The sequence below is a fragment of the Carya illinoinensis genome, chromosome 11 (genome assembly GCF_018687715.1).
Source record: "Carya illinoinensis cultivar Pawnee chromosome 11, C.illinoinensisPawnee_v1, whole genome shotgun sequence".
NCBI classification, from domain to species: Eukaryota; Viridiplantae; Streptophyta; class Magnoliopsida; order Fagales; family Juglandaceae; genus Carya; species Carya illinoinensis.
Window position 1 is genome coordinate 36,114,264 of NC_056762.1, and position 58,758 is coordinate 36,173,021.

The 58,758-nt window shown below is 35.7% G+C and overlaps 5 protein-coding genes and 1 long non-coding RNA gene across 8 annotated transcripts; 4 read left to right on the forward strand and 2 right to left on the reverse strand.

Annotated features, from left to right (window-relative positions):
• The first annotated feature begins 11,078 nt into the window (after positions 1-11,078).
• LOC122280913 (endoglucanase-like) lies at positions 11,079-13,822 on the forward strand. Its single transcript, XM_043092034.1, has 8 exons — positions 11,079-11,441; positions 11,682-11,894; positions 11,992-12,192; positions 12,275-12,352; positions 12,453-12,605; positions 12,677-12,785; positions 12,923-13,089; positions 13,354-13,822. The coding sequence occupies exons 1-8, from the start codon at positions 11,214-11,216 to the stop codon at positions 13,738-13,740; spliced, it is 1,536 nt and encodes a 511-aa protein (XP_042947968.1). The 5' UTR covers positions 11,079-11,213; the 3' UTR covers positions 13,741-13,822.
• A 1,392-nt stretch (positions 13,823-15,214) lies between these two features.
• On the reverse strand, positions 15,215-16,731 carry LOC122280849 (probable WRKY transcription factor 29). Of its 2 annotated transcripts, none has more exons than XM_043091916.1 (2): positions 16,280-16,731; positions 15,215-16,134 (listed from the first exon to the last, which is right to left on the reverse strand). In XM_043091916.1, the coding sequence occupies exons 1-2, from the start codon at positions 16,597-16,599 to the stop codon at positions 15,528-15,530; spliced, it is 927 nt and encodes a 308-aa protein (XP_042947850.1). In that variant the 5' UTR covers positions 16,600-16,731; the 3' UTR covers positions 15,215-15,527. The 2 variants fall into 2 exon arrangements, with proteins under 2 accessions (XP_042947850.1, XP_042947849.1); XM_043091915.1 differs by having other exon boundaries at positions 15,215-16,137; positions 16,280-16,729.
• A 5,255-nt stretch (positions 16,732-21,986) lies between these two features.
• LOC122282118 (G-patch domain-containing protein 1) lies at positions 21,987-26,825 on the reverse strand. Of its 2 annotated transcripts, none has more exons than XM_043094076.1 (11): positions 26,617-26,825; positions 26,433-26,517; positions 26,128-26,204; positions 26,008-26,032; positions 25,820-25,913; positions 25,622-25,688; positions 25,423-25,519; positions 23,776-23,957; positions 22,958-23,185; positions 22,768-22,884; positions 21,987-22,421 (listed from the first exon to the last, which is right to left on the reverse strand). In XM_043094076.1, the coding sequence occupies exons 1-11, from the start codon at positions 26,692-26,694 to the stop codon at positions 22,356-22,358; spliced, it is 1,116 nt and encodes a 371-aa protein (XP_042950010.1). In that variant the 5' UTR covers positions 26,695-26,825; the 3' UTR covers positions 21,987-22,355. The 2 variants fall into 2 exon arrangements, with proteins under 2 accessions (XP_042950010.1, XP_042950009.1); XM_043094075.1 differs by having other exon boundaries at positions 25,820-25,916; positions 26,617-26,824.
• A 725-nt stretch (positions 26,826-27,550) lies between these two features.
• On the forward strand, positions 27,551-29,670 carry LOC122281006. The gene is made up of 2 exons (XR_006230117.1): positions 27,551-27,957; positions 29,471-29,670. It is a non-coding gene; the product is annotated as an uncharacterized LOC122281006 (long non-coding RNA).
• A 16,156-nt stretch (positions 29,671-45,826) lies between these two features.
• Positions 45,827-50,955, forward strand: LOC122281419 (2-C-methyl-D-erythritol 2,4-cyclodiphosphate synthase, chloroplastic-like). Its single transcript, XM_043092879.1, has 3 exons — positions 45,827-46,325; positions 46,590-46,720; positions 50,369-50,955. The coding sequence occupies exons 1-3, from the start codon at positions 45,917-45,919 to the stop codon at positions 50,600-50,602; spliced, it is 774 nt and encodes a 257-aa protein (XP_042948813.1). The 5' UTR covers positions 45,827-45,916; the 3' UTR covers positions 50,603-50,955.
• A 3,739-nt stretch (positions 50,956-54,694) lies between these two features.
• On the forward strand, positions 54,695-57,406 carry LOC122280401 (1-aminocyclopropane-1-carboxylate synthase-like). The gene is made up of 4 exons (XM_043091288.1): positions 54,695-55,035; positions 55,144-55,275; positions 55,506-55,666; positions 56,073-57,406. The coding sequence occupies exons 1-4, from the start codon at positions 54,865-54,867 to the stop codon at positions 57,070-57,072; spliced, it is 1,464 nt and encodes a 487-aa protein (XP_042947222.1). The 5' UTR covers positions 54,695-54,864; the 3' UTR covers positions 57,073-57,406.
• Positions 57,407-58,758: the final 1,352 nt, after the last annotated feature.

Consider the following 58,758-nt stretch of genomic DNA (forward strand, 5'->3'; position numbering starts at 1 on the left):
AATTAACAAGATTTTATTATTTTAATTAATGATGAATGAACATTATTTTATGAACTTTAGTTCATAAAATAATATTCTATTTTATTTCCTCTCAGTATTTTAAAGTAAATAAATACTTAGCATTTTTAAATCAGTTTTTAAACTCACCGTTAGATCGTTCTGAAGATTCCAAGACTAATGGCCTGGATTAAATACCCAAGCCCCTAGCACTCTCTCTCTCTCTCTCTCTCTCTCTCTCTCTCTCTCTCTCTCTCTCTCTCTCTCTCTCTCTCTCTCTCTCTCTCTCTCTCTCTCTCTCTCTCTCTCTCTCCAACCAAAATGGGTTTCAAGCCCATTTCTTCCTCCTATCGCCACCGTGTGTGGCCGACAGAGTCACCGAGCACCTTCATTGGCATTACCACCTCATGGGCTTCACTCCCATAGACTTCCTTTACCCCCCATCTCTCTCCCTCTCCGTCGCACCACATCTTCATTGCACTAGGCCTTCACAAGGGTTTACCACCCTTGCGTTGCAGTGCACGGCTCAATGTTTTGAATACCGTACCGAATTCCGTATCGGTCAAGGCACTGGAACGAAATATTTTAGTACCGGTACCATTTCGTGTACTATTTCATTATAGTCGATATATAAATAAATTATATATATAAATTATATTTCAAAATAATAATCTATATATGAATAGATTATACATAAATACGTATATATATAAATTATAAATAGTCTGGTTTGAATTGGGGGTCAAAAAATGAGCTTGTAGTTTGAAGAAATGAAAAAAAAAAAAGTAAATTCTGAAATACCGACCGGTACGGGTCGAAATATCGGCTAGTATGACCGTTATTTGGATCGGTATGAAATAGGTATAATACCTATATCGGACCAATGGCCGGTACGGCATATACCGGTCGGTACAGTACGGTACGGTATTTAAAACACTGGCACGGCTACCCATGCCACCACACCACCACCAACGGCCTTCCCTGACCACCACGACCTTCCCTGGCAATTCACATGCCCAACCAAAGTCTCCATCCCTCTCACTCTCCCTCACTCTCTCACGGTCTCTCCTCCACCTCACGGCAAATCTGCCACCACAAACCACTGTACAGCCATCATCTCACCACCATAGCTGCACCACACCTCCTTTAAGTCCTCCATGGCCAGCCTTAACCCCTAGCATTGAAACCCACGAATTTCCATTCCATGAGACCCACAACCCAAACTCCTCCATGAACCACCTCGGCACCGTCATGAGGCCACCACTCTAGGACTGTGACCAAACATTTTCCCGCTCAGATTCACACCTGTAGCTACCTTTAATAGCCCAAACAGCCACCGCACGTGGTTTAACGGCCACATACGACTCTTTCAATACCTTTGATCGTGATGGACAATGAGCAACGCACGGGTTATTCCGTCTATGGTATAACCCTCTATCTCTCGTTAATTATATTAATTGTTAGTTAGTTGGTTGGATTATAGACTATGTTGTTAGTATTGTGGAGTTTACTATGAAGTGTGGCTGTATAGTGAAGTGTTGGGCGTAATTATGTAGTGTTGTGGACTGTGCTGTGAAGTATGAGTGTGAGGTATATGCCATGGTTGTAATGCGGTGTAGTGTTGTGAATGAAGTACACGTGGAGTGTACTCCATGTAGTCTGGTGATGCACCGTGTGGCATGCACTGTAGTGACTTGTGGCATAGTGTGAAGAGAGTATGTGTGGCGTAGTGTGAAGAGAGTACATGTGGCATGTGCTCCATGTATTGTAGCGACACACCGTGTGGTGTGCATCGTGGTAATACGTGATGTAGCGAAGGGAGTTCCATGTGGTGTAGCGATGCACCATATGGCATGTCGTGAAGAAAATGATGGTTGTGTAGTAGAAGAGCGCATAGCGTAATGTGTAGCGTTAGAAACTGTGTAACGGTGTCATGAAATAGTTGTAATGTGGCTTGTAGTCTGAGGTGACAAGTGTCGCCTTGTAGTTGACTTATGGCTTATAATATGTGTGAAGTGATGGGGTAGTGTAAGAGTAGTGCAGTGGAAGCATGACGGGGTGTCATGAGGTAACTCCGGATTTGTCTCAAACTACGTAACGTGACAGAGATGTAAATGTGAATGGAGTCCTGTTGTGTAAAGTGTTGGGATGAACTAATAAGGGGGCTGGAAATAGGAAGGTCTTACTGACTGGGTTTGAGTAGAAGTTGGTATCTGAGTATGGAGCTTGTTTATACAAGCGGACGTTCATTAGACTATAAGTTGATCTTAGGTGATAAATGGTAAGGTACATATGCATCTGGTGAGACACGTGTACCGAACGAATTTAGTATATCTAATGGGTAATCTGTCCTAAGCATGGTTACACAATGTTTAAACTTTAAAGTTGGTTTAAAGCCATGCAACATGTATGGCTGGGAATGAGGATTGAATATGGGCTAGGAAGCGTGCATGTAGTATTTGGTATGTTGTCTAAGATCAAGATGTGTGACTTAGTTGGTCTGAGTCATGCATTGGAATGAGGTTAATAGAAGAGTAAGATGAAGATTTTAACGTCTCAACCCCAAGGTGAAACATGGAGGTAGTGACGGTAAATGGACTCCAAGATAGTGACGGTAAATGAACTCCGAGGGTTTTAATATAGCAAATAGCACGTAAGAAGTCAGGGATAGATGGAAAGTGTTTTAAGTGAAGCATAGTTATATTTCTAGTATAGTTGCTGTACTAGACAGAGAATGACGCTAAGGTTATGTGTGTGCATGTAGGTTACCATCTGACATGCACATGAATGGACTATATGGAATGAGGATGGCATGGAATCTAGGTAAGTATTATGTCCATACTTTTCTAAAGTTTTCTAAATAAATTTTCAAATGAAAATGAAATGTTTTGCCTTTACGATGCTTTATAAATTGACACGAAACTCGCTTTACGAAAGAAAGCTATATATAAGTTTTCAAATATAATTATGTAACGACCCTCATTGACAGTCCCTTTTTATGCACTCCAAGTACGTAAGTGTATGCATGTGAATGGATGTTATACGTAGTAAGTATTGAATGTATTTTCAAGAAATGAAATACAAGGCTTAGGCCTCATGTTTTAAGCAATGCCTTAAACGATGCAAAGAAAGTGTTTTAAAATGCCCCTATAAAAGATTATGCTTTAAATTATGTCATGAACTGATGTTTTAAATGATGCCATAAAAGATGATGTTTATGCTCATACTTTTAAATAACTTTTTAAGAATGAACGGACTGAAAGAACTGAAATGAATGAAAGGATTGAATGTTTTAATGTATGAAAAGATATAACGGCCATGAATGAACGGATAAGGGTACCGAAGGATTGGACTGGGCAGATTGCAATGTCGAGTAAATAGTACTGGTAGTGCACCCAATGCTGCACCCTAACAGAATGGATTCCTAACCCATGGCCATGGGCAGAATTAGATCCAAAATACCACTAACCCTCACACATGGGGCATAACAATGTGCAACTGCCAATGAAAGCGACAAGAAAAAATGTATGCATGTTAAGAAAAGATGTATGCATGATAAGACTCTTCAAAAAACGAAGCCAACGAGGTATGAGGAACTTTATACGAGAAGAAAACCCTTTTTAAGAAAAAACTCACCTCACAACGTTTTAAAATGAAATGAATATCTATGTATGATATGTATGGAGTGATGAATGCATGACTGAAAAGTTATGTTATTATATTTTAACTGTATAAAGTAATGAGTACGAGTCATCGACTCATTTTAGTTTTTATGTATGCCCTCCTAGGGACAAGATGAGTATGACGCGTCAGGACGGACATGGCCCAAGAGGAAGAGCACGAAAACCTAAGCACGATATTTTATACAAGAGACTTTAATTTAAAAAATTTTAATGTTTTTTTCTGTAAACTTTTGAATTAAGAAACATGTTTTATTTATAAACATGAAGTTTTTTGTATCCTGGCATGGAAGGAAAAGAAAATTGAAAAGGAACTGTAATTCCGAACTATTTTCATAAAATTATTTTCTAAAGGACCCACTACAATGACGGGTATGACACGACGTCTTCTCCTTCTTCTTCTTTTCATATTCAAACTCAAGAAAAACCAAAGCTTTCTCTTCACTTCTTCAAGCCGTGCAACACCAATGAAAGAAAGAAACCGTTTTCTCCTTTCCCAAGCCGTGTTATACCTCTCATTCCATACTCATTTTCAGGTTTGTTCATAGCTTGGAATTCAAAACTTATTTTCATCTTCTAAAAGATGAAATCTTGAAGGTAAGAGGCCCTTGAATTATTCCCTAGTATGATTTACATGTGGGTTTCGAGTTTCATGATTGCTTTGGGTTTCTAGCCAAGGGTTAGTGTTTTCTCTAATCTACTAAGCTCAAATCACCTATTCTCTTCATCATTTTCGTGCTTTGAAAGGGATTCATCAAAGGTAAGAAAACCCTAGCTCAACTCCTTGCTTTTAGCTTTATTTTTGGAGGATAATTAAACTATTTTTAGCCTGCATCTTGCTTGTAGTTAAATCCCTATGTTGCAATTAATTATATATGTTATGTTTTGACCAAACTGAAATTTATTAAGGGAGTTTTGCTATGTATTTCTCATATGTCCGAAAATGCTATGTTGCTAAAATATTGAGGTAGTTTTGATATGTATTTTCCTATGATTCAAAAATAGTATTTTTGTGAATCAACTTAATTAGTCATAAGTGATGTTAGTTGATCTTTTGATATATATATATATATATATGTTGATGCCATGTGTTTTGTGCTGAGTTTTGGCTTGTTGTAATTTTTGTAACTTGCTTTTTAAAGGTATTAAGTGGGTAAAGCATAAGCTTGAGTGTTTAAAGGTTTTAATGTTGCTTAATGGGTTATTCTTGCTTTTTTCTATGTTATGCTTAATTAAATAATATATGTTAACTAGGCTATTTATTATGCTTATGTTACTGGATTTCTAGCCTAAGTTGGTATTAGAAGTGAAATGTTAATTGTGCAAAAGTGCTAGAGTGTGTAAGATGTCCAATAAGTAGAAATTTTTTTTATAAATGCCCTATGTTGATGCCTAAAGCCGTCATTGGTTTTGCTCTTTCTCAACTTATTTCCTACCAACCCAAGAGTCCAAAATATTGATAAGCTAACCATTTTATAACGAGGGACCACGAGTTGATTTAAAAGGGGCATGATTACTAAGCTTATTTAGCCTACTTGAGGTGCCTAAATCTATTTATAGCCATTGTTGAGAAATTTCCAGATTTGAACCTTTACTTCCATTAATTCCAAAGTAAGCCTAAATCAACTAAACCTTGGTAAGCCCATGCGTTTTCAACTACTTTTATGTATAAAATACCAAGTGGCCTTTTTTGGACAGCTAGCATGCTTTAGTATTAATTATGTTACTCTTTTAAGGGTTAGACGTGAGGTTAGTTATTTGAGGTAACACTAAGGATAGAAATGGACGTTAGATTTATAATATTTTGGCTCTCTCATTTAAAGGGAGACCTAAAGGATGTTGGATGAGTATTAATACGCTTATTATTTAATTGGATTGTCTTTGGAGATACTGAAGCATATCGAGGTAAGTAGCTATGGCAATGCTCTTACACAAAGTTCTCTCATGAAAGAATCTCTCTCTCTCTCTCTCTCTCTCTCTCTCTCTCTCTCTCTCTCTCTTACTTATTGCAAATGTTCTCCTAACGAAAGGGTAAATAAATCTATATTACCTACAAGCCTTTCTTGATAGCCCTGTTAAGCACCCTATCGATTATAATTGTATGTATGTGTATATATTAATGCATGCACGTAGGTTCTAATTCATGAGATTTCATACATGCTCTCTCAAATAATTAATGCCTTACTTATATGTAAGCATGACATGAAATGCTCTTTTTCAAAATAAATGCATATGCATCGAACTAAGAAAAGATAATGAAAACGTTTGACTGCAAAGAAAGAATTGAAATGAAATGAAGGTTAATGTATGAAAATACATAATGACCATATGAACGGAATGGGTACCAAAGGACTGGGCAGATTGCAATGTCAAGTAAGTAGTACTGGTTATGCACCCAGTGCTGTCCCTTGACTAAAAGTATTCCTAACCTGTGGCCACGAGCGGAGTCCAGGTCTAAAGGATCGCTAACTCCAACACACGGGGCGTAATAGTGTGTAGGTCAAAGGAAAGTAAAATATGAAAGTAATGTTAGGCATGAAAGTATTATTTAAATGTTATGCATGAAAGTATTGCTTAAAAGTTTATGCATGAAAGCATTGTCAAATTCAGCAAATGTTTATGTATGCATGTTTTCAAAATAAAATATTAGATACTTAATAACTTAACTACATGATATACTGCTTAATGAGTATTAGACTCATTTTGTGTTTATGTTTTAAACTTACAGGTATTGATGAAGAGGTTGAGGAGCCGGGCACTACTGAGAAGGGAGGGGCCGATGTTTAGTAGTCCCTTGTTAGTTTGATTCTTTTGGTGATGGCTTATGGTTTATATGTTTTGAGGATAAGTCCCATGTAGGACGTTTATTTGAGTTAACCTTTAGACAAGTTACTTTCACGATGTAAATTTTTTGATGCAGTGATGGTAATAGTGTAACTTCTATGATGGGGTGATGGTAGCCCTCATATTTAACTTAACTTCCTTTTTGTATGAACTATAGGGACTAAGTCACTTTTTACTTAAAACTGGTTATGTTAGATAAATGAATGATGGACTCTAAGAGTCCTTTATGATTGAATGTTAAATTGAATGTCTATCAGGTGTTCCCCTTTTATTAGCTTAGAAAATTCAGAGTACATGCGTGATGCATTTGAGCTCGTCACATATTATTTTACTTTATTAGAAAAAAATAGGCATAAAATAATATACATGTATAATAGGAAAATGACAGGTATAGAGTCACGGCCTTGCCCATGGTAGGGAGAAGGTTGTGACATGGGGGTTTTAGGGGGCGGCCAAGGAATAGTGCCGTCAAATTTGCAAAGAGGACAATGAACATGGGACTTTGACTGTGTGACCATGTGGTGGTGATTAAGAGGTAGGTGGACAGATGAAGGAGAGGATGAGTGAGAATCAGAGAAATTGCTGGAATTGTGGCAAGTTGGCAGAGATGAGTCTGAGGAAGAAGCAGACAGATATGCGAGTTACTCATTGTTGAAAGAAGAAGAGAAATGAGGCAGCCCCCATCAAGAGAATTAGGGTTAGAAATGAAATGAGATGGAATAGATGATGGGCCTGAGATGGGCTGAGTAAATGGGCCCTAACCAAGGGAATTAGTGGACTGGGAATAGCAGAGGGAATTGGAAAAGAGAAAGATGATGAATGTGTGATAGTGAGAGGAGATGAAGTGGGCTGGGCTACAAAGGGGAAGTCAGTTTCAATAAACTGAACATCTCTAGACACAAAGGTTCGGCCCGTGGGTAAATGCAAGCACAAGTAACCCTTGTAGTTTGGGCTATAGCCCATAAAAACACATTGTTTTGAGCGAAAATCAGTTTTGTGGCTATTATAGGGCCATAAATTGGGCCAACACGCCGAGCCAAATATTCTTTGAAATTTGTAATCAAGTTTTTGATTAAACAATGTTTCAAAGGGTGAAGAATTATGAAGGATAGGAGTGGGCATTCGATTTATAAGAAACACTGTGATTTGAAATGCTTCAACCCAGTATTTGTGAGGAACATATGCATGAGCTAAAAGAGACAAATTAGTCTCAACAATGTGAAGGTGGCGTCTTTTGACATTACTATTTTAAGCATGAGAGTAGGGGCAAGACACACGATGTTGAATACCTAATGAGGCAAAAACGGAGTGGAGGGAATAAAATTCGCCACCCCAATCTGATTGTATCGAAATAACATTGGTGGAGAAAGTGTTATTAATGTATTTGAGAAATGCCATAAAAATGGAAGAAACATTTGATTTCAATTGTAAGGGAAACATCCATATGCATTTAGAAAAAGCGTCTACTATGGTGGATATGGGAGTGCATGAGATTTAGCTTATAAACAAGTTGAACATGGTGACAAAGCCTGAGAGCTAGTATCATGCAAATTTAAATCTTTTAAGTGTAAAAGAGGTGACACTGGTAGAAGGGTGCCCAAGCTGGGCATGCCAAATCTAAGAAGAAGTTCTTTTGGAGACAAGAGCTTAAGGGGAAGTAGGAGAAGTGAAACTGAGGCTTACAAACGTGGTGAAGACACAGGTAGCACATACAAACCATCCTCAACATGACACCGAAGAAGTGCTTCCCGAGTGTGTAAATCTTTCACAAGAAAAAAGGAAGGGTGAAATTCAAAATAGACAAGATTCTCTCACTCCTTTGAATCTCGCCCCATCAATGATATCACGAAGTTCACCGTCAGATTTTTCAAGATTCTATAGCCAAGAAGTTCTGCATCTTCTGAGACTGCATGTGGTACCAAGAAGGTACTTGGAGGGTGAATTCTTAGAGTCTCAAGAATCACTGCTTTCAAATATGTCATCTTCTGTACATCTTCCTCCTTAATCTCTTCGGCTCTTTCTCCCACCGTCGCCTTGATTTTAGCTAAAAGCTTGGCTTGAATATGTGGGTGCTTCACTATATTTGCCATGATCCACTACAACGTCAGTAGGCTTGTGTTGGCCTCGGCATTGATGAACTCTGAGCACAAACTAAGTATATCAGATTCCTGAAGCTTGCTAGCTTCCTGAACATGATCATCATTCATTTGCATATCCAATAAGGTATTTGTGTATGATACCAACTCGGGTTGTTTGCTTTCCTTTTATTTTAACTTCTTTCGAGCTCTAATTAGAGGCAAGATTATTTCAGCCTAACTCTTCAAGATATTCGAGTACCTCTTCGAACGATCTCTAAATAGCAACTTCCCCAACCTTGGCCGGCTGCAGAACACAGTGAATTGCTTGTAGTTGAAAAGAAGTTCTTCTTGAATGCGTTCAACTTCTCTAATTATGCTATTGTTGACATCGTCGAAAGCCATGCGAATGAACAAGGAAAAAACCGCATGGTGGATATGATCTATCACACGAACGGACCAGCAAGAAATACTGGTTGAAGCTGTTAACCAATGTTTCCAAGATCCACTTGCATTCTAGAGAGTAAGATTTCACTCTAGCGGGGTGGAGAACTTCAAAGTAAAGGTTACAATAAAAACACGCCAAGTTTGGCCGTAGGGAGATCCACCAATAACCGTGTGGTTGTTACTAAGAACCTGAGAAGAACGATTGAGAGATGGCAAGCGAAGGCAAAACTGTTCTGGACAAGGGTTTCATGGGTGCAGGGGTAGGAGGTGATGAAAACGACGTGTTCAGAGCCGATATGGAGAGTAGTGACGGGGCCATACTTGAGGGAGAGGCTATGGAGGAAAGCTCTGAGGTTGACTGTGGTTTTGGGAAGCAAATAAAGTCAAGGCTGGTTTTGTCTTTGCAATGAATGAGATGCATGTGAACAGCACATGGAGGAAGTTTCCGTTACATTTGACGCTATTGGTAGAAGGAGGGGAGGATTGATAAGTTTTAAAAGTGAGCAGGTCCACTTTGATGCCATTATTAGTTTCGGGGGCACATTGTGAATTGAGTGAAAGTGTAATTAAACCTAAATTTTTAGTAATATAAGGAACATGAAGAATTTTATTGAGGAGATATATGCCAGATGGAGTGTTGAGCTGATTGGAACCAATATTCTATATGGGATGAGTGGAGCCATTACTAATTCTGACAAGGTCAGTACCGTGGTATGGTGTAGAATCCAGAGTGAGGTTGGAAGAATCTAAAGTGAAGTGATTGGTTGCTACAGTGTCGGGAAACCATTGATTCTAGGAGGAAGAAACAAGGGTTACTGAGGAGAAGTTCGCAATAAGAGAGGCTGGGGCAGGACCTTGATAAATTTGATTGAATCGATGGTAACATGTGAGAGCTGTATTGCCAAGTTTTTGATAGACTTGACACAGAGGATGGGTGTCTGACTGACTGGAAAAGGAATTGAAGGGCTGATTACTACACCCACAACCATGATGTCCCCCTCTTTGAAAGGAATTTTGACCTCTGTTGGAGGAAGGGGGTGCAGAGGGAGAATGAACATTGGTAGCATGAGCAGCAAGGTTAGAGCCCGAGAGTAAGGACTAGGTTTGATGAGATATGCTAGACTCATGATTGAGCAATTAGCTATAGATTTGATGAGAGGAGAAAGGATCTAGACAGGTTGTAATTGCAGTGACAATGGACTCATAGTCTAAGCCCAGGCCAGCAAGTAAGTAAATGGAAAATTGAGGGAGAGAAAGGGGATGGCCAACCGTAGCGAGAAAGGAAGCCAGAGAAGTGGCTTTATGATAATATTCAGAAATGGTCTTAGGGCTTTTTTTCAATGTAGCGAGCGAAAATTGTGTTTGGATAACATGAGTTGAGGAGTGAGTCGAGTAGAGGGTTTGTTAAGTAGTCCAGACTTCATGGGAAATTTTGCATTGAAGAACTTGGGCAAGCACAGTATCAGACAACGAGGAATTTAGAGCAAAAACAATGAGTTGGTCCTAAAGGAGCCAACGAGTTACGAGTATACTCTGGATTAGGGAGATCATCAAGAACGGGTGGAGGCATCTTAACAGAGCCATCGACATATCCATAGACTTGATGACCTTTGAGGAGGGAACAACCTAAGCCTTCCACAAGAGGTAATTGTCTATATTTAGTTTAACAGTAACGAAATGAGAGGCAGAATTAAGAATGGTGGAGGGAAGGGGCGGTGGCGGGTTTGATTGGGCTGTTTTTGGAGGTTTGTCATTGGATTCCATTGTTTAGTAAGAAGGAAGAAATAGCGTGAGCTTTATATGGCTCTAGATAACATGTTGAAGAAAACAAAAGAGACATAGATAAGGTGTTTGAATAAAAACCTCAGTGATGATTTCATATTGAAAAAGGATTTTTACAAGTATCAGTTTTCCTCACTAACATAATGCAGGGACCCTTTGGTCCTATTTATACAGAAAAGTGAATGTGCATTTATCATGAATTTCATTTAGCATTTACAACAGACTGTAGGACCACTCTGAGAATTCAGTTATGCCGAGTATGTCAGGAATCATCCAGCTCCTTCTTCTTATTCTTCTGACCTGGTGATGCAGCGCCTAATGCCTTAACAGGCTCTATAAATACCATGCTCAAATGCACCCCTGCATCCAGGTTTAGAGTCTCTTAACTATGGAGTATGGAATACTAAGAGGGCTGTTCTTGTTGTGCTGTGTCTTGGCTACTCACAGTGGGCTAACTACGGCGGAAGAAGGATTGTGCTCTTCTGCGTTTAACTATAGAGATGCGCTTGGCAAAGCCATTTTATTCTTTGAAGGACAACGTTCAGGAAACTTGCCTGCAAATCAGAGAGTGAAGTGGAGGGGAGACTCCGCACTCTCTGATGGCAAGGCTGAAAATGTATGAAATTCATTTGCTTGAAGATAATTAATGTGGTGCACATGGTTTAAATGACATGTTTTAGAACTTCCGTTAGTGGGTAATTAACTAGTATAATAACCTTGTCCTTGGTAAAGAAAATTGGATGAAAGTAGTGAGCAAGATGTGTCTAATCAATCTCATGCAAACCTAGCTCTGAATGCTCATTTTTTCAAAAACTAATTATGTTTGACACGTTAATTTAGGGCTGGATTTTGATAGGTGAATTTGATCGGAGGATACTATGATGCGGGTGACAACGTCAAGTTTGTATGGCCAATGGCATTTACTGTCAGCTTGTTGAGTTGGACAGCGATTGAGTACGAGAAAGAGATATCTTCTGTGAACCAACTTGGCCATCTCCGCACAGCAATCCGTTGGGGTACTAACTTCTTATTGAAAGCTCACTCTTCACCTACCACGCTGTATACCCAGGTTCTTCTCTTCTTCTATACATGAAAATAATGTGTCCTGCTTAATCACAAGTATGTATATGGTCAATTTCAATCAATTAATGATACTGCTTTCATAGGTGGGAGATGGGAATTCGGATCACAAGTGCTGGGAGCGTCCTGAGGACATGGACACCTCTCGAACTCTGTATAAGATCACTTCTAAGTCTCCAGGCACTGAGGCAGCAGCTGAGGCTTCCGCTGCTCTTTCTGCAGCATCAATTGTCTTCAAAGGGATTGATTCCCATTATTCAAGGCGTCTATTAAGCCGATCAAGAACAGTAAATAGCATAATTCAAGTTCATTCGTGCCCATAAAAGCTTTGATATGAGTTGCATCTAACTAATCAAATATGTTCTGCAGCTGTTTGAATTTGCAGACATGTATAGAGGATCTTACCAGGCTTCTTGCCCTTTCTATTGCTCGTATTCAGGGTACCAGGTAGAAAAACAAGACAGCTAAAGAAAGTTTTAGCCTATCAGAAAAGATGGGCCCTTGCTTGTTATTTACATGTAACTTTATCATTTCCAACTTTTTGAAGGATGAGTTGTTGTGGGCTGCGGCTTGGCTATACAAGGCAAGTGGAGAAAGTAGGTACTTGAGCTATGTTTCAGGCAACCAAGGATGGAGTCAGGCAGTCTCTGAGTTCAGTTGGGATAACAAATTTGTTGGAGCTCAGACACTATTGGCCAAGGTATAACTATTGATTAAAAAACTTGTTTTCCTTCAAGAAAAGGGGAACTAAGTAAAATTGATTATGTTCAGGAATTTTATGGTGGGAAGAAGGATTTGACCAAGTTCAAGAGCGATGCAGAATCATTCATATGTGCAGTAATGCCTGGGAGTAGCTCTGTTCAGATTAGAGCCACACCTGGTACACGTCTAAGTTTCTAACAAACAAAAATTGTTCTTCCAAAAATAAATATATGAACCAGGGTATTCTGCTTATAGTTGCCTGCAATGGTCCTGCGTTTTCTTGATGGATTGAACACTTTTTTTTCCCTTTTGCAGGCGGGCTAATGTTTGTTAGAGATAGTAGTAATTTACAATATGTTACAAGCTCTTCCATGGTGCTATTCATCTACTCCCAAACCTTAAATGAAGCTCATATTAATGGAGTACAGTGTGGTTCCGTGCATTTCTCTGCCTTTCAAATCAGAAACTTCGCAAAATCACAGGTTTGGAACACCATTTTTTTCTTGATAATCAAAGAATAAATCCCACAATGACCCATATTACCAATTTGGGAATCAAATGGTTGAAATAGTTGAGCAGAGATCAATTTTCTTCTCAATTTATGTTGTTTCCTCCAAGGAACTAATGTGTTTAAAAAAAAAAAAAAAAAAAAATTGAAATTTGAATCAAGGGATAATCATGCTATAACGTAAAAGCCGAAACATGCAGCCTGAATGTATATATCATACGTGTAATCTACTTTTCAGGTGGACTATATACTGGGAAACAACCCCATGAAGATGCCATACATGGTGGGCTTTGGCAGCAAATACCCTATGCAACTACACCACAGAGGTTCATCCATCCCCTCAATCAAAGCTCACCCCGCAAAGGTGGGTTGCAACGACGGAATGTCAAATTATTTCTCTTCCAGCAAACCAAATCCAAACACTCATGTGGGTGCAATTGTTGGAGGTCCTGATTCGAATGATCACTTCAACGATGTGAGATCCGACTATTCTCACGCTGAACCTACAACTTACATGAATGCGGCTTTTGTGGGTTCAGTGGCTGCTTTGCTTGCTGAAAGCAAAGAAGAGTGTTTGCAATTGCCACAGATTAATAGAACTGCTGATATGGCTAACTCTGTGTAATATACCGAAAAGAAGAATAACTTAAATTAATAAAGCCACTTGAGAGCTCAAATAATGCAGAATCTGATCTTTGTGACTTGCACTGGTTGGTCTCATAATACAAAGACTAGAAGAAGCATAAATATCATTTACTCACTCAACAACTATAAATATTATTTCCGTTCTAGAAAATATCAACACAGATAAGAGGCAGAAAATTGAGGTACGTACGGGTACCCCTAGCCAGCACCAAGCTCGGTCACCATACTAATGCTGGCCATAGAGTAGAATTTGTGATCACTAGTGCATGCATGTTTGGACTCATCATCAAGTTTTTCTTTAATTTGAATTTTTTTTTTTTTAACTTCAATTCAAAGGTCTTATTAAAATTTCCCTAAATTTTCTGTTTCTAATATAATAAATAAATAAATAAATAAAACACTTTATAATTAATCATTTTCTTAGGTTTCAACAAAAACAAATAACAAAACTTCCAGCTGCCACTAGAATCTAAAAATTAAGCAACTCTTACAAAATTTATAATCATGCAAACAACTTTTCAAATCAATTAAGCTACGTATAACGTACGTACGCATTTTCACAAGTCCAAATATAAAATTAACATATATATATATATATCTCAATAATTTTTTATCCAAACAATTTCATATTTCCTACCCACTTTTACAAAACCTAATATAGATATATATATATATATATATCAGTTTTCTTTTTTTCAATAACTTATAAAAAAATCTCAAAATTTTATAATTTATTCAAACATACATGCATCGCGCAGTACGGCCTGCTTGGGCAAGCTGCCGAAGTTTTCAATTAAAATACCATTTTACAATCTAGGGTTAATTGTTTTTAACTATAGAAGTTCATGTTTTCTACAACTTGGTAACTTAATTTTAGAGACACTATAGAGATAGATCAGAGATCAGTTTTCCCTTTCCTTTTCGGCCTTGTGTTGATAGGGTTAATGGTTGATCTCTAAGATTTTACAGAAAAGTTACGTGATTTTATTTGAAGTTTATAGATTCTGTGCATGCATGCACACACACCATGCACGCAGTATTATTAGATATATCCCATAAAGATCCCTCAACTGTAAAATTATGTGATAGTGGAAAGCCTTCCAAATTAAGTTTAAAACTGCATTAATAATCCCTTTGAAAATGTTCTTTTCCGTACTAGTTGGAAGATCAAATTAGCAGAATTGCCTGCACTTCCAAATAAATAAACGATTCAGCGTGAGTACCTTGATCCAAGACTAACGATTTAAAAAATGATTTGAATGTTTGAATGTGAGGATTCATGAACATTAAGTAAGGGTCCATATATAATATAGCTTATCCTGTTTGAATAAAATAACACAATTTGCTGTTATTTTCCCCTAATGTTAGGGCAGTGCGGGCCAGTGGGTTAATGTCTGGTCTCATATAAAAACTCTCATAAAATCCAACTTGACATACATATATAACTGTACCGATTAAAGAAAATTAATGATTAGAGATGATGTTTTCCTAACCCTTATTTTAATGATTGTGGAAATTAAGTAGATCTACAGTAATGTTTGGTTAAGTCGGATCGTTCAACCCAACTTAATTTCTTGATATACCCTACATTCTTCACAAACGTACGACTTTGTCCCGTGCCTGAAAGGCCATTTTAGCCAAGTTGGACTCTAAATTACAAAACAAGAACGGATGAGAGAAAAAAGAAGGAAAAATAAAATTACAGTTTCAATCTGTGGCGAGAACTGCAACAGCTTGAGTATGTCTGCGTGCAGATGGCCCTTCGTGTCAGTGACCATCACTTACGGCTGTGGATCTCTCGAGGAACCAAGGTACAGGAAAGTTATCTAATAATTGATCCAGAAAGCAACCATCCATGGCCGGTTCCGGGGCCAGTTCGTCAAAATCCTCAAGGCTTGGAAATAGATCGCTATCAAATATCATATCAGGCATATTGAAAGTGCCATTATTTCCATTTTCTTGCACCATTTGCTCAGCCTCTTTCTTCAAGCTCGCACTTTGCACAAACTCATCCTCGATGGATGCCATCAAAGGTGTTGTTGGAGAAAGGACTTTGGAAGAACTTGGAGAATTGTTTTTTCTTTTAGGTGTTGGGAACTTGCTCCGAGTGCTGCCAGCAAGGGAGTTTCGGCGAGTTGGACGGGTGTGGTTGTGTTCTGAAGTGTAGGTTACAATGAAAACTCCCGGCTCCAAAGGGCTCCGTTCCACCTGTTTTCTTGCTGGACACCCTTTTGAACTGCTGCACCTGTAATAGCTCCTCGGATATGGGGATCCTTTGATGGGTTTCTGACCGTATTTCCGCCATGCCCACATATCTGAGCAAAGTCCCTCGGCTGCTGTCACATGTTCGACCACCCTTTTGTGCTGATTCTTCCTGCTGCAGTATACGGGGATTGAAAATTGTATCAGATTTTTGGAAAATCAATAAACTTTCAAATACATATATGAAATCTGGATTAAAGTCGCAAATATATTATATATAGATCACAGCAAAACTATTAGAATACCAAATCACCAACCTTCTTCTTGGTTCTTTTATACTGGGCTTCTTTTCTGGTTGTTTGATATCTTTTGGAACGGATACGGAGCTGGCAAGGATGGTTTGTGAGGAAACGGGTTGCAAGACAGGGTAGATCAAAGGCTTGTAAAGCTTATCCAGTTCGTCTAAAACCGTTGCGGTTTCACTGATTTCAGGAAAACTTAAAAGGTCATCTTCTACAGCACAAGGAGGAGCAAAACAAGATTTTGGGTTCCCAAAGATTGTAGGCTGGGCTTCATTTATGCACCCTCTTACTACAGCTTGCAAATCCCAGTCCTCCATGCGCCCAAAATCACTCATCAAGAACTTGGTGCTGCTGAGAGAGAGAGAGAGAGAGAGAGAGAGAGAAGGAGCAGAAGAGAGAAGAAGGAGCTGACTTTAGATTGTCTAAGAACTGTAAATTAGAACCTTGTGAGGAAACTGAAGACTGGGTTCGGTTATATATTGAGGAAAGAGAGAAGGAGATACGACTTTCTAAAAGCTTCGTTTTGAACTACACGAATACCATTTCCCCGAGTTCCTAATAGATTGACTTTTGAAAAAAGTCAAAGGTTAGGACAAACAGTAACTATATTCGCATCAACGTCTACTCGCTTTACATTTGGCCCAAATCTTCTCGATCGGTCGGTGATTTGAAGCAGCAATTCTAGAGTTGAAGTCAAGGAAACCGGGCGAGTTTAGATTTTTATGTTCTCTGGAATATCGGTTACGTTTAGCAGAGTCATGGATAATTTCTCCGCTCACACAATTTCGTGCGTCGGCCGCGTGGATACATACTGGCATACCGCTAATGGGTTTTGGTCAAAAATTTATTATTTTTCTACGGAACTTGCATGTGATTAATTATTCTGCCTCTTTTAAAAATATTTATAATGCTAAGACACTGATTCATGAAGCATTATCGTATTAATGATACTAACTTTTTAACTTGTTTTTAATTTAATTGTTTTTTGTTTCATATGGCTCTTGCAAGGTATGATTATATATATATATATATATATATATATATATATTATATATATATATTATGATAAGATCTAAATATTATAGTACTGTTCATACATGAGTATATATCTATGATCTCTTTCCGATTTGCATGATCTGGACCATAATTTTAAGAAATTTCAATCAATTAGCCTAGTTTATCCACTATTGAGCAATGCTACAAATAATCATGAAGTGTGTAAGTACCGTGCAGTCATTTTAAAAAAAAAATAGAGTCTATTATTAAAAAATTAATTTTTTTAATATAAATTTCGTATTTATTCATTTTTTTTAAGTGATTGTGTGATATTTATATTCTCACAACTATTACAACTATCATTTCTCTTTAAAATATGAGTAATGCTACAATTTTCATGTAAAGTAATAGTTCGATGAACTTTAAAGTGATTGATAGATAGATATGTACAAAGGTAGTAGTATCGCATTCAGCTCTACGTATATTGTGGGCCGGGTTATGCTAGTGACAGGATCCCACGTATTTTACATATATCTTACCCTTGATAATTTGATTGGGACATGATATTATATATATATATATATATATATAGAAGGCCTAGCTAGGGTATATATCTTGATTGGTCCCTGATCTCCCTTGTGCACTCACTCGATTGCAAAGAGAAGGATATATAGCTTGAACCCCTAAATGGCAAACCCATTTTCTGATCGATTCCCATCAGGCTCATGCATGTCAACCCTAGCTTGCTCGCTCCCACTTTGATGAGAAAAACGAAGACATGCCCATTCTAACTTCATAACTTTGTTCACAAAATCAGGATTTTACGCAAAAGGAAACAACATGCACCGCCGTTCAAAGACAAGAAATTATATCCCAGTCAAACCACCATAAAAGTCAGTTTACTCTGCTTGCAAGTTGCCAGCTAGTATATATATATATATACTCCTTAATAACTGGGACTCATGAGAAGCCCCGAGTTTTATTAATATATATATTGTCTAGGGCTGGGGATGAACCAAAACGAAGAGAAAATAACCAAACGTTTGTAAGGTATGAAATGATGATGATCATCAGACTGTTTTCAGCTGGGCAAAAAAAAAAAACGAATAGAGGACAATATTGAAAGTGAAACTTTTAAATGATCAAGATACAAATTCGTGGAAAAGTTTAAAAGAATAATTAAGCATATATAAATTTTCCTTAAAAAGAAAAATAGAAAAAGAAAAGGAATGGTTCCGTGAAATGGAAGGCAGCGCAGCAAGAATGGACTTTTGGTGACCACCATAGCACTAGTTCTTGGCGTGATTTTAAGAAGAAATACGTTGATATCTTCTCAGCTTGGCTTATATGCATATATAGATAGAGCAGGAAGAGGACCTAGTGAGCATAGGGCATAGGCAACTTGGGGGAGCCTTTGAAATTGGATGAAGGGGACTGTACCACGCGGAGTGGTGATGATTGATGAGAAACCGCGTCTTTCAGTCGGCGTTTAATTCTGTCTGTATTTTTTTTTTTGTCAAAACTTTGACGCCGAAAACCACCTTGCCATATAAAATTAATGTGTGCCGTGTGTGTGTATATATATAATATTATACGATTTGAAGGTAGAATTGAGATCTTACCAATATATGGAAGCCCGTGCGAAACGTCAAAGTGGACAATGCACGCAGGCAGGCTAGAATTAGGAACAAGTCCAAAGGATACACACCTAATTAGTTGATAATGCTGTGTCTTTAACGTCCCGTGATTTGTCTTTGAGAGGAAGGCCCTCTAATAATTCCAAGATATTAGATTTTACTAATTATAATCTACAGAAAATTCATTGATCATTGTGGCTATATATGATTATGCAAATGGTACTGAAGCGTACGTGAGGCGATTGGGATTCGGAATATACGATTAATGCATGTAACCGGACATGACTTCAAGGCTAATGACACATGATTTATAATTATTTTTATAATTTTATTGCAATTAGAGGATAATTATGCAAGATTTAAATAAGTTGTAAAAAAAATATCACTATTCTAGTTGATCATGTTGTGAATAATACCTACGTCAAAGTAATAAAACTTTGCTTACAAAACAGTCTCTTTTTATTTTTTTCCACTCTCCTTAGACGCCTTCCCTAACAGTCTTTAGGATTCTTCATCATAATCCATCACTGTGGCTCCGAACCCCCTCCGCCCCTAGTCGGCCCCATGGCCCTTTTGTCTCTAGGTTTTTATGTTTATCTCGCCGATCTACTGCTCCCGGCATCCTTTGTCGTACACGCACAGCTTCTATGGCCTCTACAGCTGCTAATCTTCATGCCTGAAGAAGAAATCTATGATTTTGCTCAATGCTTTCCTTGCACACGCGGGCTCCACTGTTTGCATTTTCTACGCGCAGCCGCGTCTTGGAGAGGCTTTTGAGGATCGACTTCACTTGACCTTGATCCTTCGGATCAACTCATCAGCTCTCCTCATACTGTGTCGTGGCCCCTCGCCAACGACTCGATTTAGATTTTGACTGCTACTCTATGTTACCGTTTTTCCTAAACCGTGATCTTGACAGAAGAATCGTGGACCTCTCTAAAAATCATTTCAAAACAAGTGACAGTACCCCAGTCATCTCTCCCGTTTCTAGCGAAGGTCCTATTGTCTCTAGCGGTGGTTCCTTTGTTTGGTTTTATGCGATCGTCTTTCCGTCTTTCTATAAGACGGCATCCTCTTGTAAGATATGAGTAAAGATCAAGAAATTTATCTCGAATAAGTCCATTCTTTTTTTTTCATTTTCACCACTATACACTGTTATTTATTACTTGGAACATTTGTTGAGAAACCATACTTCCTCCTTATGTATCATCTCTTTAACGTAATGTAATGAAGCCTGTTTAAAAAATAAATAAATAAATAAAACTTTGCTTACAATTGCTTCACTGACGTAGCACAATTCTCGTACAACTTGCAGGTCAGTCTTAGCATTCAGGCATGTATTTAATTAAAGTACATGACAAACAGACAGTCAAGAAAGTTAAGTCATAATAAATAAATACGTAGCTTTTAAGAACCTATTCTGAGTTAATAAAAGCAATTTTATAGCTAATCCCCATACATTGGATCCGCCATGCATGCAATTAAGTCGGGTCTATCCAGTTACAAGATGGAATAATAGAGAGATATCGCACTTTCATTTAAGGGTTTTGGGGCATGCCGTGCAATATTCATCAACCTCTAACTGCCTTCTTAAAGCATTCACATTAGGTGAGAATCAAATTTCTCATAATTTAAGATTTATTATAAAATTTTAATCAAAATATCCCCACCTCGAAATCTCTATTTTAGAAAAAAAATTTATGAGACTCACTATTTATTCTTTAACTAATTTTTTATCAATATTTTAAATAATTTCTAATATATAAAATAAATATTTTTCCAATCATTTACAATTTCTCTCATACTCATATTTATTATAGTTTTAAATATTAATTTTAAAAATAATTTAATTAATTACGAAAATATTAAAAAAATTAATTTTAAAAATATTATCATATCCACAAATAAATAATTTAAATTTTTATTTAAAATATTCACTATAGTAATAGTTCAAAATATAAGAAAAAATATTGAGTAGTTAAGTTTGTAAATGGAAGTAAGAAAAAAGTAATAAAGAAATAATAGAGAAATATTATTTTAATAGAATAGAGAAAGAATAGGGAATGGAATGTAGAAAATTTTTGAAAGATTCTTAAAATTTAGGAAAAAGTTTTAGGGAATGTATTTTTTAACTAAATTATAGAAACTTTTATGGAGAATGAGATGTAAATACTTTTAATTAGGGATTCATAACTATTGCCTGTCGGCTTTCAAATATCATGTTTTATTGTCTCTCTCTGCCAAAACATTGCCTATAAAACCAATGTTAGGTCGAGATCCTTCCTCTTTCTGAGGTAGCACTGTCATGATCATGTTCTCCACAACCAAAACAAAGGCCAAGCTGTCTTTCATCGATACAATGAAACAAAAAAAACATAGACCGATCGAGTTGAATTCAAAAGTTCACGTTTTGATTTCTTGGTGCATTTTCTCCACAACCAAAACGGAGACTATAGAATTCGAACATCCTGCAACGACGAAACGATTCAAGTAGAAGGTTGAATCATCAGTGTTTCCACTGAAGTAGTGGGGCCTGAAAATTATAGCTTCTATGGGTACAGGATCAGGAAGATCGTTCAAGGAAATGGACACGAGCGTATTGCTCATAAGATTGAAACATGCGAGAGAAAATACAGCCATCATATGCTTGCAATCAACAATGGATCGGAGAGCATTAATTCATATGAAGATGTTAGCTAGGCACGTCCAGATCAAAGCCCTGGGAGCCTAACGACAGAAGAAAGGCTGATGGCTCGTTCAATTTGCAACAACAATAAAACATGGAAGCTATTAATCAAAGATCACTTTCATATGAAATACCATCAGACAATATTGCGAGCATGCATATATATATATATATATAATATCTTTACATCCACTAACATTCGTAGCGGATGGCACCCATCAAATTGATCCGTAGTTCCCACGAGAGAGATTATCAGACCGCTGATTTCCAAAAAATGTCTTGCCACAAGTGGAAGAATACCACCAATAGGCCTACTAAAACGTCTTCTTGTCAACATGCCTCTAGAGAAACAAGTATTAAAGAACCAGGTTTATCTCAAATGAGTGCTTAAAGAAAGATCAGGTTATTGCCGACTTTGTAGGTTCATTGTATTATATATTCAAATCTGCCAATACAAGTGAGATACCAACACCGTAATTTTGTGCAAGCCTCACCCAAATAATGATGCTGACCAATATTACATTCCAGCGAAACAATGAAAGGATAAATTATCCAAAAATATCTCCATCTAATTATCACAACAGATCTAGCAAGGGCGTCATCCTAAATAACCCATAAGCTAGCCTCAGCTGCAATACACGGATCGGTATGGCCAACTCAAATTCCCCGGAAAAGAATATACCAATAACAAAAATAAACTCACTTTCTCCTTCTAAATGTAAACTCTTCCTACTGGTGCTGCAGTAACGCCAAAAATTTGTACCAAAATACTTCAGCCTGTCCTCGATGTAAGACTCACTCTTTTTCCTTCCACATGAAACTTCTGACTACCTTGTATCTGCAGTTACAACCCAATGTTTCATGAATTGCACACAAAAAAATAAAAAGCGAAAGAAACACAAAAATTATACATCTTCATATTTGAATAGAGCATCCTTCCTCAGTATTTACTTTTACTGATGAACCAAAGGACAGACTCTTAATAGTGATATAACTCGAAGGATCTCAGTTTGTTACTGGGCCTAGTAGTTCAAACTCAAAAAAATAAAAATAAATTTGCTCAGTAGCTCAAACTATCTAAGTAATTATAAAAACTGCTAAGAAAAACTTTTTTTTGGGCTACTTTCCATTTTTCTTCCAAGGATAAAAATCATAAAATTGTAACACAACCTAAAAAACAATACCTTTTGTTTCAGGTATGCTAGAGCATCTCTCCTTGAAGAGAAGTTCGAAAAAACAGAAGATGAATGCTCATCAATAAGAAGTTTCAGCTGTTTCAGCTTCAATGACTCTCCAGGTACCTGAAATCAGCCTTCAATCAGTGACAAAGAGAATTTGTATCATTAAAACAATTTTCAGTTTTGGAAGACCAACCTGTCGAAGAAGCTTTTTGCACAGCTTCTTCAACTTCACTTTGGGTTCATTGGTCCTTTCCTCTTCTGATGAGTCGCCACGTTTTCGTTTAGCTGAATAACCATGATCTGTAGAATCTTCATTCTCATTATCACTAAATGATGTCCTTTTCCCCTGAAAGTGGCAACCCGCTACTTTTTTCGGCCGGTCCCTAATACCTAGTCCTTGCTTTCCAGTCGTGGCTTTATCCTGAAATGAAAAGAATGCATCAAAACTCTAACGTCTAAACTTTATGTTTCGCTATGCTTTTCCTTCCTTACACTCAGCAAACTTCTTATTATGATAAACAAATCACCAGACTACAAAATCTGTAGAAAATCTGTCAGCATATTACGTGATTAACCAAATTACTTTACTTTCAGACATTGATGAAATTAAATGATTTTGAATTAGGAATAAAATGGCATAAACTTGCAATTATTTTCTCTCATCACATGAGTGCCTCCTCCCGAGTCCACCCCAACCCAAAAAAAAAACTATCAGCCCCTTCTTTGTCCACAAAAACTCCAGAGGAAAACACATTCAGACCACATGACTATATACGTTTTTACATTTAAATGTAGAAGTAATGGCAGGATTGTGGATGCTAATCTATGACAAGTAGGTGATGGAGGATCTAACCAGTTCCTTTAAAATGTGTTTTAATGAAGAGTACAACATTTATGGTTGGATGAAACATGTTTGCCAAAAAAAAACAAAAGAGTTCCAAACAAAAAAACAGGTGCAACCCAAGTGCATGGGAAGTATTCGTGTAACACCTATCAAGAAGAGGAACATACTTGGACAAGATTATATAGTTTCTCCTGATCATCTTCAAAAAATACAGTTCTCTCGCCACAGGTTTGAGAATTATCAGTTATCAGAGATTTCTTTCTCATAGACTCTGCTCCAAGGAAACCTCCCGAGACAAACCCATAGTTATGACCCCACCATTCTGGAGAAACACCTTCAGCTTTGTCTCCTGTCACAAAGTGATAAGGCTTTTCAAATAGCAATTGGTTTAACCTATCTTATCTAGCCAGCAGGACACAGTAAGAGATATTTATAAGGCTTTACAGTTAACAGAATACTTTTCACATGTTACATCATGCAGAAAAATGTTTGGCAGAGAACTGGAATTCCATTGCCCACTACAGGTTATAAGAAAAGGAGTCTTGATAGAACCAATTTCTTTCTTTATAAGAATAGCCTTGATAGAACATATTGACGGCACAAGAAGGGAAATTTCACATTTCAGAGTTTGACCAAGTTCCAACCCAACCTTTGACAGAATACTACAACTTTTTCTTATATAAGTACAGAAGATAACTACTTGAAAAACATGTCAGCATTTTTCTATCAGGCATATGGCAGATGCTTTTCACATTGAGTAACATATTAGAGTAGTAAACAATCTTCATGTCACCCCAAGTCTGATCTCTTTTTCCCCTACATCAAACATTTATTTTTTCTTATATTATTGCTCATTAACTTCAGCGCTTCAATGGGAGAACCAAGAGTTGACAATAAAATGAGTAGATTTTGAGGTAGAAAATATCAGACATTAATTCCTTCTGTTATTAGAGCACACAAGTTGACACTTATCAGTCAATAACAATGCATCCATCATCTTAAGTGATCTTTTATTTTCAATTGTAAGCATAAATCAATAACCAAAATGATAAAAAAAGCTTACCCTTAGACCAATATCAACACCTTTTGATAATTAAGTCAATATTATTAATTGTGCAAAGGGAGCAACCCAAGTACACAGGGTGTATACAAGCGGAGTGGAGCCATCTAACTAAAGATGAAACAAAAACAAGATGACATAAAATTTATGTAAGTAAAACTACAACCATTAAGTCAATGTTCAAGACATAAGGGTCTTTAGCAGAATAGAACAAAACTCATCCACTGACTTCATACAGCCTTCAAAGATTCTCAAATTTAGTTCCTTCCACACAGACCATATCATGCAAAAAGGAAACATCCTAAAATCATGTATTGGCCTATGCTATCACACAAAAGTCATGTAAAACGGCCAAAATAATATTAAAAAAGAAAATAGAATTATCCTCTCTTCCTAATGAAATTATTAGTGAAAATTCCACCCCCTCAATGCCTAAAATCTCAACTTCTTTAATAAAAAGTATATTTCAAAATGTCTGTTGAATCACACATTTTCAGATGTATCATGACCATTACCTAGCTTCAGAAACAATATCACAAGGATAAACCTCTCAAACAATATGATTGTTAGTAAAATATCATCTGACACACACACACACTCACAGAAGCAGCACAATGAAAACAAAATATAGGAAACTACCGTTTTACTTTAAGAATAGCAAAGAGAGTTTAATTATATCGATCAAAGGAATGTCATTCACGGGAAACTAACACGTACCACATTATTCAAACAAATGGTCAAAGCCAAAAATTACCTTCACTATAGAAAAATTGGATTTCCTCTGGCTTTGCCAATTCAAATTCACCATCTAGACCAGGATTTGATCCTGGAGACTCCTCAGCCTTTTTGACCTAGGGTACACATACACAGGGAATATTAGGAAGAAAATTATAAAACAAAAAATATGAACATAGATACATTAGTTTCGTGAGAAATATGCTTTCATGACCTACAAGAATTCCTTCAAGATCCTTAGAAGAATATGCATGCACAAGCTTTCCTCTCTCTCTCTTTTTATATCTGATTATCAGCAAGAAACCAATCAGTAGTGAACACTCAGGACACCCAACACAGGAATCTTATAAAAGAAAATCACAACTACGTAATCTAATTACTTATCAAAAAGAAAAATAACAGAAAATTACAGTTACCTTCCCTGTGGTCGAGTAGCCTTCACGACTGGAACCTGAAGATCGTCAGATGCATCGTTCTCAGTGCCTACTTCAGCCGAGTTCCTCTCAATACCTACTGTGCAAATACAATAATACTCCTTACGTCACATTGTAATATTAAGGAGGCTACAATATTAAGCCAATGTCATTATCTTATACTCTCATACCTTCATTGTTGGATTGTACAGCTTGCTGCCAATTAAAAAACAAACAAAACAGCTTTGTTAGCGAAATTAAAAGGTATTTTGTGCTGATCCTCGTTTTGGAGGAGGGAACGCCTTACATACCACTTTCAAACTTTTGAGGATATTGTCAAATTGTGTGGTATCAAATGCCCAATTGTTTGGCTTCTCTACACCAATACCTATCCCAGAATCCAACGATAAAGAAAAAGAAAGTCACTTCGAGAGCCTAGCATCAATACATAAGTGAAATTCATTGATCCAACCACGCTTTTCCCTTACTAGGCCGCAAACAGTTGTAGATTTGGAATTAAAAATTTGTACATAATTCCGCTTCTAACTTTTTTTTCTTCTCGGAATCCAAACAAGCAAAAAAATTTAGATAAAAGAAAACAAATGAAAACACTAACCAGTAGTGTCCTGTTTGTTCTTTACTCTAACGTGTCCTTTGATTCCTTGCTTGTCTTTCCCGAGCCCTTCTCCTTCTTCCCATCCCTTTTAAGGAAAATAAAGGTAAAAAAAAATACCCAAGCTGAATTCTAAAAGAAATAAAGTAGAGAGAAAAAAAGAATTCAGGGAGAGGAGTGGGAGCACCATTTGTTTCATGAGGCGGAAAGCAGCAGATTGTCTGGCAACGCCGACATAGCAGAGTGGAGCTTCGGGAGAGGCCATGCCTGGTGCGAAGTCGTTCTTCGCCTTAGGCCGACAATCCAGAGCCGTCTCTCCCTCTCTCTGTGTTTCTCTCCGGAGGTCGAATAGAGAAGCAAAAGAAGAAACGACCGAGCTCAAAACCTAAAGACGAAGCGAGCGGGACTATGGTGCTTCTCTTGTTCAGCCTTTTGGTGGGGTTTATCTTTAGACGGTTTTGATTCGATCGTATACCTCATCTCATTAATGGACGGCCAGTACGAATTGAAGGGTTGGTATATCAATCCGAGGGTCAGCATTTGCAGTCTTTGAGTTTCATAGCCACCTGGCACCGCATTGATTTTGTCCGTCAGGACGACGTCGTTGTCTTTTGAGTTGCTCCCTGTTAAGATAAAAAACATAAGTTTAGACAACTTCTATACGATTTCAAGAGAGAGAAAAGTAAGGACTCTCTTATTAATAATAAAATAGTAATTTATAATATTATTCCACTTTTGATTTAATTCTCGATGCTTTTAAATTTTAAAAAACATATATAATATTTATCATTAGGAGGTAAAATAGTTGTGGACCGATGGTTACTCTACTTGGAAAAGATGAAAATCTTAAGAGAAAAAAGAACGTTGTACTAATTAGTTAGAATTTTGTTTCAAAACACCTTTTAAAAAAAATATATTTCTAAAACAACTAAGAATATCTCTATCTCGGTCTGCATATAATCTTTTTTCCTATAGTTTAGGGAATAATTTAAGATTTTGATAAAAAAAAAACCCTCTCCATCCCAACTCCCAATTTACAGTTTTCATTTCTGGTATGTACAAGAATTTTCCATATTTGTTAAAATAATGTACATCGGCATCGTTCCTTGGCCCAGCATACTCCCCTTCGTCCCGTGTCTTCTTTTCTCTCGCTAGGGTAAACGGTTGGTCCTCCCTCGCACTTTAATACCATCGATTGTAGCTCTCTATCGTCAATTTTTGTAAGTAAAAAAAGTTTTATTTTTTTCATTATATATTTCTCTTACCTCATTTTCTTATATTTTTCTTTTCCTCTCTCTCTCTCCTTTTCTATTTTTCTCTTCCCCTTTTTCTTCTTCCTGACGCCATGATCAAGTCTATGAGAGATCTTTGGCTATAACTCTCTCTCTCTCTGCGTCGTCTCCTCTATCTCTCTCCCTTCTAGGGTTTGTCATCTAGTTTATACATGTAAACTAAATATATAAGCTTGCCATTTTCACCGATAAAACAAAGCTTTGGGTTTAGGATTTTTCAGTGGCTATCTATGACTGTGAGTGCTCCTTATCCATTTCTAGAAGCCATAAAAAACTCTTCTTTTCTTGTATTTTTTAACTTATTTGTCTTTATTTTTGGTTAGTCTATTTTAGCTGTGTTTTGCTTGATTTGAGAGAGCAATTTTTGATGGATTACCCATTGATGAACACCTTTTAAAGAGACTGATTCTAGACGCAATTTATTGTACTAGTCCATTTTGCTAATGGGGTTTCTTTCTATTTTCTATATCCGTATATTTTATGGTTTGTATGAGGTTTTGTTCTACTAATCGGATTGATTGAGAAGTAATTGTTATAGAAAAGATTCTGGGTTCCCTTTTTTTTTTTTTAAGTTGTGTTTACTACGGTTGTTTTCTTTATTTTTTGGCTTGGATATGAAGCTCCATTTGGATGTTTAATCTATGCAAGGTTTGTTTAACAGATTGTGAAGTTGGTTAATCTGTTGTGCAAGATTACTCTTGCATTTGCGTGTGTGCATGCTCGTTTTGTGGAGTTTTAATTTATTGTAAGTCGTTATTTTACTCTGCTTTGTTCAACTTGTTCTTGTAGTTTGTTTGAAGTGATTTTTCCCTTATTTTTTGAAGTCAGTAAGTTTTGTCTAGCCATGGCTCCTGAGTACCATGTGCACTAGAGTTAGAATTGAAAAAAAAAAAAAGAAAAGAGTAGAACTATTTTTTCAGCTGCCACCGCATCACAACCCCTCATCGTTTCATGTTAGCCACAGAGAATTTTTGTTAATTTGTATTTCCTGTAAATCTCAAATGATTATGGAGTTGTTATTGGGTGTCAATTCGTATGATTTCCTCTTTGCAATTTGCAAGAACTCATTATTTTAGCTATTGAGTTGTTTGGTCTTTGGTGAGAGATGACTATATTAATCTATGTTGTTGAGATGTTTGATTGAATTACCGTGGGTTTTTGAGTTTGAATGAATTCTAGATTGCACAATTGGTTGTTGATGAAATCAAAATGTCACTAAAGTTTTCTTGAAAATAAAACTATTGCGTATGTAAGAGGAATAGGAATAATAATACCCCAACATGATATGCTTTTAATATAAGGATGCAAGAATGCTAAAAAAAATTGAGGTTTTTGAAATATAAACACTTGCTTAAAAATGCTAAACCCAAATTGTTGGGGAAGTAGTTTTAGGTTTCTTATTTTCTAAAGTTGAACTGACCAACTATCTATCATCTATTCTTATAATATAGTAAGGTATTTTTGATGCTTTTACCTCTAAATTCAAAAGGTATGGACATCACATGAGGAATCAAGCACGGCCTGAGGCCCTCTCACTAGTCTTCATATATTTGTGCAAAATTACTAGTGTTTAGGGTTCCATGTTGTGCCTGATTTCTTCTTCTTCTTCGTTTTTTCAAATCTTGGACTCCATTCACGTTCTTGTTCTCTCAATAATGGCTTTGACCAGTATTTGATTTACTATTTCTTTCTTGTTTTCAAAATTACTATATTTATTATAGCGGAGCTCATTGCTATATCTTCTCTCAGGTTTACCATGCTGATTAGAATTGGAATTTTGTTATATTTCAAATACAAGGCATTTGTTCCTGTTAAAGTTGGGGTGAAAAAAGTAATTTCTGTTTTGTATAGAAGTTTCACTTGTGTTTGAATTTCTACACTATATGTGTATTCATTTAGAAAACCATACGTATATGTATGATATATAATCTATAGCACAGTGCAGAAAAGAATCCTTCCCTTTATATATATAAGCCTCTTAATTTTAAGGAGCATCCTAATTTCAAAGGTACATGCATTATGCATATGCAATACGTTTGTCATATGACTGGAAGCATTTTGCTAGAATGTTGTTGTAACACCCCGTTCCCGTAGGATAGAGATGTTACTAACAAACATGACAAAATGTCCGGTAAAGAGACTCATTACTCTGAAATACCTCATTTATTGAAAAAAAAAAAACTTAATTGAAAGGATATAAATATTCTTGAAACTTAAAACTGAATAAAGCAAAACATGAGCTAGTCTTAAAGGCTAGTTATTGAAATGACATAAAAGACAACTTAATCCTTGTGTAAATGACATTTATTTATCTCTAAGTCTTTATACTAAAACTACTCCTGGTCATCCAGCTCCGCATCATCATAATCACCATCTATGACAATCAACATAGAATAAAACAAAAAGACAAACAACAAAAATGAGTCGAATACTCAGTAAATAATACATCATACCATAAAATACTATCTATCTTAGCATAAATTTGATTTTTAAAACCTTATCATAACTTTCATATAACATTCTTGGATTAACATGAGCGGAAACATTCATAATCATGACAAACATGAAGCGTGAATGCATGAGTAACTTGTTTATCTTGAATTATACTTATTTAATGGTGAACCACGCTTGAGTCTATGGCACCACATATCTTGTCATGTAGTGAAACACGCTTGAATCCGTGTTTCACTTAACTTGTATAACATGGAGTGAAACACGCTTGAATCCGTGTTTCACTTAACTTGTATAACGTGGAGTGAAACACGCTTGAGTCCGTGTTTCACTTATGTTGCTTGACATTGAGTGAAACACGCTTGGGTCCGTGGTACCGTCTTAGCATAACTGTGGTAAACATGCTTGGGTCCGTGTTACCTTAAAATGTTTGTCTTTCTTAATGCATGATAATTTTCTTGGACTTCATAGACTTTTCTAGCATGGCATATTCTTGTACATGGCATGACATAACATGATATATTCTTGTACATGGTATAGCATAGCATGACATGGCCTAACATGATTTAATCATTTTATGACATTTCATGGCATGCATGATCTCAGAACTACAGGAACATGGCATACATGATTTGGCTATTTATTACATGGTATGTTTGACTTAAGTTATTGCATGAAGAATACATGGCATACATGGTCTAAGTACTACATGAATGAAGCATGCATGATCTGGCTATTTTAATTCATAGAATACCCATCTTAAATTTTTATATGATCATATTATGGCTTCCATGTGATTTTAGTAACATTCAATCTATCAATCAACAATCCATAATAGCATAACATATATATAGACTTACTTTCATGTAAATCATCGTAATTTATAGAAGTTCGTGAAAGCGATCTAACCTTGATTTGGCTTTTTGCGCGACTTATATAACCATCAAAACCATATCATATTATCATACCCAATTAGAAAATTTACATTATGCATACATTTATATAATCATATTATTTACCTTTTAGCGCTGCTTTCGAAATCTCACGTCGTAGCTCGTGACCTATACGAGGCACTAGATATTACTAAACTTTCTAGAAATGTGTCGTAGCAATCTAAGTGCTTAAAATATTAACATAGAGGTAATTTAATAAATATTCAAATAAAATATTACATAAGCTAATATTATTCCAAAATTCATATCATGATACTTAATATTTTGTGCAAACAAATAACTTAATAATTTTATAAAAACTAGTTAAACGTTAATTGGAATATGAACTATGATAATAAGCTGAAACAATATAATAGAATACTTTAAAGGTATGCTTAAAAGCCCTTAAATGTTTTCCATAAAAACAAGTCTGATTAATATATTTATTTAAGCAAAATAGTATGCTAATTTATAAAAAAAATAAAAAATAAAAAATAAAAAAAAAAAACAACCTGCTTTACATAATAAATATTTTATAGAAATAGAACAGTAAAACAAGCCTACCCAAATTAAACAAGCCCAATTAAAAACTAAGTCTAATAGGTTTATTATATAAAAAAAACTAGGCCCGACACTCTTATAAAGGAAACTCTTGGTTAAAAGCCTTAAAGCCCAAAGGCCATATTAATAAAAGAATCTGGTTACGTTCAGGAGGTTATAACTAAGGGTCAAAGGGCTTACAAGTAATTATGAAAACAATGAAGGGGCTTTTTGGAAAGTCTGGAACAAAACAATTAAAATGAAGCACTACACTTACGGAAGTGGCTCCCAGACGCAACACTGGCAGTCTGAAACCCAAAATAAAGACAGAAACAAATGGTTGTGAGATGCTTATCGAGAGGAAGATGAGGCAACGACGGTTCTGGGTGGCTGGGAGTGACCAGCGACGCCACTGGCCTTCTCAGACAGGTGGTGCGACCCAAGAAAAGGAGTGAGAGAGCTGGAGGGAGAATTTGTCAAGCCGACAGAATAAGGGGAGAAGGGAGGATGGTGAACGACAGTGGGCTTGTCGGAAAGGAGTGGGTTTGAAAGGGAAGGGCTGGTCGGCAATTTCTAATGCCGTGGGGAGGTGGTCCAGCGTCCTTTGTGGTCGACGAAAGCGGTTGAGAAAAAATGAAGCCTATGCGTGTGAGTTTTTCTACATATCTTTTGTGTGTGAAGAGTCTGAGTATATTATGGGGTTTTATGGAGAAAGGATTTCCTATTTACGTGGTCTTCAGGAGGAGTTTAGATAGGATGTGATTTGGGTGTTGTTCTGATCTCAGAATCTTTTTGAAAAAGAATTTGAAACACATTCGATAAAACAAGGAAAATAAGATAAAGGAAACCATTTTAAAACTCTAACTAATCTGGTTTATTATCTTATTTAACAAATAAATAATTATAAGCATTTGAAGATAAATAAGTAAATAATAAAATGAATAAATAAAAAAACATATATAAATAATTTCTAACTGAATTAATCTAAGGTTTTTATTCTAAGTTCGTATGTTACAGTTGTCTTATTATTTGTCTTCATGGTGATGTTGTTGCGAAGTTCCTTAGTTTCTTCTCTATTTTTTCAGCTACATTTTTATTTTATTTTTGGCTATCCTTGGAAAATACATAACTCTCTAAATGATGATTCACAAATTGAAACAACAAAGAAAATGATGTTCTTGTGAGAGATATATTTATATGCTTTTATATAGCTGGTCTTATATGTATTCTATCATGCGAATAGTTGGTCTTATGGTTGGTATGGTTGCATTTGTTTTTTTTCCAAATTAAGTTATTAGCCATGTGCACTTTCATTACTCTTTCTAGAAGGTAATTTGTTCTATGTTATTGGGTCATTTGTAGTGTTTCGTATCTCTTGGGGGAGGAGGGCTATTATTAGACTGTGATGATGGTGTTATTGTGTGAGTTAATTCATAAGTGTTAATGGAGCCCCATCGATATGGCGGGATAATCATCACCTGGATGACCATATTGCAGTTTATGGTACTTTTCACAAAAGACAATCTGGGTTCGGGTGGGGTTTTGTAACCATTCGATGTTGGGCTCCTTGCTTACGCATGTTGTCAATATTTACACCATTCTAAATCACATTTATTAATATATTCGATATAAATGCACTGGATGATAATGCTCTTATTTAGTATTATTGTGATTTGTATGTGGTTTTGTTGTTGTTTTGTATTATATTGTGATATAGAAGTAATGTGTAAATTAAACCCCCTTGACTGTGATGATGACAAAGTCTGGTGGGAATACAAGAAATTTATGGTCATTTCTTTAATGGCTAGGTAACTCGGACAACCAACAAATAATGGCAACTGATTGTTATAGCCATGAGAGGGTGGCCCAATTTACAAGATGTCACCATTCAATTCCTAAGCCAGCGATAGATAAACCCCAAACTTCATAGTTACGCGTCTAATATTTCAATATTTTTTTAGAGATGGATTTACAAGACCCTAGACATATGTATTTCACCAACCTCCTAAGTCCAGATCCTCAACTCAACCAAACTTATGGTGGGTAAAGTGGAAACTCTCATGACTGTTGAGGACTCTCCACCCCTACCCCATAATGATCCTATTTGTATTAGGAAATTAGTCAGGGATGCGAACTTCATTTTCGAAGAAAACAAGTTATTTGTCTTTGCATGGCTTAATTGTAGCCTTGATACTGTCCAGAGAACAGATCAAAAATACTCCCAACTATGGAAATTTTTTTAAATACTTTTAGCAATTTAAAGGAACCACAAATGACCGGACCATAAAGTTTTTAATACATTGGTGGTCGGTTATTCAAAATCTAACAAACAAATTTTATACGAAACTAGCTTAGATTGAAGGGTTGAATTAAAATGGCATGACCGAGCAAGACAAGATAGAATATCCATACTCTACCTTCAATTTATGAATAATTAATTTTTTTTGTACATTGGTTTAAAATAAAGTTTTTTTTTTTTTTTTTTTTACATGCAAGTTTGACAAAGCCCAAGTTATGTACCAATCGCTAGAGAAATGCTCTTTCTAATTCGAACATTATTGGCACATATTGAAGGACCAACCTAAATAGATTTGGCGTTCCACAAAAGAGGATCCAAAGTGGAAGGAAGACGATGTCCCCATCCTTGACCCCGACTCGATGTTCGGCCGTTGCGGTAGATTCAATCTTTGATCTCGAGGCAAATGATGTGGTAAATAATGACGTGATCAAATTGGACCAACCAATGGGAATGAAAGCTAAGAAAGGAAAACGAAAGGCCCAAAGCAGGTAAGTAAAGGAAAACTTTGTACTCAGGAAGATGAAGTATACGCTTTTGGAGGAGTCACGCGCTCAAGAGAAATAGTTTTTACCCCTCAAGGCCAAGAAGATGGAATATGACAAGGAAAAAGATGATAAAAAAATTCGTTTCGATGATGAAAGACTGAGATTGGAGGCCGATAAGATGGAAAATGGGAAGGAAAAAGAGTTAAATAAAATCTGTCAGGAGGACGAAAGATTGAGGTTGAAGGCAAAGAAAATAGAGCTCACCAAGAAGGAAGCAGATCAGCGCATTATGATAATGGACGTGAGTGTCATGCTAGAAATGCAGCGGTTATATTTCTAGCACTTGGAGAGAGAATTCATGGCGAGACGCAATATTGCAACATATTTGGATTGAATAATTTTTTTTTTTTTTATAAAAAAGTTTATTTATTTTTTATATGTTTTAGACAATGATGGATAAATACATTATTGATACTAAGACATTTTTTTTTTCTAGTAAACTTGTGTAAATTGATATTTTGAAACAAGGAACTTAGTCATTAAAGAAATAGAGAACCATTACAAATTATCTCAAATATAGTCACTACTAACATGAAAGAAATACCATACTATAATGCAACATGTCTACTGTTGGGAATATAATAGCCATTGATATTCAATTAGATTTGTTTGGAGCTGATGATGTGCTGAGCTGTCTCTAATATGATGATGATGCTGGACGAAGTCTGTAAACTCAGTTTTATGATTGCGCGACAGTTCCGAAACTTCATCATCGAGTTGATCATACTCAATATTCGTACCCTCATTATCATTACACTCATCTTCAATGATCATATTATATAAAATAACATATACTTTCATTATATTTATTAGTTCTTTAACTTTGAACATTTGGGAAGGTCCACGAATGATTACAAGTCGTTGTTAAAGTATCTCAAATGCACGCTCGACATCTTTTCTTGCAGATTCTTATGCTTTCACAAATTTTTTTTCTTATTCCCTTGTGGTAATGGAATCGTCTTCACAAAAGTTTGTTACTTGGGATACATACCATTCGCAAGGTAATACCCCATAGTACATTAATGTCGTTATGTGAACTGAGTATATAAAAAAATACATGCCATATCCGGAGATCATATGAAGTAACTACTTCAAAAATAATAGTTGGTTCACGAATGTGGCTGGAGTACGTACCTTTATAGGCTGCGAGACAATTTTTTTACTTCCAAGACATGTAGTAAATGCTTCTCAGCATTCTTGGGAATCCTCGTTGTTCACCAATCGCAAGTAATCGAGCAATATCATTAGCATTTGGAGACCACAAATATTTATCTAAAAAAATACTTCTGTTGTCTTAGATAATTTTTTGAGGCTCTCTATTATGGTGCTTTCAACCATACGTATGTATTCGTTCATAAAATTTCCAGTAACCCTATACGCCAATATTTTAAGTGTTGTGGTTATCTTTTATATAGAAGATAAATAAAGTCTTTCGGCATATTCTCTTCTCTGGACAAAGTACGGCTCGTAAGACTCTACCTTATTTATAATATGGAGAAATAGGGGACGGCTCATCTGAAATCTCATTCGAAATAGATTTGAGAGATATACTAGATTTTTTACGAAATAATCGCGAAATAAGCGCTCGTGCCCTTGAATTATGGATGACAATTTGTTACACGACCCGTTAACCCAACACGAACACGACACGATAATAGCGGGTTAGAGTTTACTCTTAATGGGTTTGGGTCAAAACGGGTTGACCCGTTAAGACACGATTGCTTAATGGGTTGATAACGGATCAACTCGTTTTGACCCGTTATAACCCGTTATGACACGTTAAGAAAGTTAAAATTACAATTATACCCTTCTACCCAAAAGTAAAATTATTAGAATTTTAATTTCGATATTTTTATTATTTAGATTATAATTTTAGACTTATAGTTAGTTTTATAATTTTTATAAGATATTGTGATTTTAACATTTACAGAAAATTATGTTAAATTTAATTAAGTCAAATAGGTTAATTTCAGGTCTATTCAACTCATTTATATAAACAATTTGAAACGGGTCGTATTGTGTCATGTCAACCTATTTAGTAATATTCATTAATGGGTCAAAACGGATTGACACGACACGACACGTTATGTTAGTGGGTTATGTTAGGATTTGAGATTTTGATACGACAAACTTAACGGGTCGGATTAGGGTTTACCTATATAGTATAATATACATACTTTGACACGACACGAACATAACCCGTTAACATGATTTGACACCCCTACCTTGAATATGATCATGCCGAATAAACTTACGGCATTGGTGATTGCCACGATGACTATCCATCGACCCCGTTATTAAGAACAACATCTAACTCATTTTTCAGAGGATAAGTATGTGAGCAATTTGTAAAAAAATGTACAAGCCATTTTAATGAAAGGAGTGAGAGATCAGGGGAGACTGTTGGTTCTTTAGATCAAATGAAACTTGAGTTTGTGAGAATGTGGATATTAGCAAAATGCGTATTTATAGAGAAAAAAGTTATAGTTATATATAGGACAAAAAATGTTATCGTTTGAGAGAAGATAAAAAAAAGTTACCGTTTGAAAAAAAATAAAGAATGTTACCATTGGAGGTAGGAGTTCAAAATGTTACCATTGGAGGAAATCTTCAAAATCTTACTATTAGAGAAATGATAAAGAATATTATTGTTACAGAAATAATAAAATTTTTTATTATCAATACGTGGCTAGGTATTACCATTAGAGAAATTGATAGAAAGTAGATATTAAAAAAATACTATCACGTTAGACAATGCACATATTAAAAAAGATTATTATTTTTATAATACGGATTTCAGTTTGAAAAATAATACTGTATTTGGTAGTTAAAATCGTATAAATATTTAGTAGAATGTGATATTTGAAAAGAAGATAAAAAGACAAAAGAGTTAGTAGTTAAGATTGTAAATAGAAATGAGAAAAAAAAAGTAATAAAAAAGAATAAAAAAATATTATTTAATAGAATAGAGATAAGGATGGAGAATGAGATGTATGAGATTTTTAAAAAATGAATAAAATTTAGAAAAAAATTTTAAGAAATATGATTTTTAGTTAAATTATAGAAAATTTTATTGGAGACTCGGACGTGGATGCTCTAAGGTCCTATTAGTCACCCAGTTATCGTTGAGCATGACTGTGGGTTCATTCTTTATATTTTTAAAAAAATTTAAATATTTAAAAAATTATACAAATTTACTAATAATAATTTTTATAAACATTTAAAATAAACAAAAAATAAAAGAAAAATGATATATATAATAAAAATTTTATGTGCAGTCATTTTTATATATTTTTATACACTTCACTAATGTGATTGATTGTATTAATTTTTTAATATAAAATAATTATTTTAATCAATTATATTAATAAAATACGTAAAAAAATATATAAAAATAATTATATATAACAAAACTGTAAATGCAAACCACATATGCACAAACTTCGAACACTAAAAATAGTAAACTCGATGAAAAAGAGTAATATGGCCGTTGGTCGTATCGCTCAGTACAAAATGAGGTTTTTAATTTTTTTTTTGTTTTTATATTTTTTAATATATTTAAATATTTTAAAAATATTAAAAAATATATTAATATATTAAAAATTACTTTCTTAATTAATAAAAAAATTGAAAAAAAAAAAAAAAATACATGAGGGTCATTTGGAACGGTACAAATGAAGCGGGTACTATCATTGCTGCTACGAAAAAATATGAAAATTTCACCAGTGAGATATGCGAGGAAAAAGGATTGTCCTGTCAAATTAAAAGGCGCTTAAGTAATTAGACTATCAGTTTACCATACGCAGCACTGAAGAGGCTGGTTCTAGAATCAGGGCATTGTGCATTTGTGCCCTCTTTCTCTCTCATCTTCTGTCTAGATTTGGGAGCAGAAATAAGCGTTTTATGGGGTCTATGCTCGGTGACTGGCCGTCGTTTGACCCTCACAACTTCAGCCAACTGCGGCCGTCCGATCCTTCTAGTCCTTCGGTAAGTATTTTATTTTCTGAGGCCAAGCCGTTCGGATGATGTTTACTTCATTGAATTTAATATTTATGGAAAGCTTTGATTTTGTATGATAAGCGTAGCTTTTTTGGACATACCCTCCTGTGTTTGTTGCGATGCTGAAGCTTATGAGATTCTGTAAACTTTTCATTGGTGAGGATGAAGTGTAGGAACACGTTGATTTGTGTAGGGGCAATTGAAGTTTCTGTAGTTTTTCATTTTGGTTTTTTGAAGATTTTGTTTCAGGGGAACCGATTGTACTTTGAATTTGTTGGGCCCTCTTAGTGTTTACATATTCTATAAGCACGAGACTCTGGGGTGAGGTTGAGTTGCTTGTTTATTTGCAGCATTGTGCCTGTAAAGATGAACTTTTATTGTAACAGGCGCGGGGAGGTGATAAACGAGGGGGTTCTTCCATACTTGTTGGGAGGTGATAAAAGAGGATTTGATGAATGTATTTTAGGAATTATTCTTGTCAGGGAAATTTCAGAAAAGTTTGAACACGACTTTTATTGCATTAATTCCAAAGAAGACCGAGGCTGTAGAAGTGAAGGATTTTAGGCCCGTTAGCCTCATTAACGGGGTCTATAAAATTATTTCAAAGGTTCTAGCAAACAGGTTGGGGGAGGTCATTGGTAAGATAATCTCAAAGCCACAAAATGCCTTTGTTAGGGGTCGTCAGATTCTGGACTCGGTATTAATAGCCAATGAATGTTTGGATAGTAGATTAAAAGCCGGTATGGCAGGGATTATTTGTAAATTAGACATGGAAAAGGCATACGACCATGTGAATTGGGATTTTCTTATATATCTCTTGAGAAGGTGTGGTTTTGGGGAGAAATGGTGTAAATGGATCAGATGGTGCATCTCAACAGCAAGGTTTTCAATTCTGATTAATGGCAGTCCAGAAGGCTTCTTTAACAGCTCGAGAGGTTTAAGACAAGGTGATCCATTGTCTCCTCTTCTCTTTGTTATCATAATGGAGGCCCTGAGTCGGATGATAATGACTCTAGTCAACAATCGTTTGCTGGCTGGTTTTTCTGTGGGTGATCGGAATAGGGGTCTTATCTCGATATCTCATTTACTTTTTGCCGATGACACGCTGATTTTCTGTGAGGCTGAACAAGAACAACTTAGGACTCTGAAAGCGCTACTGTTATGTTTTGAAGCAGCATCAGGCTTGAGAGTAAATTTTGATAAATCAGAATTAGTTCCAATTGGGAATATTAGTAGATCTCGACAGTTGGCTAACACATTGGGGTGTAAGGTCACCGCCCTTCCTATGACTTATCTGGGTTTACCTTTGGGGGCGGCTTCAAGAGCCATAGCTATCTGGGATACAGTTATTGAGAAAATAGAGAGAAGATTGGCTGGATGGAAGAGACTGTACTTGTCAAAGGGAGGCCGAGTGACCCTGATAAAGAGTACTCTTTCTAACTTACCCACTTATTTTCTGTCTCTTTTTACAATTCCAGCTTCTGTGGCAGCACGGATTGAAAAATTGTACCGTGACTTTCTTTGGAGTGGTTTGGGGGATGAATTCAAGTTTCATTTAATCAACTGGGATATGGTTTGCAGACCAATTTCTTCAGGAGGGTTGGGGATAAAGAATCTGAGAATGTTCAATCGGGCTCTCCTAGGGAAATGGTTTTGGAGATATAATATGGAGCCGGAAGCACTATGGAAAGTAGTAGTTCAGAGTAAATATGGCAGCCTTTGGGGGGGATGGTGTACTAGGGAGGGGAATGGACCATATGGAGTGGGGATTTGGAAGCAAATAAGAAGAGGGTGGAGGAGATTTGCCAATAATACTAAACTTTTGGTGGGGGAAGGCACACGTATAAGTTTTTGGAGGGATATTTGGTGTGGGGATGAGGTACTGAAGGACATTTTTCCAGGTGTATATTTAGTGGCCTGCGATCAAGAAGCTTCGGTCGCGGATCTGTTGGTTCGCTCGGGGGATCAAGTTCACTGGAACATCACTTTTTGTAGAGCAGCACATGATTGGGAAGTAAACAGTTTCACCGATTTTTTCAACCAAGTGTACTCTATGAAACCGAACGGATTGCATGAAGATAAACTGTGGTGGAAACATACGGGAAAGGGTATTTTCTCGGTTCGCTCTTACTATAAAGCCCTGACAGCTATACCGAATGTTTCGTTTCCATGGAAAAGATTGTGGAGGAATAAAGCACCGCCCAAAACACTTTTCTTTGTTTGGACAGCAGCTCTGGGCAAGATTCTGACTACCGATAATCTGCGAAAGAGGCGGATCATCATTACTGATTGGTGCTGTATGTGTAAGAAAGATGGTGAGTCGGTGAACCATCTCTTGTTACATTGTGAGATAGCGAGAGCCTTGTGGTGTGAAGTATTCCGTCGAGTAGGGTTAAATTGGGTGATGCCGAAGTCAGTACTTGAACTGCTAGACAGTTGGGCGATGCCGGGGGGAAATTTACATGTCAAAGCTATGTGGAAGTTGGTACCTATCTGCATTATGTGGTGCATCTGGCAAGAACGAAATGAACGAACATTTGAAGATAAGGAGAGGACAACTGAGGAGCTTTGTATTTATTTGTTCAGCACTTTAATTCTATGGTCTCTAGCTATAGACTTTAATGGCCTAAATATACACGAGTTTCTGGTGACTACTATAGCCACCTAGATAGGTTTTACTGCTTGTATACCTTCTTGTGTACTTGGGCTCTGCCTTTTATTATTAATACTATCGTTTACTTATCAAAAAAAAATTCTTATGTATTTGGAAATTTATTTTTATGTATTCGAAAAATTGAGCCATTCTTTACTGATTTTTATTACATCAGAAGGGAACTTTTAGGAACAAATTGCAGAGGTGTATTGAAAATTATATTTTTTTTGTCAGTAAAAAAAAATGATATTACAGCCGTTGAGGCGTTAGGTTCGACTCGGATAAAATTGAAATACATATAGTATTATTTTGGTTTTCTCCCAAGAACACTTTTGTTTTCCATTAAGCATTAACTCAAAGTTTTGATTGGTCAGCAGCTCTTCAATTTTTAGGATATCAAGCCAGAATAACATCTCATCTGAATCCTAATGAGAAAGTTAATGTGCTATTTTAGCTTTTTGCTCTTGCATGCTTATTTATGTCAAGCCAAATTGAGTCTTTATATTCTTGGCATGGGCCTGCACAAATTTGTTGCAATAAAAAAGTAGACCAATAGATTTAGAGATTGTTAGTTCATGCCATGAATGTGTGATACCTCATATGATAAGGATAAGGGTAGGTGGTGAATGAGATCCCACATTACTTGGGAAGGAGAAGTTCTTTCTCTTTATAGGGTTCTAATGGAGCACCAATTGTATATTTGACTAATCTTTTTTGAGTATAGGCCATGTAATTTGGGCTTCCATTAGGGCGTTACAAATGATATCAGAGTCAGTTCCAACCCGAAATGTGATACTTGAGTCATGCCACCTATAACAGACAAGCTCGACGAGGATGTCAGGAATTTAAGTCAGGGAGATTGCAATATCCCATATGATAAGGATAAAGGTAGGTCGTGAATATGATCCCACGTTATTTAGGGAGGAGAAGTTCTTACTCTTTATAAGGTTCTAATGTAACTCTAATTGTATCATTGACTAGTCCTTTTGGAGTATAGGCCATGTGGTTTGGGCTTCCATTGGGGTGTTACAGAATGAGATACTTTTGTTTGATTGACTTCTATTGGTATTAAAAGTTGTTGAGAAGGTGGATATTCTAATTGATTTTAGAGAAGTGTCAAAAGATTATCTTACTTTCCCAAGTTATAATTACGGACACACTTTCTTGAGAGATATCAATGAAAGATAAAAAATTTGAGCTGTTTTTTTTTTTTTACTTTGGCCTTTAGATTGATGTAATTGTTCATGTTTTTTATGGTTAGAGACCATGCTCAGAACCTAACAGCAAAGAGTTGATAAAGAGAATGATCATAGTGAACTTCATTTTATTTGTCTGTTTCTCATCTTATTTTGCTACTTAGTTGTTCACCTTTACATTCTCACTTACAATTTTGTTGTTTCATCTGCAGTTCATTCTGAATTTTTAAAAGGGAATGATTACGGGAGCAGACCTTTTTTAATATTGCTACCAAACACTTTTTTGAATCCTGTTGATTTTTCCTTATAATATTTAAGTCATAGGCATATATTTTAAATTCAGATTAATATATGCATTATATTAATGTGTTTACTACATTGCTCTTCAATGCATTGATAAAGATGGATTTTTTTCTTTTTGGTTGGGTTCTTTTGCACCTTATACTTGACCTCGAATGTCATATTGCATCTTAGTTGCTGCTTATTGATAGTTTTAGAATTGGAGAAGCTTTTGTAATAATTAGGATTTTTGTAATTTTATCCCTGGTTTTCTCTTTTGTTTGGAATAAAATTACTTGGTCATAAAAAAATGTTCATTAATTGCATGTTTTCTCTCAGATAAAGCTAGTAAGATCTGGTTTAAGCTGCTTGAGTTTACTTGTTGGAAGTTTAAAGGTATCCGGATAAAGTGGGATTAACAGTTGGCAATGAAGTTCAAAATTATAATAGTCAACTTTTTAAATGGTTGAGGAGGGTTTGTGTTGTAGCCGTTGAAGTTATGATCAAGATTTTCTTAATTGAATCAATGGTCTCTTAACAATTTCCCCATGGTTATAACAAATATCATCACATGGTTTGCTATCTAGTGGGTGTAGCATTTAATAACCAGACTATTTTTGAGCTAAAGCTCATTGCAATCTATATTCTTATAATATGCTAACTTGTCATTTACAGTTGCAGAGTGCAGGCTGCTAATCACTTTGACCTGGTCTGTCTAACCAAGCTAAATTTAGATAATTAAGTTTGTGGTATAATAATATTTGTATCTTCTGGTAGGTCTCTTTAGCACTTGGGCAAGTATATGTTTTGGAAAATTGTTCCTGTAATGTCCTAATGGAAGGCCCAAATCACATGACTTATACTCTAAAAAGACTAGTCAATGATACAATTGGAGTCCCATTGAAACCTTGTAAAGAGCAATAACTTCTCATTCTCAAGCAATGTGGGATCCCATACACCATCTACCCTTATCCTTATCATATGGGGGTATCACAGTTCCTACTTGTCTGATGTAATTTTGTTTGTCATTGAGAAATTATTTGTACAAGCTCTAAATGGACAAGTTCTGAGCAGGTTTTTGTAAAAAAGTGGATCCCGTTTTGAAAAAGTGTAAAAAAAACTATTATCTTTTAGTGGGAGCCACCTTTTTACCAAGGGCCTACATGGAGCTTGTTTATTATCTTTTAGCATTACTCTTTTGATGGTGAATGGTTCATCACTCTGTTCTTTGTTATGCCATGTTGGGTAATAATAATGCATCTCTCTTTCCATCTATAACAATGTTTCTTTCCGCATGCAGAGAATGACGCCTGCAACTTATCATCCTACTCACAGCCGCACCCTTCCACCACCTGATCAAGGTAATGAGGATAACTTAGTACCTCCTCATCGTTTCATTATTGGAGCTTCTCTAGTTTTTGGTTGATGGGGTTTTTTTGACATTTATCTTCATTTCACTTGCATTGTGAGTTGTGACAGTTATTGCTGGTGTTGATCTGACTGTTGGTATTTGATAATGAGGAACTGACCTTTCTAAAAACCTTTCTGCAGTGATAACTACTGAGGCCAAAAATATCCTCTTGAGACACATCTATCAGCGTACTGAAGAGAAGGATGTAATTAAGTTCTTCATCTCATATTTAAGCACCCTCATGACATGCACAATTTGTATGACCATGTCATGGAGATCCGCGTGTGCTCACGCACACACATCCACCTCACACACACAGGACAGTTTTTGAGCTATTGACAATCTTCTGAGTCGCCTGGCCTTTCTCATTGCAGTTGAGACCGAAGAGAGCTGCGACTGAAAATCTTATACCCGAGCATGGATGCAAGCAACAAAGGGCATCACCCTACTGAGCTTTTCTGTCAGTTTTATGGAAGTCCGAAAAATTAATTTATGTAAACGATCTTGTCATGGCAAAGATGTGTGGTTTTGTTGCTGACTGAAGAGGGTATTTGAATGGTCATTGTTGTAAACTGCTTTGCCAGAAGTGAGAAATGTACATTTTGTGTGTACAAATGATGCATACAGCTGGTGATTCCTGATTTTATTTTACAGGGAATGAAATGATTGGAGATGCTTCTCTCGCCAATTCACGTAAATTCCTGATCTCTAGGTAAGGTTTCTCTTCTAAGGTTTGGATAGTGAGTTAAGATGAAAAGAAAGTTGAAAGTTGGATAAAATATTATTACAATATTATTTTTTAATATTATTATTTTTTTGAGATTCGAAAATGTTGAATTATTTATTATATTTTATGTGAAAAATTGAGAAAATTATAATAATTAGATAAAATGAGTTGTGGTCTTTTTTATCCGAACCAAGCCTAGTCATAGGGGCTCTATGCCATTGGCGCATGTCGCCTTCCTTTTGTAATTCAATATAAATCTTGCAAATCAAAAAGATATATGTTATTAAGAAATAAAGGTAAATATTATTTTAAAAAAAATATAATTACATCAATAGGTCTAAAACGAATGATATAATTTTAAATAATTAAATTTATTATTTTATCCATTTAAGCTTTTGAGTAAATGACGATTTAACCTTTATTTAAAGGTGTTTGATCTAATTATTGAGGATTTAGTTTACGTAAAGGTGAATGTTAAGATATTATTTAAATAGCTTAATTTAATATTTTTTTTTTCATCACTTAAGCTTTAAAACTGCATTAAAAGCCCTGTCCACACTAGCTTCACAAAAGCATGACGAATGTGCAAGATCCAAAAATAACGGTTGAGTTAATATATTAAAAACAATGAAATTTGGTGTGTGCAAAACTCTGCATCATATATCAATATATAATTTGTTATTTTTATTTTTCTATGTAAATATATATACTTACACATCAATATACGAATATTTAAATAAAATAATAAAAATAACAAATCACATGTTAATATTTAACATAGGAATGATAATTAAAATTTTCCATGTAAGGGACAAAAATTTGACTAATTTGAAATACACAAGTTTTCAATGCCTAAAGTCTGATATGGTTGATATGTATTGCATATAATAGGAATAAATAACACTTTCGACCGATAAGGAAGGTGATCGCTTCTATTTACATAAAGAATCTTCAGAATAAATCTTGAAAATTAATTGTAATCATCCATCAGGCTCTTATAAATAATACTTAAATATAACATATTTACTATATTTATTTATTTATTTATTTATATACTTATATATTGAAATCAGCAGCGGTATTTTATTGGGGACGAGTACCGCCTTCTTGTATCGTTACAAGTTATCCGTGCTTTGGTGTGTGTGAAACACGTTCAACGCTTTATGAATCCATCCGGAGACAGAGTGTTTCAAGTCTTCAACAGCTTCAATTCCCTCCCTCAATTCCAAAGCTTTCTTCAAAATTCAATGGCCATGGCAGCACCTATCCTCTGTGCCTCTTCAATCCCTCAAAAACCACTCTCTTTCTACACTAAATCTCACTCGTTCCCTCTTTCACAATTCTCTATCCTGCCCACGCCAAGGAAAACAGTGGTAGCTAGGACTTCTGTGTCGGCCGCCACAACCACCTCCTTGGAAGCCGGGCAAGCTCCACTCTCCTCCATGCCATCCAAAGCCTTGCCATTTCGGGTCGGCCATGGGTTCGATCTCCACCGGTTGGAGCCTGGGTACCCTCTGATCATCGGTGGGATCAACATACCCCACGATAGAGGCTGCGAGGCCCATTCTGATGGTAAGTAATAATTGCGTTCAACTCTAATTGGATACTTTCGTGGTTGATTTTGGATGAGTTGAGACCAAAAATAATGGGTTCCCGTAATTTTATTACATTTTGTTGGAATTGAAGCCTGCTGATAAGGTGTTCATGTCCTTTCTGATTCGTGCCAAACTGTTGTTTTTCTTGTTGCCGTTGCTGTCACTGCTTTTTTTTTTTTTTTTAATGCTTTTGTTTTAGTTACCGTTGTTCTTGTTGTTATTATTCTTGCTGTTGTGGCAGGGGATGTACTGCTGCATTGTGTGGTCGATGCGATCTTGGGTGCTTTGGGGCTTCCTGATATCGGGCAAATATTCCCAGATAACGATCCTAAGTGGAAGGGGGCGCCATCCTCTGTTTTCATCAAAGAAGCTGTGAGTTATTGTTCAATGTAGTTATGGGGCATGCGCAGAAAATCCTTATGGATTTCTATTTTTTTGTTATTTCGGTTTTGAATGTTGAAATTTTTTTGTTTGGTAAATTGCAATTTCGAGCGTTTCTTTATGAAAGACTTAGATAGATTTCATAGTCTTCAATGGTTTGGAAAAAGCAAGCAAGCAAGAATATTTTATGTTGTTGGTATAGGAGCAAATGAACCAGGCTGGCCAACTTGGTGCGATTGGGAGCTAATTATTTAACCAGAGTTTTGTTTTTACTCATCAAAAAAGAAATAATTAACCAGAGTTGTTCGTTCAGTCTTTGTTTATTTTTGGAACCAGACCTTTAGGAATCTAAAGGGTATTGTTCTTTTTTTTGTACGTACTGTTTTCGGTTAAGTTTTCATGAATATTGTTAATGATCAAGAAAAAGAAACGCAGGCATTATCAAGATACACAAAGAGTATGTTTCGAATACACCAAGTGAGGGATGGAAAAGAGACCAAAAAGAATCATACATACTATGGCTAGGAAGAGGTAGGTGGGCTGCCCTCTAGGGGTATAGTGAATTAGAAAATAAATCTCAAGTTCTTCCGTGGTCCTTGTGTTATTTCAAAACTTTGTTCATTTCTTTCCCTCCATGCTCCACATCAAGCAAATTGGGATTATGTTCCATAAAGGTGTCATTGTGAGGACTCTCAAACCACTCTTTCTAATATGCTAACAGATCCACTGTTCGGGCATCACCTATATTAGCCCTAATAGGCTAAGCACCACTTGCCAGAAGGAGCTGGTTACTTCAAAGTGAAGTAAAAGATGATCTCTACCAATTCCCCATCCCGCTTACACATACAACACCATTCAATCACCACAACATGCCTTCTCAAATTATACAGCGTAAGGATCTTCCTAATCCAAAAAAAGAAAGCTGCTCTTAAGGGAGCCTTACTGAAAATTGTCTTCCATGGAAAGAGATGTTATCACAGTTGACTGATACATTATAGAATGGCTTAACTTCAAACACCCTTTGCTTGGACATGCTTCAGCGAAGCTTATTTGCACCATCCTGTCTCTTTTCTAAAGAGGCCTCCCGTTCTTTTTCCCTGCGTTAAAGACTTTAAACTCCACGTCCCATTCAGTAGAGTCATTAGAGAGCTGTAACTTGTCTGCCTCCACTGCTTCCTTGACCTTATTAAGGTTTAATAGATCCAGGAAAGCTTCTACGAGGGCTGATCTCTACATCATACACCATACTGGAAGTTTATCTTGGTACCATCACCCAACTCAAATCTATTGTATTGATAAAATTTCCACCATACCTGTCAAATGTTATTCCATAACCAAACCCCATAGCTCCCAGTCTGATTTTTGTATGTACTTTTAGTTTTACCAAACCACAATTCAACGTAGCTTCTAGCATTTCACTTTTCACAACATTGACTACTTACTTTCTAACCCTGCTTATGCTTGCTCTGATGATCCCATATATTTTGAGTTTTTCTCTCTTGGATGGGTGCTATTCCAATATCTCAAGAAAAAAAAATCTCACTTATTGGTTATGTGGAATTTGGAATGTTACAAAATTTTGGATACTATACCTTTTTTTTTTGGATAAGTAATATGAAATTTTATTGATATAAAGATAAGCGTAAGCCGGGTACACCGACATATACATGTTAAAACACCGCTTTAAGAACTAGAAACTGTTACAAGGAAATCATGGAAGTTGAGACCATTAAAATCTAAAGCAATGGCCCACGTAAATAAAGTCTTCCATAAAAAACTCCTAAACTCTTCTCTAGAGCATTCGTGATTCTCAAAATGTCTATTTCTTTCATACCAAATACACCAAAGAATAGAAATGGGGGCCATCTTCCACATAGTTGCAATCTGTATTGTCCCTGAGATCCCTCTCCAACTTGCAAGTAATTCAACTACCCTTCCCGACATTGTCCATGCTAGCCCCATTCTGCTAAAAAAATAATTCCATATATCCCATACAAACTCACAATGTAGAAGTAAATGGTCCACTATTTTCCCACTATTTTTGCACATACAGCACCAATCTATAATTATAAGACCAAGCCTTCTTAAGTTATCAATGGTTAGGATCTTCCCAAGAGCTGCTGTCCAAACAAAGAACGCAACCTTGGGAGGTGTTTTACTCCTCCATATGCTCTTCCACGGAAAGTTGGGCGAAGTTTGAACCGTAAGTGTCTCATAAAAAGAACCTACTGAGAATTTCCCTTTCTTAGAAGGTTTCCATACTATCTCGTCTTCAGCTGTAACAGCAGGGGAAATATTATAGAGCAAGTTAAAAAATTCCACCAGCACACACACTTCCCAATCACGAGCCTCCCTAGTGAGATTGATGTTCCACTCTTGAGCTGTAGATCCCTGCAAGTCCACCACCATCGCTTCTTTCTCCCATGCAATTCTGAAAATTGTGGGGTAAGTAACCTTAAGAGCCGTGTCTCCCACCCATACATCATGCCAAAAACCGATCCTCTAGCCATTCCCCATACACACCCCGGTATTACCAGAAAAACCCCCCCATCCTTTTCTTATATGCTTCCATAACCCAACACCATAAGTTCCCCCCCCCCCCCCCCCCCAAAAAAAAAAAATTAGAGTACCAACCCCCCTTGCACTCCCATACTTTGCATCAATCACCCCTTTCCATAAGGCTTCCCTGTCATAGTTATAGTGCCACAACCATTTCCCTTATAGCGCCACAACCTCACATACTATACTATCATGCTGCCAACCTTGCTTTAAACTTGACTATAATAGATCCAATTTAAATGTAGTTTGCCTCGACCTAAAGATAGATATCAGCATGTCCTGGAAAAAGAAATAAAGAAAAAAAGGAAATAGATACAAAGAAGGGTTAAGTTCATAAACATCGCTTTTCTAATATCTTCATAAGCATGAAAATTATTGGACATTATTTGCGTTACTGGGAAAATAAATGGCATCAACATGGGTAAGATACTGCTATTATGGAATGATGTGGACACTAACATACCGGGTGACAGTTTTCTAGGGGCCCACTACCCTTTGTAGTCAAGTGGTGCCTCTCCCCTTTGAAAGGGGTAGGCCCTAGGGTTGAACCATGGGAAAGAAGGGAGTTGTGTATGTGGTAGAGAACCCTGTGATGTGTCCTAGTATTGAAGTGTAATAAAGGGGGGACAGGCTCATTTTTCTTGCAGATTAGTGCATATAGAATGTGATCAAAATGAATCACAAGCATTCTGAACTTGGCTTCCAATCTGGCAGCTAGTAGCATAAAGTGACTAAATGAACAAACATATACTGGAGGTGGTGTTATAATGTTGTTTTTGCAGATTTCCTGTTGGAGGATGCTTCATAAATGACAGTGTGGTTTATCAATAAAATTTACTTTTACCTATCAAAAAAAAAAGGACTGGTGTTTATAATCTATCATGAGACTTTTTTTTTCTTTATATTTTTTTCCTAGTAATCATGTTTTAAATGGTGCCCATAAAAAGAAAAAAAAAATGTTTTGTATGGTCAATCTGATGAGTCTTTGTTTGAACAGGTTGGATACAACGAATGTCATTCATATTGGTTGAGTTCAATTTTCTTCTCAAACTTAATTCTTTTTGATATGGTTCATTCCAGGTAAGACTCATGCATGAGGCTGGTTATGAACTTGGAAACTTAGATGCCACTTTAATTCTTCAAAGACCAAAAGTAAGCCCGCACAAGGAAGCAATCAAGGCAAACTTGTCCGCACTTATTGGAGCAGACCCTTCCGTTATAAATCTGAAAGCCAAAACTCATGAGAAGGTTGACAGCCTTGGAGAGAATAGGAGTATTGCAGCTCACACAGTGGTTCTTCTAATGAAAAAATAAAAAGGTGCCAATAAAGAGATTCTCAGATGTAAGAATAGTGCATCGTTAGCATTGTTGATAACAATTACACAGATCCAATTTTTAGCATGTGGGGACAGAAATCTTCTTCTAGGATACATACGAGTTCTATCTAAAATTGCTTAGGATCTTTGATGTTTATCATCTAGTAGACTTGAAAATGTTACCAAAGCATCAACCCCCCCACCTTTGCTCAACAATCCATATGAATGTATGTTGACTTTTCTTAAAATACTTGAGATTACTGCATCTGTATATTGGCCACATTAGACATTTGAAAAACTGAATTCAAACATGTTGCCACTAGTATTAAGAATTTACAATGTTGATGTTTATTAGCCTTTCTATTTTCTGGTTCTGCATTGAGCAGATGCTACCCACCATGGTCCATCATGATTCAGTGTTAGATGTTGAGGATTTTACATCAGGCCCAGTTTTCCTTCCACTATATATACAAATATGTATATGTATATATCTTAAAACAATGAACAATTCTTTCACGACTCATGATAGTTTTGCACTGCACATGCTTGTTGAACGCGTTTTGGTAAAACTTCTACCAGGCGTATGGAGTAGAGTTTTAGACTAGACGTGACTATTTTGTATCACTCTGATTCTTGAAACCTTTTCGGCATTTTTAGCGTTTAAAACTTGTGCCTTAAAGATACAAGGAAAAAAAGTATGGAAAGGGGGACTGCATTTTGTGGTGGAGAAACCTACCACCAAACTCCAATTTCCGCATCTCCTTTCTTCCAGGGAAAAAAGGAAGCAAATTAGTAGGTAGGGTGACGAGAGAATTTGAACTCTCAAAGCATGATTTATTGTAGTCTTAGATTTTCCTCTTATGTGAATGTAATTCATTTTATTTATTAGTTTTTATCGATCCCTAATCGATTATTGAATTTACTGTTTCTCTCCTGTTTTTGGTATTAGGATTTTTAAGACTTTTCGGGATAATTTCATTTATTAAGTACTGTAATTATTAAATTAAAGTAAATAATTAATATTTTATCATTTTAATATCCAACTAAATTACATTAAATGAAGCGAAAATTAAAAGACTTTCTAAGTTTATAAATGGATGGTGTAAGAATTTTTTGTGAGTCTGCGTCTGGTTTTTCAACTCTTTTCAATTCATCTCATTTAATCATTAAAATTTTTCTAACTTTCAACATAAAATATAATAAACAATTTAACTTCTTCAAATTCTAAAATAATAATAATATAAAAAAATAATATTTTATTTAACTTTTAACTTTTAAAACTCAACTCAATTCAACTTAATATCCAAACCGGTGCTATAGATGTTTTAGAACCTCAACTTGGTGCTCTTGACTAAATTGAATTCGTCAATTTATGAAATTATTTTTTATTTTCCATCTCTTTGTAATAATAATATGCAAAGATTTCGTGATAGAAGGGAAGAAAGATAAATATATAAAATGACTTTTTCGTGATATTTATTGAACATTTAATTCCGTTTAAGAAATTTATTAGAACAAAAATAAATATTGTCTAAACTATTTCATGTATTTATTCCTTTAAAATATTTTAAGGGATCTAAATCCTAATATAAACATATTAATGATATGTTTGTAGTTACGGTAAGAACTTTAAAAAATATATAAATAGTCTTAAAATTTCTTTAATAAAAAAAAAAAAGATTATTTTGAATGTTACATATTAAAGTATTTTTTATTTCAAATAAGCTAAAAATGCATTTCGAGTTTTTTTGGATAATACAGAATAAAATTCAAATTTTAAAAATATTGTTAATAGAAAAAAATACCTATATGATTTTTGATAATTACAACTTTTAAACTTTTAAGAATATAGTCATAATTTTTAAAAATTCAAATAATCCTAATTTTTACATCATAAAATATTTTTTTAATTTATTTTAAACAAACGTAATATATTTAAAAGTATTTTAAATATATAGTTATTAAATAATAAATAATATTTTAATGATCAAACTTATTATTTAAATTATAAACTATAAATCTTAAAATTATAAATTGTATTTTCCATCTCAATGTCAAAAATGTACTAAATGGCACAAGGTTAAAACCAAGGGGAAAAAGTTAACCAAGGGAGACGTACGCATGACAAGTTTCAACGGTCAACGATTAAGAAGCAAAGCCGATAATTTTGATAAGAAAAATATTTAAACATTTAAAAAATATGAAATAAATAAATTTATTCTGGACGGCGTAGCATCACTCTTTTGACAAATCTCAGTGTCTTTCGACTGTAAAAATGGAGAAAAACCAGACAGCCTGATTAATTGGAAACACCTCCTCAAGGGTTTGAAAGCTGCTGCTGACCGATAAAGAAAGGAAAAGAAAAAACCAAAAACTTGTGATAATTATATGACTCATCGATCCTAGCCACCCACATGATCAACAAAAAACTGATGACCATAAAAATTGTCAGATCTGGAAGACAAGTTTAAATTGGAATCAAACATGGTCCTTCAATAAGTAATTAAGACCTATGTGAATGCATGATGAATGCCCAACCAGATTTTTTTTTTTTTTTTAATAAAAAGAAGTACTAGACCTACGAAGATATATTATTAAAATTGACGTAACTTGATGTAATACGTTAGATTGTAAAATTATTTTTTTTGTCTGACAAAATTTGACGGGTTAATGTGACACGTTACAGTCCACATAAATGCAATATATAACTATAGCCACAGAATTTGGCTGGTACAATACCTAAACTACAGCAAAACTACTCTTTTAAAAGAGTACTTGAGGAAATTGGGTGGGTTGTAGCAGGTAAAGGCAGGAAGAGGGAAAACCAGTAACCTTCCAGTGTCATTGTTAGCGTTAAGAACGTGTGGCTGGTAGAAGTTTGAACACTTCGACATTCTAATAAATGGAACACAGCCACAAGTGAAATGATGCCTTTGAGTTTTTATGCCTTCACCGACCTTTTTTCTTATGAGCACATTTTTGTGACAGATAATTCCTATTTATTGTCTTTTTATTGTCTCGTATCAGATTATTTGTATATAAATCAGAAATTAAAAAAAGAAATTAATTATTTAAACCCACGTTTGCAGAATATCAATTGAATGTAATTTTGCTAAATTAGAATAAAAATTAGAATAGTATATGTTTGTTTAATAAAAAAAAGGTATTTGTATATGTTTGTGTTTAAGGTATATTTTGGATATTGAGATAAGATGATTTTAAATAAAAATTGAAAGTTGAATAAGATATTATTAAAATATTATTTATTAATGTTATTATTATTTTAAGATTTTAAAAATTAGAATTATTTGTTATATTATTCTGTATAAAAATTTAAATATATTATAATAATAAAATATTTTTACTGTGAAAAGGGAGTCAAAGTTTAGAGTTCAACCGCGGTCTTCCTGTATCGTATACGTGTTGTTTCTGGACAATGACTACGACTCGCCGGTGTTTGTCGACTGTCACTGCTTTCGTCTGCTCTGTTATGGGACCTACGTTGACGAATTGGCTTGCGCGTTGTATGGTGTAAGGAGAAAAATAGTTTCAATTAATAATGCAATTTTGCAACAGGAAAGTTATAAGTCTAAAAGTTTACTTATTACTATTTATTTTATTTTTTAAGAAATATATCCATTTTTTATCCAATTAAAAAAAATATAAAAATTATTAATCTACATAATTAGGCATAGTCTAAATATACAGAAATTAAACGAGAGAAAACATCTAATTACAAACTAGGAACCGGAGGTAAATCTAACGTTTTTCATATAAAGAACTCATGATGTCCTTCACATTCCAATGAAATTTGTAAGGAACAATATGATCAAGATGTTAATTCAAAGTTCAACGTTCTTTCAAGACTTTATTTTTGTATAGAATAGTTACTTTATGGCTAATGAATTCAAAGCCGCAGACCAATTCTCACCGAATTTTCAAACATATTGTAAATGCTTATTACTACTACTTACGACTTTCATGGAACCTGCTATGACGTGGTAGACAAGTTTTCTGCTTTCTACGAACAAGGGTAAAAACGAAGACCCCTCGGACTGCTACGCCCTTATAAATAAAGCATTCCAAGTTGCATTTCCTAACCTCGAATACTTGAGTTTATCTACTGCTGTCTGCTGCACAACTGAGAGAAAACTTACGCCTGTCTACCGACTAGATCACCTACTCCTCTCTCCCAATAAATTACTGTGTTTTGCACATCAGAATCTTGGTAGATTTCTTGCTGCATCCCACGAAGAACGAATGAGTTTTGTAGACAGGAATCAAGAGAACTTGTTATCTAAGATAGCGACAGGCAATGGGCATGGTGAAAATTCTCCATACTTCGATGGTTGGAAGGCGTTTGAGAATGATCCATTTCACGCTAGCGAGAATCCTCGTGGTGTAATCCAAATGGGTCTTGCAGAAAATCAGGTAAGAATGCTTATGAACTTTGTTTTCGTTCATTTTCTGTCACTAATTTAAAGCAAACTCTGAGAGACTCAGTCATGGACTAATGGTGGTTATGTGTTGAATGTGCAGCTTTGTTTTGATTTGATTCAAGACTGGACTAAGAAAAACCCAAAAGCCTCCATCTGCACGCCCGACGGGGTAGATGCCTTCAGAGATATAGCAATCTTCCAGGATTATCATGGCTTACCAGAGTTCAGAAATGTATGGAACATACATACCTCATAGCTCTTCGTGTTCTATTCATTTGATCTCTCAGCTCTCTCTCTCTCTCTCTCTCTCTCTCTCTCTCTCTCTCTCTCTCTCTCTCACACACACACACACACACACACACACACACAGAGTAAAAGAATCTGTCTGTCAATATTATTAGATGAAATGATTAAGATTCTTAATCGTGCATATTAACAAGATAGATAATTGCAATTCTACAGGCTGTTGCCAAGTTTATGACGAAAGTAAGAGGAAACAGAGTCAGATTCGACCCCAACCGCATTGTTATGAGTGGAGGCGCAACAGGGGCTCATGAGACGATCGTCTTTTGTTTGGCTAACCCTGGGGAAGCATTCCTTGTACCTACTCCTTATTATCCAGGGTAAGATAGAAGACTTCCATTTCAATTTTCTACTTCTTTAAAGCTTTGTACTTTTTTATTTTATTTTTCATGAAAGTCAAGAAATAAATAATGCAATAATTCAAGTTAGGAGCCTGATTAGCTGGTGTAGAGCTTTAATTTGACTTGGTTTGGCACATATACTGACCGTCGATCTTTGCTGTCTCCCATACCCACCCACACTAGAGAGACAGAGATTGACCATTACATCAACTTTGATTAATCGTATATAGATTAATTTAAACAGATAAATGGGACCGAGCATCATCCTTGTTTCGCTAGTATTCAAGATATGTGAAAGACCTCTAGCAACATACAGAACATTATTTATCTCGACAATTAATCTTTGTGTGCAGGATATTCTAATAAATTTGGCTTTATAATGCAGTTTTGATCGAGATTTGAGATGGAGAACAGGAGTACAACTTCTCCCAGTTGTCTGTGAAAGCTCTAATAACTTCAAGGTGACAAGAAAAGCTTTGGAGGCTGCCTATGAGAGTGCTCAAGAGGCCAACATCAGAGTAAAGGGCTTGCTTCTTACCAATCCCTCAAATCCACTAGGCACCGTCTTGGACAGAGAGACACTAAGAAGTATAGTGAGTTTCATCAATGAAAAGAACATCCACTTAGTCTCTGACGAAATATATGCGGCCACTGTCTTCAGTGAGCCTGGTTTCGTCAGCATATCTGAGATAATCGAGGAAGAAATCATTTGCAACCGTGATCTCATCCACATTGTTTACAGTCTTTCAAAGGACATGGGGTTCCCTGGCTTTAGAGTTGGCATTATCTATTCGTACAATGATGCAGTAGTACATTGCAGTCGCAAAATGTCCAGTTTCGGACTAGTTTCGTCACAAACCCAACATCTAATTGCATCAATGCTATCGGATGATGAGTTTGTCGACAGGTTTATTGCAGAGAGTGCTAAGAGGTTGGGAAAAAGGCATGAGGTCTTCACTCAGGGACTCGATCAGGTAGGCATTGGTTATTTAAAGAGCAACGCTGGCCTATTTCTTTGGATGGATTTGCATCACCTCCTCAAAGAGCAGACATTCGAAGCAGAGATGGAACTGTGGCGAGTGATAATAAATGAAGTTAAGCTCAATGTTTCTCCTGGTTCTTCTTTCCATTGCTCAGAGCCAGGTTGGTTCAGAGTTTGCTTTGCTAATATGGATGACAGCACCATGGACTTGGCTTTAACAAGAATCGTAACTTTTGCCCTCCAAAGCAAGGAGGTCAGAATTCAAAGGAAAAAGTGTTGGGCAAGCAACCGCCTAAGACTAAGCTTCTCAAAACGAAGAATGGATGATATAATGATGGCACAATCCCTGTTGTCTCCTCACTCCCCTATACCTCAATCACCCCTTGTTCGAGCTAGGACTTAAGATTGTGACTTACCGCCATTTTTATGCTACGTAGAGGCTGACACATTCTTTAAATTCTTTATTCAGGCGAAAATTATTTCTCCCTTGTAAAGGGGTTGTTGATCCATTAGTTTATTCCTAAGATAATGACATAGTGGCTACTCTGCGACTGTCGGGGTTAACTGGGTTCATCCACCCCTTCTTCTTCCTTCTTCAGAGCATTTTTTCTTTCTATTTCACACCCCAAATGGTGGTGAAAAAAGTTATGTAGTTTGCAAGAAATTTCCTTGATAGCACACATTTGATTTCTGTACTTTTCGAATGAGATTAAAGATTCTTGAGTTTTGATTACAAAGGTGTGATGTGGTTGTTTGTCCAGAATTTATCATCATGTTGATTTATACTTTCTATTACCAAATCAAACTTCCCTCATCCCCGCAAGATTCCACAATTCCAGCAATCCCATGATTTGAGCTAATTAGCCGTTACACATATTTTGTACAGCATCTTTTTTCTTTCCATGTATACATTATTTCACTCAAGCATATATACGTGTATGAAATCAATGAATAGACAAGAGAAATATTTCCCACATTATGTTTCTTAACACTTTCTGTGAGACAAGTTGGGTCGTATTGGTGTTCATCAATATTCAGGAAAAAAAGAGAGAAGAAAACAGAGAACAGAAATGAAACCAGGAACTTCATATACTGATTTCTTCCAGTGGTTGCACTGCTAGCTACTCCTGTCAAAAATAAAGTAACTATCATCCATCACTGCAGAAGGAAATAAACCATGAGAGCTGTGAAGCTCCCAAAATAAAGTCGTGCAATGCACTATTCTTCACAACATCAATAAGACAAACAATCATGCGGTACGCCTCTGGATAAGTTCGAGAATCTCTCAAAGATAAAGCCACTGCAAAAATACATGAGAAGTTAGAACTATCTACATTTCCATACCCATAAAAAATATTCATGGACTAGGACTAACTAAAGAAATCGACCTTTATCGGGAATTCCTTTTTTTTTCAAGACTTGATTTTCGAATGAATTTTGTCAACTATACATTAAATTTACTCATGGAGCCACCACTTCACAAATTTTCCTATCTCATTGAAAAACCACCAGCAACATTATTGGCTTGTCTATATCATAGTCTATGCAATCATCAAAGCAAAGAACAAAATCAAATTTCTCACATCTACATGGTGCCGTTTGCATAGATAGTTAAGATTAAATGAAATTAGTTGAGATAAAAGTTGAATAAATTATTATTAGAATATTATTATTATTTTAAAATTTTAAAAATTTAAATTATTTATTATATTTTATGTAAAAATTTTAAAAAATTATAATAATAAAATAAAATAAAATATTTCTTATATCCAAACCCGTCTTCTCCAAGACCACTGCCGGATGATCATTAGTTAGGCTTCTTGCAGCCACCTGAGAGAGCTATAGTTACAACAAGAAGCATTTATTTATTGTGTCGTGCAACGTTTGTACGACGATTCATACCGAGATTCAACAATTTATAGTAAGTTATTATTATTATTATTTTTTTAAATGATAGTAAGTTTGAATAGGATATTTCACTAGTAATAAAAGAAAATATTCAATGCAAGTTGAATATGCAAAACCATGTACAAATGTCTTCTTAGGAAGGAAGCGTCATTCTACGAAGACAGAAAGGTCTACCAAAGAA

Bases quoted from the DNA above. Each gene is read 5' to 3' on its own strand.
- LOC122281419 (XM_043092879.1), top strand. From the start codon at position 45,917: ATGAATCCATCCGGAGACAGAGTGTTTCAAGTCTTCAACAGCTTCAAT. The intron at 46,326-46,589 runs GTAAGTAATAAT...CTGTTGTGGCAG, and splicing joins CTGCGAGGCCCATTCTGATG to GGGATGTACTGCTGCATTGT. The intron at 46,721-50,368 runs GTGAGTTATTGT...GGTTCATTCCAG, and splicing joins CTGTTTTCATCAAAGAAGCT to GTAAGACTCATGCATGAGGC.
- LOC122280401 (XM_043091288.1), top strand. From the start codon at position 54,865: ATGAGTTTTGTAGACAGGAATCAAGAGAACTTGTTATCTAAGATAGCG. The intron at 55,276-55,505 runs GTATGGAACATA...GCAATTCTACAG, and splicing joins GCTTACCAGAGTTCAGAAAT to GCTGTTGCCAAGTTTATGAC. The intron at 55,667-56,072 runs GTAAGATAGAAG...TTTATAATGCAG, and splicing joins CCTACTCCTTATTATCCAGG to TTTTGATCGAGATTTGAGAT.
- LOC122282118 (XM_043094075.1), bottom strand. From the start codon at position 26,694: ATGGCCTCTCCCGAAGCTCCACTCTGCTATGTCGGCGTTGCCAGACAA. The intron at 25,520-25,621 runs GTAGGTCATGAA...TGTGTACCCTAG, and splicing joins AGGATCTTGAAGGAATTCTT to GTCAAAAAGGCTGAGGAGTC. The intron at 23,958-25,422 runs GTAATTTTTGGC...ACTTTGTGACAG, and splicing joins CCAATTTTTCTATAGTGAAG to GAGACAAAGCTGAAGGTGTT.
- LOC122280849 (XM_043091915.1), bottom strand. From the start codon at position 16,599: ATGAGTGATTTTGGGCGCATGGAGGACTGGGATTTGCAAGCTGTAGTA. The intron at 16,138-16,279 runs GTTGGTGATTTG...CGTATACTGCAG, and splicing joins ATAAAAGAACCAAGAAGAAG to CAGGAAGAATCAGCACAAAA.
- LOC122280913 (XM_043092034.1), top strand. From the start codon at position 11,214: ATGGAGTATGGAATACTAAGAGGGCTGTTCTTGTTGTGCTGTGTCTTG. The intron at 11,442-11,681 runs GTATGAAATTCA...GGATTTTGATAG, and splicing joins CTGATGGCAAGGCTGAAAAT to GTGAATTTGATCGGAGGATA. The intron at 13,090-13,353 runs GTTTGGAACACC...TCTACTTTTCAG, and splicing joins GAAACTTCGCAAAATCACAG to GTGGACTATATACTGGGAAA.